Source organism: Cibotium barometz, chromosome 31 (assembly GCF_041138505.1).
Source record: "Cibotium barometz isolate CiBa-2024 chromosome 31, ASM4113850v1, whole genome shotgun sequence".
NCBI lineage: Eukaryota > Viridiplantae > Streptophyta > Polypodiopsida > Cyatheales > Cibotiaceae > Cibotium > Cibotium barometz.
The window spans coordinates 39,365,768-39,437,856 of NC_141076.1; the positions used below are offsets into that span (position 1 = coordinate 39,365,768).

The window sequence follows — 72,089 nt, forward strand, 5'->3', positions numbered from 1 at the left end:
AGAATTGATTTTTGTAAATCCCATGAATCTTTTACTCAAAAAGAAGATTATTGAATATATTTCACTTGAGAAAATTAAGAAAGAATATGAAAATATCCGTTGAGAAAAAGAACCTTTACCTAGGGCAAGCAATTGGCAGAAATATTAGAAAGTCCCATCAGTTTCAAAAATAGAAAATGTTATTAAATGTGAAATGGATGTGGATGTGAAAGAAGAGATGAGAATGAGATGTGAGGATATGTGAAAGGATGTGATATAAATGAATGTGGATGTGAATGAAGAGATGACAATGAGATGTGAGGATATGTGAAAGGATGTGATATAAATGGATGTGGATATGAATGAAGAGATGAGAATGAGATGTGAGAATTTGTGAAAGGATGTGATGTAAATGAATGTGGATGTGGATGTGATAGGATGTGATGTGATGTAAATGAATGTGGATGTGGATGTGGATGTGACAGGATGTGATGTGATGTAAATGGATGTGGATGTGGATGTGAAAGGATATGATGTGATGTAAATGAGTGTGTATGTGGATGTGAAAGGATGTGATGTGATGTAAATGGATGTGGATGTGGATGAGATGTGATGTGGTGTAAAGGGACGTGGATGTGAATGTGATGAGATGTGGATGAAATGTGATGAGATGTGATGAGATGTGGATGAAATGTGATGTGATGTGAATATATGTGGATGTGAATGTGAATGTATGGATGGATGTGGATAGACATCTATGTGGATGACTGGATGGATGTGGATGAATGAGATAGAATGTGTATGGATGTGATGAGATATGGATGGATATGGCTGTGATGTAATGTGGATAGAATGTATGTAATGGGATGGGAATGCAATGAATGTGATGGATGTGAATAAATGCGATGAGATGTGAATGGATGTGAATGTAATGTGATGTGAATGGATGTGAATGGATGTGATGTGATGTGATGTGAATTGGGATAGATGTGAATGGATGAGATGCGATGTGAATAGATGTGATGTGATGTTATGTGATGTGGATATGGGTAGATGAGAATGGATGAGATGTGATGAGGATAGATGTGGATAGATGTGATGGGATGTAATATAATGTGATTAGATGAGAATGGATTAAGGATGATGGGAATACATATGATTGGATGTGGATTAAGCAAAGTGAATTGATTTAGAAGAATGTGGAATAATGGAAAATGACATGAAAAGATGAAAGTTCGTTAGAACCTGTATTTATGACCTGTTTTTAAATGACTGTTTTATGTCAAGAATGCTGGAGAAGCATTTTCACCATATTGTGAATGAGGTCGTGGAGACCTAAGTGATAAAGTTGCAATAGCTGACGGAGAGTCAATGGAGGACGTCTCACCACGTAGCAAGGTCGGTCGAGGTCTTGATTAGCCTCGGTTCGATTTAAATGGTGAGCTTTTGGTACGGTGGATGAGGGACCAAGGAAGCGGCCTATGAGTGAAGCACTAAGTGACCTATGAAGGATCCTAGAGGGTGCTGACCATACGCTGCTCAGGCTTTTGGTCGTTGAAGATACCCACGCATGCGTCGAGGAAGAAAATGGAACAAGGTATTAGAGTTATTTTTTGAACTCAGACATGGATCTAGTTGATTGACCTTGCTGGTCAATGGATGAGTCACTGGCTCTTTTATATGGATCTGGTTGATTGCCCTTACTGGTCCTCAATGGCTCTTTTATATGGATCTGGTTGATTGCCCTTACTGGTCAATGGATGAGTCAATGGCTCTTTTAAATGGATCTGGTTGATTGACCTTGCTGGTCAACGGATGAGTCCATGGCTCTTTTATATGGATCTGTTGGTTGATCTTGCTGATCTTCAACGGAGAGTCCATCTGGATTTTTATCAATGAATATATTTCCGGGTACTATAAGCTATGAACTATTGAAAAGGCCCCTGAGTGGATAGGTGGTGAGTGTTCTGGTTGCCAATGATGCCATAGGTACTACACTGATGAAGGAATGATTGGAAATTAGAATTCAACCTGGATATTTTGGAGGATTATGATCAGTGATACTATGGTTTCATTAAAAGATTGTTTTAAAGACTGCTAAATCTGTGAAAAAGGCAATTTCATATTGGGTGCGTAAGTGGTGTGACTATCTTGAACTTTGCTTGAAGCGCCGGCTAGGGGGCCTGGGAACTCTTTTCCCTGGTACCCGGGACAAAACATAACCAAATTCCTAAATGGATCTTATCACTACATTGGTTGGGCAGTTGGCTAACCCATGGGACTGGATGGGGTTAGGCTGGACTGATGGATCCCTAAAATGAGACACAATTCTGTTATGGTACGATAGATGAATTAAATCCCAGATAGTCTTTGTTCTATGGAAAAGAATCAACGGCTGTGCCTCTCAACGATGAGGAAAAAAGCATTGGTCTCTTTGATCCAAGTGCAAGTCTTTTCCTAGATCTGACCATGTTACTTACGCGTTCGATCGGCGGATCAGTTTGGTTAGTTAAGGCTCTTGACTACGTTAGAATAAAAATATCCTGGAGGAATCGCCTGTGCTTTTTGGGCCAGGGAAGTTTTTTGGTTTGGTTATGAAAGAACCGAGGGATTAGTCTCTTGTCCGGATATCCGTGGGTGAGGTCCTGAGTGGTGAGAGGCTCTGCCCTGTGGAAGAAGTGCTACTTCCGCTGCTAGCACCCCCGAATTCGTTGCGCAAAGGGGGCAGGGATCTTTTAGCTGGTAGTATCAGAGCGAATTGGCTAAAGTGGATCAACCCGAGAAGGAAGAAATGCCAAAATTTAAGGAAGTACAAGTAAAAGATTGTAATTGTGTGATGAAATTCATACAAATTGATATTCAGAATAAAAATTCATAAATTGGTAATTGGTTCTTCAGATGGAAGTACCACAATTGCATGGAATCCTTGACTTGCTTGAGGCCTAGATATGATGGTATTTACCTTATAATTCTAAGGACCGTGAGTGACTATCCATATATACCGTGGGTATATACCGTGACTATCCGTATATACCGTGGGTATAACTGCAGCTCTTTACTGACAATATATACAAGTAAATCTAAGACCTTGAAATTATAAGCAAAAATGCTATCCAGATGATGAATTCGAATGCTGGTTGATATGATTTTAGAATTCTGGTTGAGAATTGATAAGTTGATTTGGATTTTGATTGAAAGATAATGATTCTGATTGAAAGATAATGATTCCTAAATTCTAGTTGAAAGAAGATAAGATGAACAAAACCACAATGAGGATGAATGGGATGAATCCCAGTGATGATGATAGTAACTGGAATGACGATTGTGACTTTAGTAAATCACTATGAGATTAGCGGATTGTGCTCACAGATTGCTGTTATTTGACCCTTGACCCAATGGATCTAATTAAGCGATGACAAATTGAAAACCTGTATAACTCAAATTCCCGTGGGGTGGAGGAACGATGATCAGATGGAATTTTCGGTCTGATGGACCATTACTGTGTTAAGAATATGAATGAATTATTCTCTGATAATGAGTTCTGTATGTTCTTGTGTTAGAAGGGATCGTTATCCCATGATTCTGTGAGGGGATGACCAATCTAAAGAACCCGAGGATCAGTCGGATCTAAAGTCAGATTTGAATTATAAATAAAGGGACTTAACAAGAAATTTGGTATTGATAGGATCATGGATCGAGGTCCTCGTGGTAGGAATGATAATCCCCAACTCAATGAATTATAAATAAAGGGACTTAACAAGAATTTTTGTATTGATAGGATCATGGATCGAGGTCCTCGAATGATAATCCCCAACTCAATGAGGAAAAACTCGACTTGGATGTGAGGAAAACTCCTCATAGATCGCAGCCTGGACCTTTCAAGGGTGAAGGGGAAAACTTGGGCGAGGCTGTGGAGAAGTGGATCGAAGAAATGGAAGAATACTTCGATGTCACGGGTACAACGAGAAAAGTAAAATGGATCTTGCAAGGTTGAAGATAGTAGAAACAGCCACAGTGGCATGGAGAAACCACTGCGAGACAAACCGTTTGGATCGAATCACCCAGACATGGAATGATCTCAAAATTTACCTAAGGAAGAGATTCTGTCCTCCCGAAGTGATTGAAGAAGAAGAAGACGACGAAAGAGATTATACTCCACCTGCAAGATGAGGACATCCCGTGTTTTTTAAGTGGGGTAGGATGTAAGATTCCTCCCTCCAGTTTTTGAGGTGTAAAGGTGTAAGAACCTCCTCTTCTGTTCTTGTACTTATTCCCCTCTCTGAAATAAAAGAAAGATCTTGTTTTACCCTGTTTTGGCCTAGAGAGAGAAAATGTCTAGAGAGAGGTAATCCAAAATTGAGATATCTTTGGGTATAAAAATCCACCTAGTGTCTAAAATGGTTTCCCTTGAAACAGAAATTCAAAAAGAACTTTTCAATGTGCATTTGGAATTAATTAAAAATATGTATAAAAGACCTTAGCCTAAGGGTCAAGATTTTCTGAAAATTTTGGATTATGGTCCAAGTAAGGTTCCTATGGACCAATAGGATTAATCCAAGTGTTGGGATGAGATAAATCCAATGAATAAAAGAAAATACCCAAAAAAATGAGTAAATGCTCACATAAGATGAAGAGTTGAGTGAGTACAAGGTTTATTAGTTAAAAACTATGAGATATTACTAAAAAAAATGAGATATTTTGAAATAATGATACATTTTTGACACCTTGGTAAGGAGGGGGGAGACTTTGGATGAGTTTTTAATTCAAAAACATTGTGATATTTTTATCTCTCCTCTCTCCAGGATCAAACCGAATCAAAGGGGAGCCAAACTAGGTCCAAATCTTGTCCAAATTCAGCCAAACTGAACTTGAAAAATTCTATAACCTAGTTGGACTTGGTTAGAGGCCTCCCTCACCTATAAATAGATCCTTAGTCTTCTGTGAAAAAATCTATGAACTATACCATGTGAGTATTACATTAAAATAATGATATTTTTTATTATCCCTTAAAAATCCTCTACATTTTGGAGAGATTGGAGCTTCTCTCTCTCTTACAACCATCCTAGGAGCTTTCCTCTTGACACACTAACCAATTGATTGGTTGGGGGCTTCTTCTAAGATAGAGAAGCAAGCAAAATCAAGAGGTAAGGTGTAATTTCATGGTTTTTCTCTTCTATTGCCAATGTTTTCACTTCTCAACCCCTCTCGAGCTTCAGAAGTTTCTAAATTAAGTGTTTATAATGCAAATCAAGCTTTTCTTAAGAGTTGTAATGAATAATTAAGAAAAGTTTACATTTATGCTTAATTAGGATGCTTTTCATGTATATCTCTCTCTCCCCAAAAGAATATTCATTCCTTTGATCAATTCTCTATTCAAATGATGCTTCTCATTGATAAATTCTCAATTCACAAATCAAACTCTAGGCTTGTGAAGCTAGAGGTTAAGAATGTGGCTTTTTATACTTTTATGCTTCTAAAATTATGATAATCTTATGATTTAAATCCATAATATGGATTTAAGTTTAGAAGATAGTTATACTATCATAATTGTATTACTAAGTTTATTTTTTTCAAAAATATTAAAAATTATCAGTAATAGCAGCGGAGCTATAGCAAAATTTTTAAGAAATTGATACATAATTAATTCTTATGAATAACGTGAAAAGAGGACTTCCTACCATATTCTAGAATTGGTCATCCTATGCTAAAAGAATGACTTCATCACATTCAATAGAAAACTAATTTTTAAGGTTTATGCATAATTAAATAATTAAGAAAAGAGAAAATTATGAAAATTTTATTTAAATGATAAAAGAGGAATTCCCATGGCATTTGGAATTCAATCATTTAAATGGGGAAAGTGGAATTCTTAGCATATTGAATTAATGGATATTTTTATTAAAATTCAAAGAGGAGTTTTAGATAATTTTATTTTATGCATGAGAAATATTTAAATAATAAAAGAGGAATTTCCATGACATTTGGAATTTAATCATTTAAATGGGAAAAGTAGAATTCTTAGCATATTGAATTAGTGGATATTTTTATTAAAATTCAAAGAGAAATTTTAGATAAATTTATTTTATGCATGAGAAATATTTAAATGATAAAAGAGGAATTCCCATGACTTTTAGAATTCAATCATTTAAATGGAAAAAGTGGAACTCTTAGCATATTGAAATAATGGATATTTTATTAAAATTCAAAGAGAAATTTTAGATAAATTTATTTTATGCATGAGAAATATTTAAATGATAAAAGAGCAATTTCCATGACATTTGGAATTCAATCATTTCAATAGTAAAACTGGAATTCTTGGCATATTGAATTAATGGATATTTTTATTTTATTTTTAAAAAGAGAAATTTTAGATAAATTTATTTGATGATAAAAGAGCAATTCCCATGACATTTAGAATTCAATCAATTAAATGTAAAAAGAGGAATTTCCATGATAATTGAGATCCAAGAAATTAAATGGAAAAAAGAGAAATTTTTAGCATAATTTAAATTATGAGTATTTTTGAAAAGTGAAATTTTGAGCATTATTGGGAAATATGGGTAGAATTGATTTTTGTAAATCCCATGAATCTTTTACTCAAAAAGAAGAATATTGAATATATTTCACTTGAGAAAATTAAGAAAGAATATGAAAGTATCCGTTGAGAAAAAGAACCTTTACCTAGGGCAAGCAATTGGCAGAAATATTAGAAAAGTCCCATCGGTATCGAAAATAGAAAATGTTATTAAATGTGAAATGGATGTGGATGTGAAAGAAGAGATGAGAATGAGATGTGAGGATATGTGAAAGGATGTGATATAAATGAATGTGGATGTGAATGAAGAGATGAGAATGAGATGTGAGGATATGTGAAAGGATGTGATATAAATGGATGTGGATATGAATGAAGAGATGAGAATGAGATGTGAGAATTTGTGAAAGGATGTGATGTAAATGAATGTGGATGTAGATGTGATAGGATGTGATGTGATGTAAATTAATGTGGATGTGGATGTGAATGAAGAGATGAGAATGAGATGTGAGGATATGTGAAAGGATGTGATATAAATGGATGTGGATATGAATGAAGAGATGAGAATGAGATGTGAGAATTTGTGAAAGGATGTGATGTAAATGAATGTGGATGTAGATGTGATAGGATGTGATGTGATGTAAATGAATGTGGATATGGATGTGGATGTGGTAGGATGTGATATGATGTAAATGGATGTGGATGTGGATGTGGATGTGGATGTGAAAGGATGTGATGTGATGTAAATGGATGTGGATGTGGATGTGAAAGGATGTGATGTGATCTCAATGGATGTGGATGTGGATGTGGATGTGAAAGGATGTGATGTGATGTAAAATGTGAATGTGAAAGGATGTGATGTGATGTAAATGGATGTGGATGTGGATGAGATGTGATGTGGTGTAAGGGGATGTGGATGTGAATGTGATGAGATGTGGATGAAATGTGATGTGATAAGAATATATGTGGATGTGAATGTGAATGTATGGATGGATGTGGATAGACATGCATGTGGATGACTGGATGGATGTGGATGAATGAGATAGAATGTGTATGGATGTGATGAGATATTGATGGATATGGATGTGATGTAATGAGGAAAGAATATATGTAATGGGATGGGAATGCAATGAATGTGATGGATGTGAATAAATGCGATGAGATGTGAATGGATGTGAATGAATGTGACGTAAATACATGTGAATGGATGTGAATAAATGCGATGAGATGTGAATGGATGTGAATGAACGTGACGTAAATACATGTGAATGGATGTGAATAAATGCGATGAGATGTGAATGGATGTGAATGAATGTGACGTAAATACATGTGAATGGATATGATGTGATGTGATGTGATGTGATGTGAATCGGGATAGATGTGAATGGATGAGATGCGATGTGAATAGATGTGATGTGATGTGGATATGGGTAGATGAGAATGGATGAGATGTGATGAGGATAGATGTGGATAGATGTGATGGGATGTAATATAATGTGATTAGATGAGTATAGATGGGATAGATGTGGATAGATGTGATGTGATGTGGATATGTGGATAGATGTGATGGGATGTAATATAATGTGATTAGATGAGAATGGATGAAGGACGATGGAAATGCATATGATTGGATGTGGATTAAGAAAAGTGAATTGATTGAGAAGAATGTGGAATAACGGGAAATGACGTGAAAAGATGAGAGTTCGTTAGAAACTATATTTATGACATGTTTTTAAATGACTGTTTTATGTCAAGAATGCTAGAGAAGCATTTTGACCATCTTGTAAATGAGGTCGTGGGGACCTAAGTGATAAAGTTGCAACAACTGACGGAGAGTCAATGGAGGATGTCTCGCGTAGCAAGGTCGACCGAGGTCTTGACCAGCCTCGGTTCGATTTAAATGGTGAGCTTCCGGTATGGTGGATGAGGGACCAAGGAAGCGGCCTATGAGTGAAGCGCTAGGTGACCTGTGAAGGATCCTAGAGGGTGCTGACTATACGGTGCTCGGGCTCTGGGTCGTCGAAGATACCCACGCGTGCGTCGAGGAAGAAAATGGAACAAGGCGTTAGAGTTGTTTTCTGAACTCGGGCATGAATCTGGTTGATTGACCTTGCTGGTCCTCAACGGATGAGTCCATGGCTCTTTTATATGGATGTGTTGGTTGATCTTGCTGATTTTCAATGGAGAGTCCATCTGGATTTTTATCAGTGAATATATTTTCGGGTACTATGAGCTAGGAACTATTGAAAAGGCCTCTGAGTGGAGAGGTGGTGAGCGTTCTGGTTGCCAATGATGCCATAGGTGCACTGATGAAGGAATGATTGAAATTAGAATTCAACCTGGATATTTTGGAGGATTATGATTAGTGATACTATGGTTTCATTAAAAGATTGTTTTAAAGACTGCTAAATCTATGAAAAGGGCAATTTCATATTGGGTGTGTAAGTGGTGTGACTATCTTGAACTTTGCTTGAAGAGCGCCGGCTAGGGGGCCTGGGAACTCTTTTCCTTGGTACCCGGGACAAAACATAACCAAATTCCTAAATGGATCCTATCACTACAATGGTTCGGCGGTTGGCTAACCCATGGAACTGGATGGGGTTAGGCTGGATTGATGGATCCCTAAAATGAGACTCAATTCTGTTATGGTATGAGAGATGAATTAAATCCCAGATAGTCTTTGTTCTATGGAAAAGAATCAACGGCTGTGCCTCTCGAGATGAGGAAAAAAGCGTTGGTCTCTATGATCCAAGTGTAGGTCTTTTCCTAGATCTGACCATGTGACTTACGCGTTCGGTCGGATCAGTTTGGTTAGTTAAGGCTCTTGACTACGTTAGAAAATATCCTGGAGGAATCGCCTGTGCTTTCTGGGCGAGGGAAGTTTTTTCGGGTTCGATTTTGAAAGAACCGAGGGATTAGTCTCCTGTCCGGATATCCGTGGGGCGAGGCCCCGAGTGAGAGGCTTTGCCCTGCGCAAAATGTGCTACTTCCGCTGCTAGCACCCCCAAATTCGTTGTGCAGAGGGGGCAGGGATCTTTTAGCTTGTATCAAAGCAAATTGGCTAAAGTGGATCAACCGAGAAGCAAGAAATGTCAAAAATTTAGGAAGTACGAGTAAAAGATTGTAAGTGTGATGAAATTCATACAAATTGATATTCAGAATAAAAATTCATAAATTGATAATTGGGTCTTCAGATGGAAGTACCACAATTGTATGGAATCCTTGACTTGCTTGAGGCCTAGATATGATGGTATTTACCTTATAATTCTAAGGACCGTGACTATCCGTATATACCGTGGGTATAATTGCGGCTCTTCACTGACAATATATACGAGTAAATCTAAGACCTTAAAATTATAAGCAAAAATGCTATCCAAATGATGAATTCAAATGCTGGTTGATATGACTTTAGAATTCTGGTTGAGAATTGATGAGTTGATTTGGATTCTGATGATTGAAAGATAATGACTCCTGAATTCTAGTTGAAAGAATATAAGATGAACAATGCCATAATGAGGATAAATGGGACGAATCCCAGTGATGATGATAGTAACTGGAATGACGATTGTGACTTCAGTAAATCACTATGAGATTAGTGGATTGTGCTGACAGATTGCTGTTATTTGATCCTTGACCCAGTGGATCTAATTAAGGGATGACAAATTAAAAACCTGTATAACTTAAATTCCCGTGGAGGAACGATCAGATGGAATTTTCGGTCTTATAGACCATTACTGTGTTAAGAATATGAATGAATTATTCTCTGATAATGAGTTCTGTATGTTCTTCTGTTAGAAGGGATCGTTATCCCATGATTCTATGGGTGATGACCAATCTAAAGAACCCCATGATCAGTTAGATCTAAAGTCAGATTTGAATTATAAATAAAGGGACTTAACAAGAATTTTCGTATTGATAGGATCATGGATCGAGGTCCTCGTGGTAGGAACGATAATCCCCAACTCGCTGAGAAAGAACTCGACTTGGATGTTCGTAAAACTCTTCATAGATCACAGGCCGGACCTTTCAAGGGTGAAGGGGAAAACTTGGGCGAGGCTGTGGAGAAGTGGATCGAAGAAATGGAAGAATACTTCGATGTCACCGAGTAAAACGAGAAAAGTAAAATGGATCTTGCAAGGCTGAAGATAGTAGAAACAGCGAGAGTGGCATGGAGAAACCACTGCGAGACAAACCGTTTGGATCAGAACACCCAGACATGGAATGATCTCAAAATTTACCTAAGGAAGAGATTCTATCCTCCCGGCTTTTTGGAAACCAAGATGAACGAATTCTTAGACTTAACCCACTGGAGCAGAACTATTGAAGTGTATCACCAAGCATTCGCTCTCCTCCTCAAATACTCGCCACCGCTGGATGAAGAACAGCTCATGGCCAGGTTCATTATTCGGGGATTGAACGAACCTTTGAACATCCTAGTGAAGAATGCCAAGCCAGTTTCCATGGCCAAAGCAGTGTGGATGGCGAAGGATTTCACCAAGGCCTTTGATGTCAAGGTCCCGCCGAAGCCAACACCATCATCTTTCAAAAGATTTCTAGCTCCTGAAGGTGATTCCAACCTTCCACCGCCTACGAGATAACAAAGTCAAGCTCAGGATATGGAAAGTTCCCGAATGGAAGAAAGGTCCTTTTCCCGGAACTCAATCCCCTGGAATTCAACTTTAGAAGTTCCACCCTTGAACAAGGAAGTGAAATGATATAACTATCAAGGATTTGGACATCACAATATGGATTGCCCAACTCCTTTTGGATCAAGGTTTTCAGGGCAGGGAAATCAGGGATCAAGATTCTAGACTCCAGCTCCTTTCTTCCAGAGTAATCAGGTTCCTTTCCGCCAAAATCAGGGAAATCCCAAAGGTAAACCCTCTAACCAACCCTCAGTTTCAATCCAAAGTAATGCAAGACCTCCGCCTCAGAATAAGGGAAGTCAAAGAGAGATCGCTGGAAGTGATTGAAGAAGTAGAAGAAGACGAAAGAGATTATACTCCACCTGCGAGATGAGGACATCCCGCGTTTTTTAAGTGGGGTAGGATGTAAGAATCCTCCATCCAGCTTTTGAGGTGTAAAGAAGTAAGAACCTCCCTTTCTGTTCTTGTAATTATTCCCCTCTCTCAAATAAAAGAAAGATCTTGTTTTACCCTGTTTTGGCCTAGAGAGAGAAAATATCTAGAGAGAGATAATCTAAAATTGAGATATCTTTGGATATAAAAATCCTCCTAGTGTCTAAAATGGTTTCCCCTGAAACACAAATTCAAAAAGAACTTTCCAATGTGCATTTGGAATCAATTAAAAATATGTATAAAGGACCTTAGCCTAAGGGTCAAGATTTTTTGAAAATTTTAGATTATGGTCCAATTAAGGTTCCTATGGACCAATAGGATTAATCCAAATGTTGGGATGAGATAAATCCAATAAAATAAAAGAAAATACCCAAAAATGAGTAAATTCTCACATAAGATGAAGAGTTGACTGAGTACAAGGTTTATTAGTTAAAAACTATGAGATACTACTAAAGAAATGAGATATTTTGGAATAATGATATATTTTTGACACCTTGGTAAGGGGGGAAACTTTGAGGTAGGTACCTATTTCACACATGTGGATGAGTTTTTAATTCAAAAACATTGTGATATTTTTATCTCTCCTCTCTCCAGGATCAACAAACCAATTCAAAGGGGAGCCAAACTAGGTCCAAATCTTGTCCAAATTCAGCCAAACTGAACCTGAAAAGTTCTAGAACCTAGTTGGACTTGGTTAGAGGCCTCCCTCACCTATAAATAGATCCTTAGTATTTTGTAAAAAAATCTGTGAACTATACCATGCGAGTATTATATTAAAATAATGATATTTTTTATTATCCCTTTAAAATCCTCTACATTTTGGAGAGATTGGAACTTCTCTCTCTCTTCAACCATCCTTGGAGCTTTCCTCTCGACACACTAATCAATTGATTGGTTGGAGGCTTCTTCTAAGATAGAGAAGCAAGCAAAATCAAGAGGTAAGGTGTAATTTCATGGTTTTTCTCTACTATTCTCAATGTTTTCACTTCTCAACCCCTCTCAAGCTTGAAAAGTTTCTAAATTAAGTGTTTATAATGCAAATCAAGCTTTTGTTAAGAGTTGTAATGAATAATTAAGAAAAGTTTATATTTATGCTTAATTAGGATGTTTTTTATCTTTATCTCTCTCTCCCCAAAAGAATGGTCATTCCTATCACCAATTCTCTATTCAAATGATGCTTCTCATTGATAAATTCTCAATTCACAAATCAAACTCTAGGCTTGTGAAGCTAGAGGTTAAGAAAGTGGCTTTTTATACTTTTATGTTTCTAAAATTATGATAATCTTATGATTTAAATCCATAAATTGGATTTAAGTTTAGAAGATAGTTATACGATCATAATTGTATTACTAAGTTTATTTTTTTCAAAAATATTAAAAATTATCAATAATAGCAGCGGAGCTATGGCAAAAATTTTAGGAAATTGATACATAACTCATTCTTATGCATAAGGTGAAAAGAGGACTTCCTACCATATTCTAGGATTGGTCATCCTATGCTAAAAGAATGATTTCATCACATTCAATGGAAAACTAATTTTTAAGTTTTATGCATAATTAAATAATTAAGAAAAGAGAAAATTATGGTAATTTTATTTAAATGATAAAAGAGGAATTCCCATGACATTTGGAATTCAATCATTTCAATGGAAAAAGTGGCATTCTTAGCATATTGAATTAATGGATATTTTTATTAAAATTCAAACAGAAAATTTTAGATAAATTTATTTTATGCATGAGAAATATTTAAATGATAAAAGAGGAATTCCCATGACATTTGGAATTCAATCATTTAAATGGGAAAAGTGGAACTCTTAGCATATTGAATTAATGGATATTTTTATAAAAATTCAAAGAGAAATTTTAGATAAATTTATTTTATGCATGAGAAATAATTAAATGATAAAAGAGAAATTTCCATGACATTTGGAATTCAATCATTTAAATGGGAAAAGTGGAATTCTGAGCATATTGAATTAATGGATATTTTATTAAAATTCAAAGAGAAATTTTAGATAAATTTATTTTATGCATGAGAAATATTTAAATGATAAAGAGGAATTCCGATGACATTTGGAATTCAATCATTTAAATAGTAAAAGTGGAATTCTTGGCATATTGAATTAATAGATATTTTTTTTAAAGAAAAGAGAAATTTTAGATAAATTTATTTGATGATAAAAGAGGAATTCCCATGACATTTAGAATTCAATCAATTCAATGTAAAAAGAGGAATTCCCATGATATTTGAGATCCAAGAAATTAAATGGAAAAAAGAGAAATTTTTAGCATAATTCAAATTATGAGTATTTATCAAAAGTGGAATTTTGAGCATTATTGGGAAATATGTGTAGAATTTATTTTTGTAAATCCCATGAATCTTTTACTCAAAAAGAAGAATATTGAATATATTTCACTTGAGAAAATTAAGAAAGAATATGAAAATATCCGTTGAGAAAAAGAACATTTACCTAGGCCAAGAAATTGGCAGAAATATTAGAAAAGCCCCAATCGATAGTATCAAAAATAGAAAATGTTATTAAATGTGAAATGGATGTGGATGTGAAAGAAGAGATGAGAATGAGATGTGAGGATATGTGAAAGGATGTGATATAAATGAATGTGGATGTGAATGAAGAGATGAGAATGAGATGTGAGGATATGTGAAAGAATGTGATATAAATGGATGTGGATATGAATGAAGAGATGAGAATGAGATATAAAAATTTGTGAAAGGATGTGATGTAAATGAATGTGGATGTGGATGTGATAGGATGTGATGTAATGTAAATGAATGTGGATGTGGATGTGATAGGATGTGATAGGATATGATAGGATGTGATGTGATGTAAATGGATGTGGATGTGGATGTGGATGTGAAAGGATGTGATGTGATGTAAATGGATGTGGATGTGAAAGGATGTGATGTGATGTAAATGGATGTGGATGTGGATGTGGATGTGAAAGGATGAGATGTGATGTAAATGGATGTGGATGTGGATGAGATGTGATGTGGTGTAAAGGGATGTGGATGTGAATTTGATGAGATGTGGATGAAATGTGATGTGATGTGAATATATGTAGATGTGAATGTGAATGTATGGATGGATGTGGATAGACATGCATGTGGATGACGGGATGGATGTGGATGAATGAGATAGAATGTGTATGGATGTGATGAGATATGGATGGATATGGATGTGAATGTGAATGTATGGATGGATGTGGATAGACATGCATGTGGATGACTGGATGGATGTGGATGAATGAGATAGAATGTGTATGGATGTGATGAGATATGGATGGATATGGATGTGATGTAATGTGGATAGAATGTAAGTAATGGGATGGGAATGCAATGAATGTGATGGATGTGAATAAATGCGATGAGATGTGAAAGGATGTGAATGTGACTTGACGTAAATAGATGTGATTGAATGTGATGTGATGTGATGTGATGTGATGTGAATCGGGATAGATGTGAATGGATGAGATGCGATGTGAATAGATGTGATGTGATGTTATGTGAATGGATGAGATGCGATGTGAATAGATGTGATGTGATGTTATGTGATGTGGATATGGGTAGATGAGAATGGATGAGATGTGATGAGGATAGATGTGATGGGATGTAATATAATGTGATTAGATGAGAATGGATGTAATATAATGTGATTAGATGAGAATGGATGAAGGACGATGGGAATACATATGATTGGATGTGGATTAAGCAAAGTGAATTGATTTAGAAGAATGTGGAATAACGGAAAATGACGTGAAAAGATGAGAGTTCGTTTTAGAAACTGTATTTATGACCTATTTTTAAATGACTGTTTTATGTCAAGAATGTTGGAGAAGCATTTTGACCATCTTGTGAATGAGGTCATGGAGACCTAAGTGATAAAGTTGCAATAGCTGACGGCGAGTCAATGGAGGACGTCTCGCATAGCAAGGTCGGCTGAGGTCTTGACCAGCCTCGGTTCGATTTAAATGGTGAGCTTCTGGTACGGTGGATGAGGGACCAAGGAAGCGGCCTATGAGTGAAGCGCTAGGTGACCAGGGAAGGATCCTAGAGGGTGCTGACCATATGGTGCTCAAGCTCTGGATCGTCGAAGATACCCACGCGTGCGTCGAGGAAGAAAATGGAACAAGGCGTTAGAGTTGTTTTCTGAACTCGAGCATGGATCTGGTTGATTGACCTTGCTGGTCCTCAACGGATGAGTCCATGGCTCTTTTATATGGATCTGTTGGTTGATCTTGCTGATCTTCAACGGAGAGTCCATCTGGATTTTTATAAGTGAATATATTTCAGGGTACTATGAGCTATGAACTATTGAAAAGGCCCCTGACGCGTTCTGGTTGCCAATGATGCCATAGGTACACTGATGAAGGAATGATTGGAAATTAGAATTCAACCTGGATATTTGGAGGATTATGATCAGTGATACTATGGTTCCATTAAAAGATTGTTTTAAAGACTGCTGAATCTGTGAAAAAGGCAATTTCATATTGGGTGTGTAAGTGGTGTGACTATCTTGAACTTTGCTTGAAGCACCGGCTAGGGGGGCCTGGGAACTCTTTTCCTTGGTGCCCGGGACAAAACATAACCAAATTCCTAAATTGAGATGACCATACCTTTTATGCCATAATTCTAATGGAGGTAAGGAGGTTGACCTATCAATAGGCATTGCTATTAGTGTTGCGATTGATCCACTCAAACTGAAGGGTTTGCCTTGCTTCTGACATCTTCCAACTTTGTAGCTATGTTGAGGATCTCTGTGATCAGGAAGTGTTGACCTTCAAATTCCACTTTGAAGCCTTTACCAACCATGGCCCCAACTAAGAGGAGGTTCTTGTTTGGTGAGGGAAGGCACCAAGAGAACATCTTCAAGATTCTTCCTTTCCCTTGTGTTTAGATTAAGGAAAACTTCTCCTTTACCTATGATAGAGTTAGGAGTTTTGTCTGTAGTGTAAATCAAAGCATCATGAGTAGAGTCCAATTTAGAAAAGTATTCAGCATGAGAAGTCATGTGGGATCTTTCCCCACTATCAATCCACCATGGTTCCTACTTGCTACCATGGTCTACATGATTGGCCTCGATCTCTTCAATAGAGAGGAAAGTTCTAGCATTTGTGAAGCTATGAGAGCTTTCATCTTCAACATAGCTGACTGATTTCCCTTTCAAATCAACTTGCTTTTCCCTATAGTCTTTCTCAATATGTCCATATTTTTTACAATGATAACATTGAAAAGAGTTATTTGTAGGTCTACCTCTTCGTCTGACTCTAGAGGAATAGCCACCTCTACCATTAGAAGAATAAGTATCTTCATGATTACCTTGATCATTGTTATTGTTGTCAGGGTGATGGTTGTTATGTCTTCCTCTTCCTCTTTTATTATTTGATCTTCCTCTACCTCTGTGTGTGAAGAGGGCTTTGCCTGAAGTGATGCTGCCAGATGTTCTTTATAGCTTCTTTCCTCTGATCCTCATCTCTAAAAATCTTCTCCATTGTGTCCATTGAGGGTTTTTCCCTCAGAATAATGAGGCCTTGAACAAGTCCTTCATAGCCTTCCTTCAGTCCATGCATGATGATTTTAGCAAGCACGTTGTCCACCGACATCTTATCTTCAACATATCTATCGGTTGTGTTGATGCAAATCTTTAACCCGCTTAATGAAGTCTGTAGTAGTTTCATTTGGCTTTCTTATCTCATTTGTGAGTTCATCTCTTAAGGCAATTTGCCTTGAAGTGCTTTTAGACTCGTACATTTTCCTCAGGTTGTCCCAAGCTTCTTTTAGAGTTAGCACCTCCCTCAAATGGTTGAGGATGTCAAGCTTGATCATGCAGACATCAAACATAGCCTTCTTATCCCATTTTGTTAGAGCTTCAGTAGCCAGATTAGTTAGTCTCTCCATAGAAACCATCTCCCAACAGTCTTGGAAGTGACTCCATCTTCAGTTTCTAGGTTGCATAGTTTGTATTGCCAAGTTTTTTAGCTCCCTCCAAGTGTGGACTACTTAGGTTGGGTGCCATTGAGTCAATATAACTAACAGTGGATTTTAACTTCAGATTTCGACCAACTGACTCTGACTCTGACTTTTGACTTTGAGAACTGAGTGTAGTAAACCTAGCCGATGAAGAGTAAACCCTGGCAAACTTTCCTGGTGGATGGTACATACAATCGGTATCCTTTACTTTCACTACTTTATGCCACAAAATACATTTCATTGCGTCAAGTTCATGTCTCTGTGGTGCTGGTACATGCACATAAGCCAGACAACCAAAAATATGCATATGAGTGGCTACAAGAATTCTCCCTTTCCAAACCTCATAAGTGGTCATAGATTTCAATGCTTTGATTGGATAGCGGTTCAGCACATAATTAGTGCACATGAAGCCAAAATCTAGATGGCAATTCTTATATGCATTTTAAAAAAAAACTATAGGTATAATTGTACCGTGTGCAGTTTAAGAGAAACTTCATTAGCCTTTATTCCTATGCATGTGAAGGGCACTATAGAACTACTAGATGAAGATCAAGAGATGGGAAGTTTCATTCGTCAGAGAGGGGAGGCATAGGTTCTTTTGAAGTTGAGACTATGGAATTAACATTTCTACTAGCACTACACAAGAGAAGGGTGAAACCAGCGCCTATACAGATTCCAGTGATTTTTTATGGGTTCTTGAACTTATCAATTTTGCTAGTACAACCGCTAGTAGAATTGCTTGCATGGGATTGCTAAATACTAGCAATTCTACTAGCACCCATACCAATGATCTGAATTTGTTAAAAAAGTGAGATTGGGGACATATGTTGTGTGGTGACTGGGTGATGGCCTCTACTACACCACCACAGCAGGCACACAAGAAGAAGACACAATGGGATCAGAACTGGGGGACATTGGAATCCCATCTCCAATGACACTAATCAGACCTTCTGTTGTCCTCACTCAATGGGACACTTTAACACCTTCACAACCTCCCTTTCTATCCCAGTGATGATGACTCCTTCAGCTCTCCTCCTAGGTCAGCTCTAACCTCCATAATCTTTGATGTTTCATCTATCAGCCTCTCGTGACCACACACCTAACATTTAGCTAACCAAAATTCTCTTCAGCTGACACAGAACTGGCTTCTTTTACCTCTAAATGGCTCCACTTGTTCCGAGTCCAGAAACCGTCTTCCAAGATCCTCTATTGTCCACTAACATCAGTTGACCTTACTGCAACAACCCCAACACTTCCTTGGACCCTTTGCTAACCTCCCTTTGACCCTCTTCTGACTAAACCCTCTTTGGACTAAACTCAACTAAATTCTACCTCAACAATCTAACACGACATCTACTGACTTAGAAGCCTATACTGAAACATAATCTTCCCTCAGGGGTCCTATGCAAACCTCAGACCCTCAAGCTACACTAATCTCACAGAGATATCACACTTAAGGCTCCATGATGCTCACAGTTGCACAAGCACACAACTGGCTCCAACCTGTGTATTCCCCCAAAGACGACTAAATTGGCGCAATTGACTCAGGTTTCTTCATGTCTGTAGACACCTCTATATCATCAAGACATTCAAACTAAGTAAGAATACAACCCTACGGTCACTCAAAACAATAACTGGCCTACAACTCCCACATAAAAATCGTTTAAGACTGTAGACCGTCTGACTACTGATTACACACTCTTGACATTCATCTCTGACCCACAAATACCTCTCTCAAGCTCAAAGAAGTCAAATCAAGCAATTTTCACCATCAACTGATGACTGCTCTGATGCTCAGCCGATTGCAGAACTAACTTTGAACCTCATATCCAATGCGGACTAACTTAGTAGCATCTCCCACTCATCAGACTTACACCCATAGGGGTTCACCTCTTCGTGAACTCTATGAAAAAACACATATATCACACAACAAAAACATCAAAATAGAAGACTGTGTAACCATTCACAGTTAACACACCAACTCTCTATCTTCTTCATATACAAAATCATATTAGTGTCTCAAACCGTGAGACCTGGGTGTAGACATTTTAGAAGAAAGTGCGAAAAATCAAGGATCCTCTTCAGGAAGACCTTGAAGACATCATTTCAAAGCATAAGCTTCAATAGCTACAGTCAAGGATGAATCAAAATGGATCGTCTCTAACAAAGGCACTGCACAGAAGTCCCATGGGACACACCTCATGGGGCTGGCTATGATCTCTAGCTCTTCCTTTTCTCTGATCCACAACCAACTCCTCTCACCCTGCACTCTCTTCTCCTCTTCTAAAAACTTGAAAAAACTATAGGTATTGTAGCCTGCAACCCTCACGAAGGAAATGAAACTATAGGAGTCCACTCCATTGCAATCTTCCTCTTGCACTCCTCTCTCTGGTGGGATCTCTAGCCACCTCTCTTGTATATTATCCAAAAACTCTTCCTTTTTCTCTTGAACCCGCTTTGCGGCCTAGCCTTATTTCAGAACACTACACTGCCCATCTTCCTTGGGTTGCCATATTGTTTCCTTTTTGGTTTCTTGCATTTGCACGAATTTTCTTGGCCACGCCATTTTTGCCACCTTGGACTTTCTTCACATCATTATTCGTACATTTTGTCTACCTATAGACTTCAAACTGCACTCTTCCACAAATAACCTATACAGTTTTATATACAGCCTCAACAGCACCATCCAGGACTTCAATATCCTCCTATATCAAAAGGGTATAATACCCTCCTTCCACAGCCTTCTAGCTCTAATCCACCTGGATGAATCAAACATTTGCAAAGATTCTACATACGTCAATGCCCCGCTTCTATCAAATAGCACAACCCAACTAGACCACTTGTTAGCCCTTTTTCCATCCCCTCCATTCATAAACACCCTTGACTCACCACAAAATTCTGAATTCTCTTCAACTATGCATGCCTTGATCAAGCCTTCATAATACAAAACTTCATTATGTAACCATTCACATATTCCCTGCCTTTGTATAGCATTCTCCTCTTTCCCAAGTACATCTTTACAATGAAAGGGATCTTCATCCAGAACATATTTAGATACATCATCAAAAACGTTCACATACATAAGACAATTATTTTCAAACACAGAGTCGTGAATTTTTGCATCGCATTCCCCCCTGCAAAACTGCATCTAGATAAAGATCATCCCCATTCTTATTCTTCATATTATCCACACCCTACATATTCCTCAAATGTTCTGCATCACACAAGCTACAAGCAAGAATATCAAAAACTCTAAAGGCTCAATATCATCTACAGCTCCATCCCTGTTAACAACTTCAATAAAATAGTTAACATAAATCTCATCAAGGAAGGTACTAACAAAACATAGAGAATCATCCTCCAACTTTGCTTGACCACACACATCATCCTTAGCATATCCACCTGCTCCCTGTCACTTCTAGAACACATTCAAATTGCTTTGTAACACTATCTTGCTTCATAATATCCTCCAAACCTGTGGCAATTTTCCCAATATGCATCTTAGAATCCAACTCCAAAGGTCCCTAGATATCAGTACATGGGACTTCTACCTCTGTTTCCAATAGACTTTGATCCAGATCTATATCATCAGTCTCATCTAATAAATCTTCCTCTTCCATGATAGCTCCAATCATTTACACATTTTCAAATTTCCCTTGAGGCTACACGTGATCCTAATCAGCTCCAAGAACCTCCAGCATAGCAAGACTTAAACTCCCAACTTACTAAGTCGACCTTTGCATTTCTTGATGTAGACTATTATGCCCTCTACCTGGTTCCTCAACCCTTGGGGTTTCCACACATGTTTCCCTCTACATATGAAAATTCATTGGCAAAGCTAGCACCACAGGCCTGCTTTCTTCCCTTTCTTTTTCTTGCTAGCTCTTTCTTTAGTAAAGCCGCCACCATAGGCCTGCTTGCTTCCCTTTCTTTTTTCTTCCCTCTACATATGCAAATTCATTGGCAAAGCTTCCACCATAGGCCTTCTTTCTTCCCTTTCTTTTCTTGCCATCTCTTGCTTCCTCGGCCTCTTCCTCCATTACTCTAATGCCAGCCTCACAGCTTCAACAAAGGTTCTTGGATCCTTCAACTCCACCTTTTCCTTGATTCTCCCATGAAACACTTCAACAAACTTATCCTTTTACAAAAAATCTAAAGGTACACAGTTTTCTCCCAAGGCTCTGTGAATCCTTCTCCATATAGCTTCAAACCTATCCACCAAGGTCAGTATATCCTCATCCTCTCTATGGTTCAACTTGCTAAGCTCCCTCCATATATCTTTAGGTCTTTCTTTCTTTCCATACCTTCCTCTCAAGGCTTCCTTCAACCTATCCCAGCTTCCTCTTTCATCAAAATATGTGGCTTCATATTCAAACCATTCTATGGCTGCATCTTCTAATAACAAATCTGCCATCCTTAGCTTATAAGCATCATCATCTCTATTATTGTTCAAAGCCACCAATTCAATCCTCCTAAGAAATTGAGAGACATCCTCATCCTTATGTCCTCTGTACACATCATAATCAAAATCAGTCGTCGTAGGTCCTGAGTTGCTAATCAAGTGGACTCCAACTTGCTGACCAAAGCCCTAACAAAAGCCTTATAATCCTTAGTGGGGGCACCAAACAATGTTTGGTGGTGGGGTATGGCCTCTACTACACCATCATCAAGCACACAAGAAGAAGACACAATGGGATCAGAACTGGGGGACACTAAAATCCCAGATCCAAGGGCACCAATCAGACCTGTTGCTTTCGCCAATTGACTCAATGGGACACTTCAACACCCTCCCAACCTTTCTTTCTATCCTAGCTGACTTCTTCAAATGTACTTTCAAGTCATCTCTGACCTCCAACACCTTTGATCTTTCACCTATGAGCCTCTCATGACCACAACTGACATCAAGCTGACCAAAATTCTCCTCAGCTGACATAGAATTGGCTGATTCTGCCTCTGAATGGCTCCACATGTTCCTAGTTAGAAACCCGCCTTCCAGGATCCTCTATTGTCCTCCAACATCAGCTAACCTTACTGCCCCACAACCCCAGGACCTCCCTGGACCCTTTGCTGACCTCCCTCTGACCCTCTTCTGATTGACATAGATTGAATTCTACCTCAGCAATCTAACATAGAATCTATTAACTCAGAAGCCTATACTGAAATAGAATCTTTCCTTAGGGGTCCTCTAGAAACCTCAGACCCTTAGGCTACACTAATCTCATGGAGATATCACACTTAAGGCTCCTTGCTGACAGTTGCAAGCACACACTTGACTCCAATCTGTCTATTCCCTCAAAACCGACTAAACTGGCTCAACTGACTCACGTTTCTTCTTGTCTATGTCGCCGATAGCTCTATACCCTCAAGACATTCAAACTAAGTTAGAATACAACCCTATGGTCACTCAGTGACAATAGCTGGCCTACAAATGCCACAGAAACATCATTTATACTGTGGACCATCTGACTACTAATTACACACTCTTGACAATTAGCTTTGATCCACAAATACCTCTCTCAAGCTCAGACAAGTCAAATCAAGTAGTTTATACCATCAGCCAGCTGACTACTCTGATGCTCAGTCGATGTAGAACTAACTTTGAACCTCCTATCCCAATGCTGACTGAGTCAGCATTGACTCATTACCATCTCCCATTCATCAAAATGACACCCACAAGAATTCACCTCTTTGCGAACTCTATGAAACAACACACATATCACAGCAAAAACATAAAAACAGAAGACTATGTAACCATTCATAGCTGACAACACAACTGACACAAGCCCAACTCTCCTTCTTCTTCATGTACAAAATCATATAAGCATCTCAACAACCCTGAGACCTGGGTGCAAACATTTCAGAAGAAAGTGCAAAAACTCAAGGATCCCCTTCAGAAAGACCTTGGCGACATCATTTCAAAGCAGCTAGTGAATAAAAGTGGATCAAGTCTAACAAAGGTGCTACACAAAAGTCCCATGGGACACACCTCCTAGCTGGCTCTGATCTCCAGCTCTTCCTTTTATCTGAATCCTCACAAACAACTCCTCTCACCCTGCACTATCTTCTCCTCTTCTGCAAACTTGAAAAAAACTACAGGTATTCTAGCTTGGAACCCTTATGAAGAAAATGAAATTGCAGGAGTCCATTCCACTGGAGTACTCTTTGTACACTCCTCTTTCTTGTGGGATTTCTAGCCATATCTCTTGTAGATTATCCAAAAACTCTTCCTTTTTCTCTTGAACCCGCGTCGCCACCCTACCTTCTTCTAGAACGATGCCCCGCCCATCTTCCTTGGGTGGCCATATTGTTTCCTTTTTGGTTTCTCGCATCTGCGCAAATTTTCTTGGCCACACTGTTCTTTCCACCTTGGACTTTCTTCACATCATCATTCATACATTATGTCTACCTATACATTGTGTTTAGGATGGACTTGAGATTCTCCTCACAATGTACTTTGTATGTCCCCAGTCTATCCTAGGTTTGTAAAGAGGTCTTCTGCTAGGTTTTAAGGGCTTATGCTAGGCTATGTATGACGGGCTTATGCTTCTACACAAGAGGGCTTATGTTGGTGTGTATGCTTATGCTAGGCTATGCAATGACGGCTTATGCTAGTATGAAAAGAGGGCTTATGCTTCTATGCAAAAGGGCTGATGCTAGTGCATACAAGGCTAGTGGCTATGTATATGGCTATGTGGCTATGCATATGGCTATGTGGCTATGCATATGGCTATGGGATATGGCTATATGGCTATGTGGCTAAATGCCCCTTAACACATAAGCCATATGGTAAGGCTTATTGCTTATGTGTTAAGGACTATTCATGCAAGGCTTATGTCATTATGGCATGTGTTAAGGCCTATGCATGCACGGCTTATGGCCTTATGGCATGCATAATAGCTGCATGTTATGCACATGCAGCCATAAGCCTTGCATGCATAGCCCTTAACATATAAGCCATAAGCCATAACCAATAATGCAAGTCTTACGGCTTATGTATGTGTTAAGGCCTATGCATGCAAGGGCTATGGCCTTATGGCATGCATAATAGCCCCTTGCATTATGGCCTTCAACACATGGGCCATGTGGTCTTGATGCATAGACAATAAACAAAAAAAAATAGAAAGAAAATAGATTAAGAGCTTACCTTATGGCTAAATGTGAAGGGGTTTTTCTCTATGCTAGTCTACAATGGGTTTTACCTCAAGTACAAGGCAAAAAGCTTGCTACTCTACCCTCCAATAGCTACAAAATACAATAAAAACTTAAAAAAAATTAAAACTGTAACTTTTAAAAAACCCTAATACTAAGATCTATAAATAAAAAGCCTATTTACAAGTTAACACACAACCTTGTCAAAGGAAGCAAGTAATCAACCTATCAAACAAAGAGAGAAATCAGCTTGTTAAACATAGGTTAGTGCCTAAACAATCACTATTTACTCTGCACACACATGCGCACACACACACACCAACACACACAAAGGATTTAACCTACACACACACACACCCTTAGATACACACACACACACACACACACCCTTAGATACACACACACACACACACACACACACACACACACAAGATTTAATCCACACACACCCTTAGATACACACACTATTTGTAATCCTACATACACACACACTATGTAATATCCATACCCTCATAAGCAAGAGACGAAAGATTAAGACATTGAGTAAGAGAGGGGAGGAGAAAGGGATATAGAAATTGAGAAACTCCACACCCTATTCACCAAACCCTCATGAGCATGGCCATGGAGGGAGGGTGTGCGAGGGACAGAGAGAGGGGGTAGAAAGGGAGATAGAGATTGAGAAACTCCACACCCTATTCCTCATCATGAGCATGGCTACAGAAGGAGGATGTGTGAAGGAGAGAGAGGGGGAGAATCACCTTATGCATGAGAAATGATGAGAAGAAGAGGTGTAGTCTATTGTTGATGCATTGCAATATTTCACCTAAAAAGGGAGGGAAAAGACACACCAAAAATCCAGATTCATGCTAGGCTAATATTTATTCCAGATCACTCTGGTAGGAGCACTGGTTACCAATGATTATACTAACAAAATAAAAAATGTTACTTGGCCTGATGAAATGAATTTTGTAGGCCTGTGGGTCCTCAATTGATGCCTATGAACACTTTTAAATGCCTGGTTGCATATACTTTGGGCCATACCTATCTTTAATTTCTACTTTTTATAATGTGTTGAGAGTTTGATTTGATTATGTGTCCTTATGGGTCAATGGCATCCTCAAGTGATGAGGAGGGATTTATGGTAGATTCTCGAGAGTGGCAAGAGGAGAAGATTCGGTGCCCACATGCCTTATGCAATGGGAGCCATAGACAAGAGCTCCATATCACCATCAATCATACAAGCATTCATGTCCTACATAATGCATTACCTTGTGGATGACCAAGTGAGAAGAACTTTGATTCGGTGAACATATTTCATCCACGCCCTTTGTTTAGTGATGTATTGTATAGCATAAATGTACAAAGAAATCTATTTTATGACATAAATGTGCTTTGGCATGTGTATAGGATGAGGATGAAGGGCAGAAGAGGAGGATAATGCATAATATGCCACATCCTCCAATGGCATCTGGTCGGCACTACACAAATGCATGGCACCGAGTGACACACATGGAGGAGGTGCATCCTACATTAACCATTAATGAGGACCCATATTCTCCCTTGCCTCATGTGTATGAAGAAGAAGATTTCAAGCATGAGATGGTGGACAAATACTTTTGAAGGGAGGTTGAGGAGGGGCAAGAATTTGGTCCACGTAAAAAAGAGAAGGATGTGTTCAGGGAATATGCAACCACCCCATTATATGATGGTTTCTCCTAATCAAAGCTTTGAGCTGCCTTGGAGTTTCTCAACTTGTAAGCAAGTCTTGTAAGTGAGGTATGGATGGAGTGATTTTAGTGTTAATAGCCTCCTCAAGCTCCTCACAACACTATGCTTCCACAAGGCAACCACTTTCCCGAGACAAGCAGTGATGCTCGCAAGGCACTATCTAAGTTTGGTATGGGTTACAAGATGATTCATGCATGTTCAGATGATTATATATTATATAGAGGCATTTATGAGAACTTCACACAATTTCCTCAATGTGAAAAGCCGTGGTATAGAAGTGACCTGCAAGGTGAGAAAGTGTCGCACAAGGTGTTGAGGCACTTTCCTATTATCCCTAGAATCCAGCACATGTTTAGATGTTCATTCATAGCGGAGATGATGACATGGCCATGCAACAAATCTCTCAAGTGATGAAAAGTTGAGGATCCTAGTGGATTCACCTGACACTACAACATGTGGAGGCAAAGTGGCCCGAATTCAAAGATGAGCCTCAAGGTGAGAAAGTGTCGCCTAAGGTGTTGAGGCACTTTCCTATTATCCCTAGAATCCAGCACATGTTTAGATGTTCATTCATAGCGGAGATGATGACATGGCCATGCAACAAATCTCTCAAGTGATGAAAAGTTGAGGATCCTAGTGGATTCACCCGACACTACAACATGTGGAGGCAAAGTGGCCCAAATTCAAAGATGAGCCTCGTCACTTACATCTTACATCGTGGTCTACGTGCCCAATTGTTTTGGTCACCTACAATCTCCCCCCATGGTTGGCAATTAATAAGGGGCATCTCTTTCTTGCTCTTCTAGTACTAGGAAAGCATAAGGTGAAGAACATGGATGTGTACCTTGCACTACTCTGAGCTCGATGATTTCTGGAGGGGGATTGAAGTCTATGATGTGTCTATGGTGAAGGGGATTTTGATGTGGACAATGCATGACTTTCTCGAGATATTCTGGGTGTTCAAGTACATTTCTTCCTTTTCTTATTCTTTCATTCAATATGTGGTTATTTGTACTTTAATATAACAAGAATTTTAAAGAGTATCCACAACAATCATTCTATATTGTTTTTATATAGGGCTCACTACTAGTGGGTACCATGTATGTCCAATTTGTGGGCCCTCACTTGTATCTGAGTGGCCATCAAGCATAAAGAAGGTCATATATCTTGCCCCCTACTCATCATTGGTATATTCCATGTGATATGGAGCCATGTGTGATGAGAGCACAACAATGGGATGAGCATTGGAAGAGGGAAGGGAATCCACCACCCCAAGGGATGAGTCTTCACTCAATCTTCTTTCATCTACCATATTGCATTTAAACTTCTCAAAGGTTGATAGCAAGGGGCAAGAGATGACTTGAAGGTAATCAATTGCCTTCCTCGTTCATGGCCATATGAGCATGAAAGTGGCAAGATTATCATTCCAAGCACACCGTGGAGACTCAAAAAGAAAGAGCAAGAGAAGGTGAAGTGTGATAACCTCTTTTCACACACCCACGGGAGTTATGCATTCATTAAAGGGTGTATTCATAAAGATAAAGAAGAAAGGGATGGATCAATTGTATGGCCTCAAGTCTCATGATTGGCATAGATGATGCAAGTAAGTAATATCACCTTTTCCTTATATACATATTTATATATCCATGCTTGCATATGGCTCATCCTCTTATTACAGGTACTATAGTTCATCCTACCAATTGCTATTGTTAGATGTGGTGATAAGAATTTCAGAAGAAGTATTGGGTTCCTGAACCCTTGCATCATATCATCTGTTATAAGGATTTTGAGAAGTGGGGGATAGATAATCAAAACAACTTCAAAGTAAAGTCCAACTACATGCGGGCAATCATCTCAAAAAGGAAGCGTGGGATGGTGTGGGAGCTCATCGCAAAGGAAGTGTGGGATGGTGATTTGTTAGAGGCAAACCCAAGCTTGGGCAGCTTGCTTCTAGAGCCTTACCAAGGGGTGATGGTGAGGATACCTGCAGACTAGATTGTCTTTCCACACCGGGCGGGCAATTGATATGTCATACAGTACCATGCAGATTGGGACAATAAGACCGAGTGCCCGGACGAGACCCTCATGGCCTGGTCCCGGACACTGCATGCATACATGGCACCTTACGTGTCACTAGACCCCCGGCAAGCCTACCTGGGCTACCTTGATTTGGAGCTCGATGCCAACTCGACCTTCGAAGAGGCATGCGCAATGTGGGGCCATAGCTACTTTGGCGACAATTTTCTCCGGCTTGCTGAAATCAAGACACGTGTTGATCCCAACAATGTCTTCCCCCACCCTCAAAGCATTCCCCTCCTCCAGAACTACTCTAGCATAAAGTCTCTAGTTGTAATGTCTCACCTTATCCTAGGCCATAATTAATCAAATCATTCCTTAGCCAAAGGCAAGAGCAAGAATCCTACACCATTTACTAACTAGCACAATCTAGAAGTAGTGACTATTATTCAAAACACTTTTGTTGTGGTAGTGTTGAAATCTGAGTGCTTTATGGCAATGAAATAAATAATTGTTTTCTTATGATGCAAGCACCTTGTCCTACATAAACTTGCATGTAATATATTATACTATGGGATGACGTAATATTATCTCCACAATGTATATCTTTATGTAACTGGATTTTGGTAATGATAAATAACCTCAAGAAAAGAACCGTGGATTCTCTCTCTCTCTTGTAGCATTATATGGTAGTGATGTGTGTGAACACACTTAGGATCGCCAAGGCACTTTTTCTCTCACTAGGAGGTTTTTTCCCTGTGCGTATGTACACTCTTTTATCTACTCATTTTGGGGTGTATACTTATCTTATGTATCTGGCACACATTTGTTTAGTCTATTCTAGTGAGTTTGTGTGCTCTCAAGCTTTTCTATCTTGTGTGTGTGCATTGTTGCAACCCTAACCCTAATTCCAACAATTGATATTAGAGCTAGCTTTCTTGACACTTGATCTAGTAGTCTGCCTCCCTCCTCAACAACCCTGTTTTTTGTCTCCGATTGAGATACCCTCTTAGGAGAAGAAGGTGTATACTGTAGTGTGATGTATACAAAGTATACGTATACAAAGTATACAAAATTTTCGAGGTTCCCGACACAATTCGGGCGCGTTTTGAGCTCCACAAGGTTTCTACAGATGTTCTGGAGAGGCATCATTTTGGATTGGTTTTGCTCAATTTTGGGTATTTGGGCCGTGCAGCGGCAAAGATTTGGTGTGCAACAACATCTAGAATGTCTCCAACAACATCGACCATCATACTTTCATCCGGTAACACTCTATTCTCTACTCTGTGTTATTTTTCATACACTTTGTAGGTGATTTAGTCAGTTGGCACATCCATCCGAGTTGCATTTAGTGAATACTGGAGTACTTTACAATGTGTTGAAAGATTTTGCATTTAGTAGACAATCATGGCTAGCATTAGTGATGTATTTAATATGTTGTCTCTGCTGAGGACAAACTTGATGGGACTAACTACAAATTGTGGTGAGGAGGAACCTATTTCCTTTGAGAAAGCACAGGATGATGATCATTAGATGCATGCTATGCAGGATGAGTATAACTCTATACTCAAGAATGATACCTGGTATTTGACAAATCTACATCATTGCAAGAAGGCCATTGGTACTAAGTAGGTTTACAAGTTAAAACGCAAAGCAGATGGTAGCATTGATCGCTACAAGGCAAGACGTGTTGCAAAGGGATATGCCCAGCAAAAGGGCATTGATTATGCACCCACATCTCGTATGACTAACATTAGGTGTCTCATTGCTTTAGCAGCACATCATGGGTGGAATGTACATCAGTTGGACATTAAGACTACATTCTTGAATGGTGATTTACATGAGGAGGTGTATGTATCGCGGCCTCCTGGTTTTGCTCCTCCTGTGAAGGAGAAGAGTCTAAAGTATGCAGGTTGAAAAAGGCTCTTTATGGCCTTAAGAAGGCTCTTTATGGCCTTAAGAAGGCTCCTAAAGCATGGTATGAGAAGATTTATGCATACTTGGTTGCAAATGATTTTTACAACAGTCCAACAGAGAGTACCCTCTATGTGTGAAGAGGATTAAGGACACATTTTTGGTCATCGTTCTATACGTGTTGATGACATGCTTCTTGCGGGACCCGATATAGATCAGATTTTAACCTTTAAGGCTGATTTGCAGTCATCGTTTGAGATGTCAAATTTGGGCCCTTGTATTACTATTTTGGGATTCAGTTTATGCAATGCAATGATGGCACTATTATGCTACAATCTAAATATATATAGAAGCTATTGAAGAGGTTTAATCTTGAAGACTGTAAACCTGTGGGGCTACATTTATAGAGACATGTACTCGACTTAGTCTTCAAATGCAGGAGACTCTTTTGATGATAGTTTGTATCAACAGGCTATTGGATCCCTTCTTTATGTGTGCAACATGAGGCCAAATATACAGTATGCGATCTCCTAGTTGAGCAGATTTATGCATAGCCCAGGTAAGAAACATTGGCAGGTTGTTACGCGGGTTTTTCGTAGGGCACTCAGTATTTTGGATTATTTTATCCAAAGGGGGGTGAGTCACAACTACATGCTTTCAGTGATTCAGATTGGGCTGGATGTTATGACACATGAGTGTCCACTACTAGTGGGTTTTTCTTTCACCTTGGTGATTCATGTATATGACACACGAGTGTCCACTTGTGGGTTTTTCTTTCACCTTGGTGATTCATGTATATCATGGCTCAGCAAAGAAGCAACCTACAGTGGCCACTTCAAGCTGCTCTGTGAAAGTTGAGTACAGGGTAGCTTTTACAACTACAGTTGAGTGTGTGTGGCTCAGACGTCTTATGGGGCTGATTTGGGTGTTGGACAGTCATCTAGCACTACGATTTTCACTTACAGCCATAGCGCATTAGCAGCAGCGAGGAACCCAGTGTTTCATGCTCGCACTAAGCACATTGAGGTGCATTACCACTATGTCAGGGAAAGACTCTCTGCAGTAGAGATAACCTTGGTCTATGTGCCTACACATGACAACATGGTAGATTTATTCACGAAGGCTCTTCCTCGTGAAAAGTTCAAAGCCTGTTGAAGCTTTGGGCTTACTGCCTTTTTAGGATTGATCGGCCATACCCTGTACATGTTCACATCATCAATCCAAGGGGGATTAATAGCATTATATGGTAGTGATGTGTGTGAACACACTTGGGACTGCCGGGGCACTTTTTCTCTCACTAGGAGGGTTTTTCCCCTGTACGTTATGTACACCTTCTTATCTACTCATTTTGGGGTGTGTACTTATCTTTTGTATTATTTGGCACACATTTGTTTATTCTATTCTAGTGAGTTTGTGTGCTCTCAAGCTTCTCTATCTTGTGTGTGTGCATTTTTGCAACCCTAACCCTAATTCCAACATCTCTCTCTCTCTCTCTCTCTCTCTCTCTCTCTCTCTCTCTCTCTCTCTCTCTCTCCACATGTGTGTGTGATTATTTTTCCACTTATTGTAATGTTTGAAACTTTGAAGACATGCCAATAGAACTAACCAAATAACTATGTGTTGAGTTGAAAATTACATCTAGAACTTGGATTATATCTATAGCGTCCTTTTAGCAAGGATAAAGTATGAACAGTACAACAGCATTGTCTAAAACATGAACTAAATCCTAGTTATTGTTCTATTGAATGTTGCACATGATTATGTTTTTTGGTATAAAAAATGTGTTGCCCAATGCTGAGGGTTGGGAGTTCGAAGCCATGGGCTTGTTTATATGCTCTCCCTAATTTATCATCATGGGTGAACCACCAATAAATATACATTTCTATGGCATTACAAAGATGTCCCAAGGGCTAAGGATTATATATATTTACGCTTATCTATCTATATATTTAGAAATGGATATAGTAATGTGTGTTCATGGATGCGCTTGTGTGCATATATTACTCTATCAATCACTAATTAGCGTATAAGTGAGTATACACACGTATATGCATGTACACACATATCAAATACGTAGCATGTATTTGTGTGTGAGTTGGGAAGGAGTGTGTCATTCTATCAAGTGAAACCTAAAGTTAAATTCAATAGCTTAATGTATATTATTATTATTCATGGTACTCTTTTCTTTTGAAGGACCCAGTAGCCTCGTTGGTCTACCCCTACAAAAATTATACATGCAACTAGTACAAAGATGAAAGTTGTCCTACTAGGATATGTAACAAATACAAATACGAATATGAGAAGATGTTTACCTCAATGTTCAATTAAGTCTCTACTAGTGATTTTTTATACACCAGTGTTAAAAGGGATTGATGAGAATAGATTATTCTAATAGTTTTGAAAAACTTTCTTGTTTGTTAGAGAGTGGATAATAATAGCACCAAAAGTCCTATATTTAAACATGAGGAGAGATAATAACTCTGTGTTGAGCATGCCTTCTTGGACATGCATGGTGGTAGAATAGAATAGACGTGAGGTGATCGTGAGGTGGTCCACATATGTGAAAGCCTCATGTTAAGGTGGTGCACGTGTCTGTCTCTCCCAAGATCATTTTCACATCATGCTAAGGTGGTGCATGCATCTGTATCACCCAAGCTCAGGGGTGGCTCAAGAAAGTGAGCCTACGGTTTGGGAGGTGACTCCACCGTAGCATTGTCTCTCCCAAGCTCAAAGATGGGTCGAGAAAGTGAGCCTACAGAGTCCACGTCCACATGCTGCTTTCCTTGTGTGTATAGAGCCATGGATGTATTTTTCGCCCCCAAACGGAAATGACCAATGAGAAGGGTCCCCAACGGCCTCATGTCTCTTAGGAGAGAAAGAGATCTCTATTTGCCAAGTACTATATCTCACAAAGATAACTCACAAACACACAAAAAACTAATGGAAACGAATTCAAATTTTAACACTAAACCTATACATATTACAATAAATTTTAAAAATATATATTCATTTTTAAAGAAAACTTATTATTTTTGACAATCATAAAAACATTCTTCAATAATTACAAATAGTTTCATTAAAGTAAAAATTTTAAAATTTGTTTTCTATAATAATATTTAATAAAAATTCTTACATAACTAACTCTCAAATAATTATTTGTTTAGCTATCTTGGATTCTCATGAGTACATGTAGTTTGTACGTGATGGTCACAGTGTTTGTTTAGCTATCTTGGATTCTCATGAGTACATGTAGTTTGTACGTGATGGTCACAGTGTTGTGAGGATTAAAATCATAAGTCTTGGATGTGGGTAGCCTATTATCCTACTTAATACTTGAAATTTTGAGTAATGACGTCTCTTCTCATTTACGATCACTCTTATTGGATGCTATGCAAAGCCTACTATAAGAGTTTGTTTTTTTTAACACACAACTACCTTCTAAATACATTAACTTACTGTAGAAAAATCACACTTGATACTTAAGAAATCATGTAACAAGTGTTAACAAGTGTCCACTCTTCACTCTTTAAGTGCAGCTTTAAGTGCAGTGTCCTCTCTCTCTCTCCCCCTCCCCCTTCTCCTCTCATTTTCCCTCGTCCTCTCTAACCGGATCAATATATATCTCTCTCTCTCTCTCTCGCCTTGATTTTTCTTTACCATTTACAACAAAACATAAAACCTTTTTTAAAAGAACTAATTCAACTTTTTTCAAAAAAAATAAAAATATGTTTAAATTTAAAGCACACTTGAGAAGTTGACGAGACAAAGAGAGAGAGAGAGAGAGAGAGAGAGAAAGAGAGAAAGAGACAGAGAATTAAGGAGACACACACACATATATATATACCCCTACCCCATCTCCCCTTATTCTAGGTCATTCAGTTAATGTAATGCTACTCATATACCTTAATCCACCCATTGTTAAGGGGACACACACACGTATACCCCTCTCCCCTCAAATTCTCTATGCATGCATAGAGTACTCTCTATGAGCTCTATGCATGCATATAGTACTCTCTATGTATGCATTAGGTAGTATAAATATTATTATGGGAGAGTTTGATCGTTGAAACACTAATTGATCATGAAGTCTCTATGCATAAGGTAGATCCCTCTATGCAAATACATAGAGGGATATACAAAATTGATGAGATCTCTATGCATTTGAATAAGGGTTCTTACCTTATGTTCAAATCTTTCTTTGAGCTCTATGCATAAGATGGAACCCTTATGCAAATGCATAAAGGTCTCTTTTTTGGAGAGTCCTGTATGCATTTATAAAGAGGGCCCTAAATACATAGAGATAAGCTCTTTTTGATCTCTATGTATAAGGTAGAGCCCTTATGGAAATTCATAGAGCCCTCTTTGATCTTTATGCATAAGGGCTCTTACCTGAATGCACATAGAGTTGTCTTTGAGCTTTATGCATAAGGTAGATCACTTATGCATTTACATAGAGGGCTTTACCAAATACAATGCCTTTCTATGCTCTTACTTACTATGAGATCTTTATCGATGATTTGTACGTAAATTTAAATTTAATTAAAATTTTAGGGTAGAATGGGGGAGATCAATGTCCCCCATTCCCTCCCAAAAAAATTGTGAATTTTTTTTGTGTGTTTCATGATTATAAAAGTGGCTATAAAAAAGTGAGCCATCCGTGAATGCGTGAATCCTTTGATTTGTTTTTCTCTCTAGTTCCTTTGATTTCTGTACAGATAGAAACATGGCTACACCCCTATTGAATCATGTTGTTGATTAATCAAAATACCTTCTAGAAGGATTTATGTATAAACTTGAGAAGTCACATGAAGCTATTAATATTTAAGATTATGCATAAACAATCTATATTAACAAAAACAACTCTTAATGTGCTAAAAAGTAGATTAACTTTTACATATGATAAGTTTTGAAAAAAAGGGCTATGCTTAGTTCCAAACCACATTGTTCTAAGAGTTTTGAGTACTAACATAACTATGTTCTAATGAAAACTCTGAGAGTTATGGGTGCTTCAAGTTACAGGCCTGAACTTTAAGTTATAGGTCTGAACCCTGCATTCAAGAATCCAGGAATGGTAGAGATAAGAACAAATTAATGATTCTTTCAGAGAAGGAATCCTCTCTTACTCTTTCATTTGATTTATCACTATACATGTTTAAAATAGAAATCATGGAAGTATAGAAGTACTCTCTTACTCTTTCTTTTGATTTATCATACATGTTTGGAAGGGAAATCATGGAAGTACTCTCTCACTCTTTCTTTTGATTTATCATGCATTTTTAGAAGAGAAATCATGGAAGTACTCTCTCACTCTTTCTTTTGATTATTTCAGGCTACTATTTATCATGCGTGTTTGGAATAGAAATTATGGCATATGGATGGATTCATGCATATGGCGTTCTTGTAAATTTGGTTGTGTGGATGCTTGGACTTAAAGAGAGAGAGATTATATTTTGATTTTTAGGCTATGATTCAAGTTGGCTGCTCCCAAAAAGAGATACCAAACTGTGGCAATAATTATCAATTGATTGGCATATGAATATGCTTAAATTAATAAAATCAAATAATTACCCGAATTAGCTTCTACATTGAATTGCTATGTGATCTCTCTCTCTCTACGTATGTGTCGCCATAGGATGCTACTAAGATGGTGGTGGTGAACTTAGGAAGATCACAACGTATGGTTGTGGAGGTGGGCAAGAAGGGCGTGTCAGCATAAGTACTATTTTGGATGGACAACTTTATGGTGATTTACTCTCTCATGATACTCATTATTTAGAGTTTTTGATAGTTATTTGCATTTAAAGTTGGATAAAATCTTATGCTACAATTTTGTACAGGGTAATAACCATAGACTTCTTGTTAATGTTATACTTATTTATGTATATTTCAATTATCTTTGTGTGTAAGATTTTTGGAATGAAGAGATTTAAAAGATATGTTTAAGTTGGTATTAGAGTGATAGATGTTTTTGTAGACCAAAGGGATAAATTGTGTAAGCTAAAAAAGACTCTTTATGGCTTAAAACAAGCTTCACAAGCTCGATGCCACAAGATCGATACATATTTGAAATCTCAAGGGCAAACCCTTAAGATTTGAAAGATATGTTTCTGTTGGTATTAGAGTGATATGATGATGTTTCTATAGAGACCAAAAAGATAAAGTGTGAGAGCTAAAAAGGACTCTTAGACTCTTTATGGTTTAAAACAAGCTCCACAAACTCGATACCATAAGATCGATACACAATTCAAATCTCAAGGTTTTGAGACAAACTTGTTAGATTCTACTGGGTACTACATCAAATGGGATTAGAAAGGTAGTTTTATCATACTTGTGCTATGATATTATTATCAATAATCATTGGTAATAATGATAAGATTATCGAGGTTAAGATGAGCTTGAGAAATTTGTTTATTAACATGAAAGATATAGGCATCATGTAATATTATTTGGGTCTACAAGTTTGGAGGGAAAAAGGAAAAACCTTCCCTAAAATATTCAATAGATATTCCAAAAAGGTTTATAATAGACCAAGAGTCAAATCCCACGATAACTCCGATGGAATCTAATATCAAGGTTAATATTTATATTTAAATCTTGGTACAATGTTATATAGACAAGTTGCTGGAAGTTTGGTTTATCTTACTTCTAAAAGCCCTAATATATCTCAACCGGCCAATAAAAGTTTGATTTAATATCTCATATTTAAATCTTGCTGTAATATTATACAAACAAGTTGTTGGAAGTTTGATTTATCTTACTACCAAAAGCACTAATATATCTCAACTAGTAAAAGTGTTGTATTCTAATTCATGGACCAACTAGGAAGAGCATTAGCAAGAAACTAAACGAATACTTTCATTGTATATTAAAGGAACTTCAAATCATGACATTGTGAATACACAAAGGATAAATATTTGAAGTTAGTTAGTTACATAAATGGTGATAATTGGGCAAGTGTTGAAACAAACTAAGATTGCTTCTTTCTTCGGATGATATCTTAAGAGGAGCAAGATTTTTAATAGGGACATCAAACAAGCATAATGATGTGACACCCTTATGCACATACAATCAAAGTTATATTAAATTGGCTAAAGGCTTGGGATTTCATGCTTGAACAAAACATATAGGCATACAAAATCATTTTATTAATGAAAAGCTTAAGAGCAATGAAATAAAACTTATGTCTTGTACTAGTGATAAAGCAAATAGCTTATACCTTAACAAAGCATGTTTGTAAAATTAAAAGGAATTCACATTCATGTTTGGAATGGAAGGAAATTCCAATCATCATCAAGGAGGAGTGTTAAAATAATTATGATGAGTTAGTGGATTTCAACCTTTAAAATTTAGGATTTCAATAAATTAAAGGCATACTAGTAGCACATTAAAAAATCTACTTTCACATTAGCACACTTGCATAAATTGGTTTGCTTAAGTTAACTTTTGCACTACCCACATACATACCCACATACATGTTGTTAACTTGTGCACTACCTACATGGTCTACCTACATGGTCTTAACTTTGCACTACCCACCTACACGGTGTTGACTTGTGAAGCGTCTTGAGAAATTTCCTTGATATTGAAAACTTGGGATTATCTTGACTTGATATGGCACTTACTGTACACATGCGCTTCTATTCCACCTCTCCACCTTTGTATATAAATATGTGCTATGTCTCATGGCTATACTATGTTGTAGTACATTATTATTGGTACATTTTTAGTTATGTATGAGAGCTCACTTTTCATGTGTGCAAGATCTAGATCCTTGTACTTTCATTTCATGAGGGATTATCTCTGTTCATTTGTAAGTGGTTGTGAGGGATAGGGAAAACCTCATCCCTGCTTAGACATCAAACAAGTGCAAGATAATCCTACACCCTTATGCACATAAAATCAAAGTGGCCAAAGGTGCAAAATTTCATGCTTGGAAAAAAAAAGATACAAAATCATTTAGTTCATGAAAAGAATGAGAGCAATTAAATAAAACTTATGCATTACATTACTAATAAAGCAATAGCTAATATCTTGGCAAAAACTCTTGGTTGGTAAAATCATGAAAATCAGGATTGCTACTTGGAATAAAAGAAAATCCAATCATCATTAAGGGGGGAAGTCTCTTGGAAGTCTTAAAATATAAATGATGAGTTAGTGGATTTGAACCTTATAATTTAAGATTTCAATAAATTAAATGTTGTACTAGTAGCACCCAAAAATTCTACTTTAACATTAGCACAGTTAGATAAATTGTTTTGCATAAGTTAACTTTCCACCTACACAGAGAGAGAGAGAGAGAGAGAGAGAGAGAGCTTGGAAGAGGGGGAGTGAGGTGGAGAGATAGTGGGGGTGAGGCGGACCAAATTGAAGTGGCATGGTGATGTGGTAGCATAACTAATCATTTACACATGGCATATGTGGAGTTCAAGAGCCAATGGAGATGGAGATGGAGATAGAAGATGCCATGACACTAGGTACAACTTCTTTTTGTTTATATAAATCTTTATTTTCTTTTTAAAATTTTAATTATACTCTTGAGGAGGGAGATCCAATTTGGATTCATTCTCTTGCACTACCTCATATGTACAAATATCAAAGCAATTTATCTCCTTTTTAGGATGATGGAGCATTCACTCATGTTTTTTATACTTCAACCAACATGTAAAGGAGCTTACCACTATTGGAAGCTTTAGAATGTGGTTTGAAAGAGTTTGTAAAAATGAGAATGCAATTTAAAGTTTATTTAAAGAATACTTCCTCAATCAAAAACTTTTTGCATATTGCATGAAGCAAAATGTGTATGAGAACTACTTCCTTACTACATCTTATTTGTAGGACTCATCTTTATCTATATTACATAGCTAAAACAACATTACACGTTAAACAAGACTAAGATCAAGTGAAGCAATGAGAGAGAGAGCCCACATAAAACCTACTTGTGAATGGTCAATGAACTTCATGAAGCTTAGGAAGTGCTGCATGCATGCATGTATGTGCATAAGGGCACATGTGCATGTGTGCATGCATAACCCATGCACACCTACATGTGTGTGTTAGTTAGACTTTTATACGCACCATTGTATATACGGATGGGCATGGGGTGATGGGCTTGATTTCTCTTGCTAGGTAGAGATCTCTAAGACTCCAAGCCCATGGGTTGGATTTGGAAAGGGATTGTGGATTTCCTAGCCCTTCATGTTAAGGTGTGTGTGGCCCATGCCTTTAAACATCATCTACTGTGTTTGTGGGTTAATACATCCCTTTAAACTTTGAGCATGCAATATGAGGCTTGGCTATGGCCGTTGCCTTTCTAATGGTTTTCATGTAAGTGGTGGTATCCTTAAAGGCTTCACAAATCACTTTTAGATGGGTTGGCAGCATTGCGCCCATCCATTCTCAACAAGCTCTTGCTTGGTGTTACACGCTTTGATAGCTATGATGGACGTGGCAGATGAGGATTTACCCTATGTTTTGAAAGATTTTACTCATGCACCCACGAGTAGGTCCTCCCCCCACTCCCTTGCAATGTCACTTCCAGCCATAGCTACTAGCGAGATTCAAACTCAAGGCCTCCCCCCTTCAAACTCCAAACTCTCACCACTATGCTACACATGAAAGACACAAAAGCCAATTCTAGGTAGAGTGATCTTAGAAAAGCCAATGTCACTCCTGGTCATAGCTACTAGCGAGATTCAAACTCAAGGCCTCCTCTTCAAACTCTGAACTCTTACCACTACACGCTATGCATGAGAGACACAAAAGCCAGTTTTCTTAGGTAGAGTGCTCTTGGAGCTCTTAGAAACTGTAGCAATGCAGGGTGGGGAGATGTGTAAAGCCTCTTCGTGATGATGAGTAGAGTGTTCACATAAACCCTTTTTCTCAAGTGGAGTTTTAAGTGCTCTTAGAAACTAGCTCTTAGAAACCGTAGCAATGATGGGTGGGGAGATGTGTAAAGCCTCTTGGTGGGTAGAGTGTTCACATAAACCATTTTTCTCAAGTGGAGTTTTCTTAAATACCTTTGTTTTCAACATGTCATAACACTTATAACTTTAGAGGGCTTCCATGTAAGTGGTGCATGAAGTTGGAAAGGTTGGGGTTATACCTAGAGGCTTCGCACATTCTTTTAGATAGGCACAGAAGGCTTTAGTTAACTAGCCCTTGGATACTGTGAGATTTTTTGATAGCCAACAATAACACTTAAGCCTTCAAGCTTGAACACTTCCACCAGCAGCCGTGAAAAGGGATTGAATTCATGTGCTCACACTGTATAGTGAATAGGGATTGAACTCATGTGCTCACACGAGGACTTTGACCCCTTACCACAGCTCGATTTTGGAGCTGAAATATAACTTAAATGCTCTAAATTTTGCATCTATCTATAAAGAATTGAGAAGTTATAAATTTACTAGTGAGAGTGGGAATGTTGCACAATTTTTGTGACACTCCTCATGTTATGCATGCAAGGAAGAGGGAATATTTGCAAGTATGTATTGGGATAATGCTATGTATATTCAAACCCTTCAAGGAAGAGGTAATATAGTTGCAAGTATTTGTTGGGATAATGCTATGTATATTCAAACCCTTAAAAAAAGATTATGCAGGCCGGCTACGGATGAGCATTACGGCATGTGTTGTGAGTCATAGATGTACGAGGGAACCGTATTTGGGCGAAGGGGAAGGAACCAGGGGAATTGCAAGGTCCCAGTGGCCCCGTGGGCCGTGGGTGGTAATTCCCAGGTGTTTAGGTAGCAGCAGAGCAAAAGCACTGTATCCATTGCCCTTGCTGTTTCTGGGTGCGGGGTGATGTATGTGCATCTTCCTCCTGCCGCCCTCTCCACCCCTCCAGGGACACAAAGCTCTCTCTCTCTCTCTCTCTCTCTCTCGCTCTCTGCTCGCTTTGATAAGTGCTTGCTTCCTCTGTGCATTTCATCTCCCCGGGCTACCTCATTTCCCTATCTCTCTCTCTCTCTCTCTCTCCCGCTCTAAACACACATACACCCACAAACACAAACACACCCACCATAACACACTGCACCCACCTTAACGCACACGCGCGCGCTCACACCTCTCTCTCTCTCTCTCTCTCTCCCCAAAACACACCCGCAATACCCCCTCCCCTCCTGTCTTCCCTTCCCAGCCCTCTCCTCCTCTTCCTCGGCTAAGCTGGGCAGCTCCCCCCTCTTTTTTTCTCTCCTCCTACCATGTACGTAAAGTCGAAGTGATTTTGTGTCAATTCCTCCTTGTTACCGCCATATAGGTGGTGTTTTTCGGTACTTGGCATGCTGTGTACTTCTGGTTGTTGCAGAATTGTACTCCTCTAACGTTTGTTTAGTTTGTTCCTGTATACAGATTTGGCAGGGCGGGATGTTCACGGAGAATGTGAAGAATCGTTCCTGCATCAGCCCGCATTCTGGCCCAGGAGCCTACATTTCATGCGCAAAGTTTTTGGAAGCTCACGTAGAAGCAGCCAGGCTGTTAGAAGCTTGGGCTAGTTCCAGGGAATACCCATCCTCATACGCTCCGAATCTCAAGGCTTTCTATGGCACTGGAGGTCCATGGACATTACCATCTTCAATCCATGATTCCCCTCAAAGAGCAGAATGGATCGACAGCGACAATGATTCACATAAAGAAAGAAGCAGCAAGTCTACCTTCCCTTACTCTGCTGATCAGTGTGTCTATGCTCCTCATGTTCTCCCTGCCAATGTCTCTTGCCTCGAAGAGTTTGCCAATGGCCACCGTCATCATAAAGATTTTATTAACAGTCTCCCAGATGAGCTTCTCCGTCATATATTTTGTTTCTTGCCCAGGGCTCGTGATAGGTCTGCTTGTGCTTCTGTGGCAAAGCGTTGGCTCATACTTCAGAGTCACATGCGATGTTGTGATTTCATGTGTTTACATGCAGACCACAGCTCTGAAGAAGCTTGTGATGAAGTTGAGTGTCCGAAGGCTATGTCAGAAGGTTGGAGAAAAGCTGATGATGATGACAAAAGGGTTGAAAGGCAGCCACAGTGGGCCATAGGAGATCTATCACGGTGTATAGAGGGAAGAAAAGGAACCGATGTGCGTTTAGCTGCTATGGCTGTGGGGACAGGAGCCCGAGGGGGACTCCGAAAGCTTTCCATCAGGCAAGGGTCCGTGACAGATTTTGGCCTTTCTGCCATTGGGTTTTGCTGTGCAGCACTTCAAAATCTTTGCTTGTGGGACTGCCCCAACATCCAAGAGGAAGGATTGTCCACCATTGGGAAGGGGTGCAGATTGTTGGAAAAGGTTGACCTCTTCAAGTGCCCTTTGGTGGGAGACCTTGGATTGCAGTCCATTGCAAAGAACTGTCCCTTGCTCTCTTTTTTGAGCTTGGATGAGTGTGGATCGGTCGGTAACAAGTCATTGGTCGCTGTTGGAGAAGGTTGCTCTAACTTGCTTTCTCTCAATATCCGGAACTGTCCACTGATAGGTGATGATGGGCTTGTATCAGCTGTTTGCAACCTGAAGAAGCTCAAGAGGATGAAGCTGGAGGGCCTTAGACTTGGTGATAAGAGTTTAGCTTGTATTGGACTATATTGTAAGGCTTTGGTCGGTCTTAGCTTTCAAAACCTTGACGTGGTGACTGAGGAAGGCTTCATTCTGTTCAGTAAAGCTCCAGGCATGCAATCATTGAAGCGATTCTCTGTGATCAGCTGTAAAAACTTTACGGATAGCACATTGGCTATGCTGGGAAAGATGTGTCGTGGTTTGAAGCTTATCTCTCTTGTCAAGTGTGACAGGATAAGTGATGTGGGCCTATCAGTCTTCATGCAAGGTGCTGTGTCTGTGGAGGTGGTGCAGCTAGAGAGGTGCAATCTTGTCACAGGGAAGGGGTTGATTCCAGTGTTTTCCAGCAGAGCTGGGAAAGTCAGGGAAGTTCAAGTTAAAGACTGTGATTTGATTCAGGATGGGTGTGTTTTTCCCCCTTCTTACTTTTCCAATGATTCCACAGTAAAGTCTGTGTGCCTTTCCCACTGTCCAGGTGTGGGCAACATGTTTTTGGCTCTCATAGGGTGCCTCTGTCCCCACACAACAGATCTAGATCTTTCTGGTCTCAGAGGCATAACTGATGAAGGTCTACTGGCATTTCTTTATAGCGGAAGCAGGCAGCTAGCAAGTTTAAATTTAAGTGGGTGTGTGAATCTCACTGATCGGGTTGTATATGCAGTTGCTAAGGAATGTGGATATTCTTTGAAAAGCTTTGTTTTGGATGGGTGCCAGAAGGTTACAGACAAAGGTCTTAAAGCTGTTGCAAAGCACTGTGCTGCACTGGAAGACTTGGATGTATCTCACTGCAGCATCACTGATGGAGGAGTTATTGCCTTAGTATCCGAAACGGGGCTGACATTGAGCTCTTTGAACTTATCAGGCTGCAGTGGCATCACAGATAAGATCCTTCCTCTTATTGAAGAAAGCTGCCATGGTCTTGTTGATTTGAATCTGAAGCATTGCCAGGGGCTATCCCGAAAGGTTATTGATAAGCTTGAGTCCAGGTTATGGAAGTGTGCAGTGCTGACCTTATGAGATTTGCCGAGGGAACTACCGTAGAAGTCATGATTGGGTTACCATATAAATGCCTGGTTTATGGAAGAACAAAGATACAACTTTTCTAACACATATGTTGCTTGATGCTGCTGCCTCATCAAGCATTGATAAGGATATTGTGTGGTTGCCCATTCTACAGTTGTGGCACATTACATACTGTGAAGCTACAGGAACATCATCAAAGTAGTCTGTCGTGTGGTTTTTGGGTCCAGCAACTTCTGCAAATAGGGTTTTCTTCACTACATTTTCCAAGAGTTGCCGTTTTTGCAGGCGTGGATGCGCCTGTTTCAGTTTTCTTTGCAACTGCCTTTCTTTGAAGCAGTTGAGAGATCTGGCAACTAGCTCTTGTGACCTAGTAGTGGGTCAGGTTGCTCTAGTTGTGTGCTGGTTTTTAATGGGGTTTCTGGTTTGGCATATGATGTCGATCGACCAAAACTCTTTTTAGCCTTCTAGTTTGCTTTAGGAAAATGTGCAAACCCAGTGAATGGTGGTAGCTATGGGATTTGCTGATTTTGTCATTGTAACAGCTTTGTGGAGTTGTTTTTCCTGGCCCACATGTGAAGCTGCTTGATAATACTCTCCTTTTTTGTGTGTCCATTGGTGGCAACCTTTATAAATGTTTTTTCTTCACATGTACTGCGATAACGTTGGCTGTTATATGTGCTAAGTAGAAACTTTAGCTTTTTTGTAATTTGGAATCTGAATTAGGTTAGTTAAACCTTCCTCTGCTAGGCATGAATCCAGGTTGGGGTGGGCCTCAAGATGAGGCACACACATAGCAGTTGACGCTGCTTGCATAACCTATCCTTCCTCTTTCCATTAGCATGCCGCCTCATGTGGCTTGAAATGATGGGACATCTATGAACAGGATTTGTAAGAAAGAAAATTATAGTACTTCACCTATATATAAACATCATATATATGGGTGACATACTCGTAAAAATAGAAGAGAGGTGGTATGATTGGAAAGCACTACTTGGTTCATTTGCACATGTCAATACATATTTAAAGATAGAATTTTTTGAGACCAAAATTGCACTACATGTCAATACATAGAGAGAAATTTCAAAATTGTCCAAGGTTTCTATACAATTACATACTTTGAAAAATATATTCACCAACGCGTCTTCTTAATTACTTTCTTTGCCTCAGATGTTGATGACGAGAGAGTGTTTACTTTTCAGCAGCAGATGACCTTTCAGTAAATTTAAGCAACTTAGTATCCAGTCCATATTATGCATGATGGAGTTGATGGTTGGATGACTATCATGAGGTTATAAATTGCGCATTCTTATAAGGTGAATTTGGGCATATTCTTGGATTCATCTAGGTATATCTTTATGTTGTATTAGTGGACATACGAATTTCACATTGTGAAGTTCTCGCTCGATTTATAGCCAATTGATATTGTGTTAATTCTGTCTATCTTTAGTGGTGCATATGCCCTATCAACAACCTTTTGGTTGTAATAATTCTTTCTATTTGTTATGATCCTTAGTGTTAGGCTTCATTATGACTGAGTTTGCCCTGTATCTTCGGAGCTCTGATAGAAACTCAGTACACAGACCTTTGTATGAATGTATGCTCGTATGTGTGTGTGTGCGCGCACGCGCATGTGCGGGGTGTGTGTGGGGGAGTATATATTGATACCAAGTTTTACACCCACTATTGGGCACTAATGACGTTAGGGGATGTCGTAGTATCTAGTCCATACTATGCATGATGGAGTTGATGGTTTATTGTCTTGTGGATGACTACCATGAGGTTATAAATTGCACATTCTTATAAGGTGAATTTGGGCATATTCCTAGATTCATCTAGGTATATGTATATCCATGGACTACTTTCAAGTGTGAAGTAATAATGTGGCAAAACAGTTTGTTTTGTTGCATCCATCATAGCTACGTTAAAATATTTGAGATTTGACATTATTATTATTATTTATGAAGAAGTACTTTCAATCTCTACAATGAGGTATTTTGAGTAGTTAAGCCTCATGTAATTAATGGCCTTAATTGTCCAGATTTGCCTTCTTTTGAAACAAAAACATTATTTTGCATAAATGTTTTTATTATTTACAATAAAAACAATAGAAAGTAGTAGGACATTCTTTTAAAAACAATAGAAACTTTTCCTTCATTCATAAAATAGGAGCCAAGCTCTTTATATAGCCATAGCTTTAAATTTGGCTTCCTAAAAATCTTCTAAAAAAAAAACTTCCCAATGCCAATCAATCACTAGAAAAAATCACGGTGACATTTGATGAAGAATTGGGAAGAAAGATCACTCGATGAAGATCCTAAAACCCGACACACCAAACCCGATGCCAACATGACAACTCTAAACAAAAAAGAGCAAGCCGATGTAGACAAACATGGGTACGCACACATATTTTTGAAGGTGCATCAAAAACGCGAGCAACAAATTCCCATCACAATTTATCCCCTCAAATCGAGGTGCACACCTTGATTTTTTAGAGTGTCCTCCATAGTGTCTTCATGTCGATGACGATAAATCTTCAACCAATATGCATTGACGTGACTAGAACGAAGAGTGCTGTCCAAATATTTGAGAACATAAGAACCATTCGAAAACTTCTTTTGTAGCATAAACGGTCCTTCCCAATGAACAAGGAATTTCTTATCCTTGTTGTTATGCCAATGGCTATCAAACCTCAAAAACAAGTCTCCTTGCTCAATAGCCTCCTTCTTGAATTTGTTGTCAAACAAGCTCTTTAAACGTGTGGCTTGCTTCTCGAATCGTTCCAAAGCATGGTCTCGATCATCCTCTTAACACATGTAGTTAATAAAGGCATTGTGCAAAGGCCTCCTGATCTCCCCATCCATGAGCAAGATCTATCTACAAGGCACCTCAAGCTCAATGGGAAGAATAACATATGTACCATAGACAAGGTGGCAAGGAGTAAACCCGAAAGCCACCTTATGTGTTGTGCAATAAGCCCACAAGCATGAAGAAGAGCTTTGTCCCAATGACGAGGCTTATCCTTGACAATCTTCGAAATACTGCCACACACAAGATCCCATTAGTCATTTGAACCAACCTATTGCATTGTGTGGATAGTAAGGAGACGAGCGTTGATGTTTGATAGAAAGTTTAGCCATCAATTCTCCCAAAATATCACCTTGAAAACTTGGCCCATTGTTGATAAGAATCTCCAAAGGTGTAACAAAACGAGAGCACACATGCTCCATAAGAAACTTTACCACCCTCTTGGTAGTAGCATCATGGGTAGCCTTAGCCTTGGGGCCCATCGTGTCATTTAATCTATAGCCACAAGTGTGTATATGTTGTCGGTGGAAGAATGGAGAAGTGGCAATAAAATCAACCCCCCACTTCGAGAATGGTGTAAACATAAGTATAGGATTCAAAGATTCACTCACCAAATTTTGTCAACTTTCAAAGATTCAACATTCCTTGAAAGTATGACACTACTCTTGAACATCCTTAAGCATAGTAGTACCTCGAAGTAAGAATCTTTGTAACCATTGCATATCATGGGCAAAGTGCCCTCCACATACATCTCCATGACATGCTTCCAAAACTTGACGAGTTTCTTGAGCATCGAGAACTTGTCTCAAAACTTGTTTGGGACCCACATCTAGTAAAGCACATCATCATGAATAGTAAACCGTGAAGCCTTCTTGAGCAGCTTCTTTTTCTCACGGATAGGGTGTTGGGTGGTATAACACCTGTCAAAAGATACTCATGTACACCTTCCAAGGATTCCAAACCGATGTACATAAAGAGACCTCATCATAGAGAAATCTCTCGACCAACTCATCAGCTTTTGAGTTCTCTAAACGAGCCACATGAATGAAACGATACTCTTGAAAGCACCAAGCAAAGAAAATACTTCATCACTCATAAAGAACTCGTTAGATGATCATTATGTACCTTCTATATACCTTGAAGTGATGTATCACTAGAAGTGATACATCACTAGAAGTGATACATCACTAGAAGTGAATTACCTTTGATGTTGAGACATGTGATCCCAAGGTCCTTGCACTTTCTTAATGCATGAATCACAGCATAGCACTTGACCTCATTGTTGGTATGAGTGTCTTCCAAAATAGAGGATGGGAAGAGACGTCATGGTGGCCATCACTATCAACAAGTAGTACCATACCTCCACTACCTTTGATAAGAGCTCATCTCGATAAACTCCATCAATACCTCCACTACCTTTGATAAGAGCTCGTCGATAAGCTCCATCAAACCTACCCACATAAGGGGTGTTCCCACGCGGAAGAGAAAATTGAAGGAAAATTTCGATGAGAGAGATAGAAATTGTGCCGCGCACACAAGAGAGAACCCGATGCATCAACGTGCTGTCCCCATTGATTTTTCAGTAGAAAATCGGTAGAATTTTGCTAACATGTCTATGGGAAACCTGCAAAAATGCCCATTTTACCATAAAGTTGCTCAAAAAATAACCTAAAAAATTAGGATAAATTCCTAAAAATTATAGAAATGTGGGGAATCCTTTCTACCAAAAAATACCCGCCATAGCATGTGCAGTTTTTTGGTTAAAAAATCTGTAAAATGCTTATTTTAACCATAAAAATAGAGAAAAATAGCATTTTCACTCACGAAATTTTCCTGCAACGTCGATACGTCCATCGAAGTCGAGAAGCACCGTGTTCTGACTGCCATATTGACGTTCCCAACATGAAGGCCGCCAAAACAAACCAAAAAATAATATTTTTTGCTTAGTAAATGTTAAAATTCACTTAAAAAATGCTAAAAATATGAAATAATGAGAAAATTAAGAGGAGAAAAAACATAAAAAATTAACTAGAGACTGCTCTGATACCATTGTTAAAACCCTAAAGATCTCTCTAGCTAATCACTATGCATAAACATACATAATCCAGGCATATACTCATCCACCCGCCCCCGAGTCCAAAGGTGCACACATCAAAATAATGAAGTACCACATACCTAAACTTGATGTCCCATACAACCAATAGGTAAGACTTCAATCCACCCCTGAGTCCAAAGGTGCACACATCAAAATAATGAAGTACCACATACCTAAACTTGATGTCCCATACAACCAATAGGTAAGTCTTCAATCCAACAGCACATAGCTCTAGCATGAAATGGCAAGAGAGTAGATACAATTCTCTACACAAGAGAAAATACCTTGAGAGTTACCCATGCCCCTATTATATAGGAGAGCTCTCAAATGACTCTTGACTCTCCATTTTCAAAGTGACTCATAACCTTCCATTTCCTCTTGGCCTTCCATTTCCATGTGTGACCCTTGGTTGCCTAGCCCTAACCTCAACCCACCCTAGTCCCACTAGAGCATGTTCCCATGCTCACATGCCTAGGGTGGGTTAGCCTCCTAGTATATGCACATGATGTGCCTTCCATTTCCATGTGTGACCCTTGGTTGCCTAGCCCTAACCTCAACCCACCCTAGTCCCACTAGAGCATGTTCCCATGCTCACATGCCTAGGGTGGGTTAGCCTCCTAAAGTATATGCACATGATGTGCACATAACACCTACTTCCTTTGTTTCTTTCAGGGATTTTGAAGAAGCACCTTTTTTTGTGGACTTAGAAGATCCACTTGGATTTCTTCGTGTGGAGGAGCCCAATCATCATCATCTTCTTCTTGCACTGTTTTCCTCCTCGTCTTCGTACTTGTTACTTCTTGGCTTGCTTGTTTGGCAAGTGTGCTCTGTAAGCGTTGTGCATGCTTTTGTAGATTTAATTTCAAGCTGGGTTTCCTTAATCTAAACATATCGACATATACAAGACAAATCGACATATACAAGACAAATTACTCTTTAAGCATTGTGCACACTTTGTAGATTTAATTTCAAGCTGGGTTTTCTTAATCTAAACACATCCACATATACAAGAAAAATTACTCTCACACTAAAGCCACAAAAAAGAGAATAATTGTAAACACTTATGCAATCTCTTGTGCTAGCCATATAATGATGTAGCCTTTGGTTTTATTCAATGTGAGGATGCCACCATCTTCAAGGGGAGAAGGAAGGGGTACTTCTCCCACTTCGACATCTTCAATCAACATGCCAACATACCCAGGTGGCAACATAATTTTATGGATGATATCGACAGTGGGTTTACATGCAACACGGTGCCAGTAGCTACTTTCGTACCTTTGAACGTTAAGTACACCTGTGTCCCTTTTTTAAGATGGGGAGGCGCCATGTAGAAAAGTGGACAAGCAAGAGACGAGAGAGAAAAGTAAGAGATTGCTAAATAATATCGGAAGGAAGGAGTTTGGAAGAGGAAAGAAAGAGAACAAGCAACCAAGGTGGAAAACAATAGAACAAGCAACCAAGGTGGAAAACAATAGAGAGATCAAAAAAAGAAAGGGGAGATAAACAAAAAAAAGAAAGAGATATAAATAAAGAAAAAAAATTAAACATTTAGGGCAAAAAGAGATAAAAATAGAAATTTTAAAAGGGTTTTGGCTAAAAATAGAGAAAAAGAGTCAAGAAATAGAAAAGTTCTGAGAAGAGAAAGAAACAAAAACAAGGAAAAAAGAAGAGAGAGAAAGGGTAGGGGAGGAAGGGAGAGAGTAGGGGAGGAAGGAAGTGTTTGAAAGAGAGAGAGATAGAGGAGGAGGGAAGAGGGGAGGCGCGAGAGAAAGAGAGAAGGAGGAGGGAAGAGGGGAGGCACACAAAAGAGAATAGGAGGGTGGAAGAGGGGAGATGCATGAGAGAGAGAGGAGGAGGAAGTGACGCGGTGGAGGGGCTATGCAAGAGAGAGAGAGAGAGAGAGAGAGAGAGAGAGAGAGAGAGAGAGAGAGAGAGCAGGGCTTGATTGGGACTAGTGAGAATTATGGATGCTTTGTTGCCACATAGAGGTTGCTTATTATCTTTTCCGAAAATCTGTCAATATTTTTGGGTTCCACGTGGATATGTATAGTTATATGAGAGAAGTTGAGGGCATGACTTACACCGTTTGGTGATATTCCTTAGTTGGAGGATCAACAACCTTGGTTAGATTAGGCATTTAGAAAGCCTTAGGACATTGTCCAGTGTACAACAAATCAAGTGTACCATATGATGGTGGAAGATAAGTGCTGGATGATTGAGAAGGCTGATAGGGTATGGAACATCATGAAAAGTAGGGGCCAGGAACTAATCTTATAGGGCTGGTTGTCTAAGATTCCATATCAAGGGAAAGTGTTTCTATGGAGCATGCTAGTTGGAGGAATACCATTGGGGGACAAATTGCAAAAGCGACGGATTGCTTATGGTAATTGTGTGTTTTGTAATACATGCTTGGAAACATGCCCACATCTTTTCATTTCATGTCCGGTGGCAAAGAAGGCATGGGATTTCCTTTCTCGCGCATATGGATTCTGTCGATAGATAGGGCGGTCGAACTTGAGGGAGAGAGAGGGAGAGAGAGGAAATTGATTGATTGATCGAGAGAGAGAGAGAGAGAGAGAGAGAGAGAGAGAGAGAGAGAGAGAGAGAGAGAGAGAGGCGATCACCCTTAGTGAAGGGTGTCCCAAGCATCACCTTACTAAGGCGACGTCGCCCTCAGTGAGGGGAACCTCACTAAGGGCAACCGCCTCTCTCTCTCTCTCTCTCTCTCTCTCACTTTCAAATGTTTCTCCTTCCACCGCTTCGCTTTCTCCTCCTCCTCCTCCTCCTCCTCCTCTCTCTCTCTCTCTCTCTCTCGTGTGCCTCCCCTCTTCCCCCCTCCTTCTAAGTGCAAATCTTTGAAATGAAAATAATGAAGAAATATGCATTAAGTGAATGACCTAAGAGTGAGGGGAGAGGGGTATACGTGTGTGTGTCCCCTTAACAATGGGTGGATTAAGGTATATGAGTAGCATTACATTAACTGAATGACCTAGAATAAGGGGAGATGGGGTAGGGGTATATATATGTGTGTGTGTCTCCTTAATTCTCTGTCTCTTTCTCTCTTTCTCTCTCTCTCTCTCTCTCTCTCTTTGTCTCGTCAACTTCTCAAGTGTGCTTTAAATTTAAACATATTTTTATTTTTTTGAAAAAAGTTGAATTAGTTCTTTTAAAAAAGGTTTTATGTTTTGTTGTAAATGGTAAAAAAAAATCAAGGCGAGAGAGAGAGAGAGAGAGAGAGAGAGAGAGAGAGAGAGAGAGAGAGAGAGAGAGAGAGAGAGATATTGATCCGGTTAGAGAGTGTTGAAATTTGAGCATAATGATGAGCTAGGGTGGATCATACACTAGAATCAACATGATTAACAAAGTGATTAAGAAATGATTAAGACGTAATTAGTGAATAATTAGCAGATAGATTAATGTAGGCATGGATACTCAAAAACCAGCAAATTCTCATTAGGGCTGTGCCTCAATTTATAGAGTTTACATCAAGCATCAAATCCCATTGATTTCTCCATGATTCACTCCCAGAATATCTCCACCTTTTGCCTGATTCTCTCCACCTCTTCTCTTTTCCCTGATTATCTCCCAGAATAACTCCACACTCCTAAATTCTCTCATGCTACCCATTATTCTCTCCCAGTAGATTCTTCTCACCTTTTCACAGGTTCTTTCACAATTACATCTTCTCTTTTACAGCCTCTAACCTCAAGAGCTTGTTCCCACACACACCCTATTCACTTGTATTTTTCAACACCTCCCCTCAAGTGAATAATCCTAGTACACCTAGACCCTATACCAAGTTTGCCTCCCCTTACTTGGTAGTCCGCGACCAGTGTCTACTCCTCCCCTCAAGTTATCTCAGCACACCTGGACCCTGTATCAAGTTTCTTTCTTACTTGACAGTCCGCGACCAGTGCCTCAAGTCCCTAAACTCCATAGTCCTTGACACTCTCTCTCTCAATGTGTCCAAGGCTACTATAAGTGCCCGCGACTTTGACTAAAGTGCTCACACATACATCTACCACGTGGCCTACATCATCGGTGGCTCAGAGGTGGTTTTACTTTATTGGGGCAGGTTACATTGGGTTGTGGGGTCTCTCTCTCTCTCTCTCTCTCTCTCTCTCTCTCTCTCAGAGATTTTCACATGGCTCCTCACTCTTTGGAGCCTCACATCTTCTCTTGTCTTCAGTCTTCTTGTCGTGGCAGCATCTCTCCACGCGTCCATCTCTTCTTTCACTCTTCTCGGGGCAGCTTCTCTTCTTGTGGCAGCTTCTCTTCTCGTGTCCATGTCTTCCTTCAGGTCTTCTTCTCGGTGTGGATCCTCTTCTTGGGAAGAGATATTCTTCTTCTTTCATGGCTGGGGCCATGAGCTCGTCCATCAGGTCATTTTGCTCCATGTGAGCAACATGTTTCAGTGTTTTGCTGACAGTTCCTTTGGGCTTTTTATGTTTATCTTGTATCATTATGCAATGCAAACCCAAATTTATGCGGGAGGTCTTACCTCTTGCCTTAATCTGGACAAGGGCAGTGTCTGTTCCCATTTTTACACTGATAAAATGTGCCCAATACATAATGCGTATAGCATTCATTCTCATGCACATTCCAAATGCAACTCTGGCTGTGAATAAACTTGAATTTGAGTGAGATTTACAGGCACTAACCAAGGGTTGAAAGCAAAATGATGATTTTCACAAATTTATCAGCACAATTTTTCCAGAAATTACATTAAATCAAGGGTAACCAATTTGTACGGGATGGTTGGAGTATCAAACCAACTCCGATTTGCAATCTGAAGTTATAGGGATCTGTATCAGATACCTAATGGTTAATTTGAACCCTCAATTGCACCAAAATACAGTGATTAGTATTGATTAATCACTGATTAGCAAATCAATGCTCTATTTTATGTGCAAAAAACAGAGTATGCGGGGAGTCCCGATCTGGTGCCTTCCACTTCAAATGAGCTCAAATGCTTTCAAAGGCATCAATAGCAATGAGTCTAGTAGAGGATTAAGCCAAGAAACACAAGATTTGACCAAATAATGAAAGCTTAATCTCTATTTTACCAAAGTCACCTGCAGATTTGATGATCTCTCTGTAGACTTAATGAAATTGATTTCTGTCTTCACCAGCTTGTAGAGCATGCTTGATTACCCTTTGTGCTAAGAGGAATTAGCTCAATTTGATATGATGAGCTCAAGATCTGCAAATTACTCAGAAAATTCAGCGCTGGAAAAAACGTGAAGATCTCCTGAACCCGCCGGTGGTTTGCTGCGTTTTCTTGATGGGCTTGAAGCCAAGGACCTTAGCTAGCTATGGTTAGAAGCTTTTGCCCTAATTTGATGTGTGCTAGATGCTAGAGACCCTCCACTGGCTGGGGGTGAAGGGGAAGAGTGAAAACTCACTAAAAACTGTTTTTTTTGCTAATTACTTACTAATCCTGATTAATTCACTAATGGGCTCATAAATCTGGTTGATTCTAGGCATGGCTCTGATACCATGTTGAAATTTGAGCATAATGATGAGCTAGGGTGGATCATACACTAGAATCAACATGATTAACAAAGTGATTAAGAAATGATTAAGATGTAATTAGTGAATAATTAGCAGATAGATTAATGTAGGCATGGATACTCAAAAACCAGCAAATTCTCATTAGGGCTATGCCTCAATTTATAGAGTTTACATCAAGCATCAAATCCCATTGATTTCTCCATGATTCACTCCCAGAATATCTCCACCTTTTGCCTGATTCTCTCCACCTCTTCTCTTTTCCCTGATTATCTCCCAGAATAACTCCACACTCCTAAATTCTCTCATGCTACCCATTATTCTCTCCCAGTAGATTCTTCTCACCTTTTCACAGGTTCTTTCACAATTACATCTTCTCTTTTACAGCCTCTAACCTCAAGAGCTTGTTCCCACACACACCCTATTCACTTGTATTTTTCAACACCTCCCCTCAAGTGAATAATCCTAGTACACCTAGACCCTATACCAAGTTTGCCTCCCCTTACTTGGTAGTCCGCGACCAGTGTCTACTCCTCCCCTCAAGTTATCTCAGCACACCTGGACCCTGTATCAAGTTTCTTTCTTACTTGACAGTCCGCGACCAGTGCCTCAAGTCCCTAAACTCCATAGTCCTTGACACTCTCTCTCTCAATGTGTCCAAGGCTACTATAAGTGCCCGCGACTTTGACTAAAGTGCTCACACATACATCTACCACGTGGCCTACATCATCGGTGGCTCAGAGGTGGTTTTACTTTATTGGGGCAGGTTACATTGGGTTGTGGGGTCTCTCTCTCTCTCTCTCTCTCTCTCTCTCTCTCTCTCTCAGAGATTTTCACATGGCTCCTCACTCTTTGGAGCCTCACATCTTCTCTTGTCTTCAGTCTTCTTGTCGTGGCAGCATCTCTCCACGCGTCCATCTCTTCTTTCACTCTTCTCGGGGCAGCTTCTCTTCTTGTGGCAGCTTCTCTTCTCGTGTCCATGTCTTCCTTCAGGTCTTCTTCTCGGTGTGGATCCTCTTCTTGGGAAGAGATATTCTTCTTCTTTCATGGCTGGGGCCATGAGCTCGTCCATCAGGTCATTTTGCTCCATGTGAGCAACATGTTTCAGTGTTTTGCTGACAGTTCCTTTGGGCTTTTTATGTTTATCTTGTATCATTATGCAATGCAAACCCAAATTTATGCGGGAGGTCTTACCTCTTGCCTTAATCTGGACAAGGGCAGTGTCTGTTCCCATTTTTACACTGATAAAATGTGCCCAATACATAATGCGTATAGCATTCATTCTCATGCACATTCCAAATGCAACTCTGGCTGTGAATAATCTTGAATTTGAGTGAGATTTACAGGCATTAACCAAGGGTTGAATGCAAAATGATGATTTTCACAAATTTATCAGCACAATTTTTCCAGAAATTACATTAAATCAAGGGTAACCAATTTGTACGGGATGGTTGGAGTATCAAACCAACTCCGATTTGCAATCTGAAGTTATAGGGATCTGTATCAGATACCTAATGGTTAATTTGAACCCTCAATTGCACCAAAATACAGTGATTAGTACTGATTAATCACTGATTAGCAAATTAATGCTCTATTTTATGTGCAAAAAACAGAGTATGCGGGGAGTCCCGATCTGGTGCCTTCCACTTCAAATGAGCTCAAATGCTTTCAAAGGCATCAATAGCAATGAGTCTAGTAGAGGATTAAGCCAAGAAACACACGATTTGACCAAATAATGAAAGCTTAATCTTTATTTTACCAAAGTCACCTGCAGATTTGATGATCTCTCTGTAGACTTAATGAAATTGATTTCTGTCTTCACCAGCTTGTAGAGCATGCTTGATTACCCTTTGTGCTAAGAGGAATTAGCTCAATTTGATATGATGAGCTCAAGATCTGCAAATTACTCAGAAAATTCAGCGCTGGAAAAAACGTGAAGATCTCCTGAACCCGCCGGTGGTTTGCTGCGTTTTCTTGATGGGCTTGAAGCCAAGGACCTTAGCTAGCTATGGTTAGAAGCTTTTGCCCTAATTTGATGTGTGCTAGATGCTAGAGACCCTCCACTGGCTGGGGGTGAAGGGGAAGAGTGAAAACTCACTAAAAACTGTTTTTTTTGCTAATTACTTACTAATCCTGATTAATTCACTAATGGGCTCATAAATCTGGTTGATTCTAGGCATGGCTCTGATACCATGTTGAAATTTGAGCATAATGATGAGCTAGGGTGGATCATACACTAGAATCAACATGATTAACAAAGTGATTAAGAAATGATTAAGACGTAATTAGTGAATAATTAGCAGATAGATTAATGTAGGCATGGATACTCAAAAACCAGCAAATTCTCATTAGGGCTATGCCTCAATTTATAGAGTTTACATCAAGCATCAAATCCCATTGATTTCTCCATGATTCACTCCCAGAATATCTCCACCTTTTGCCTGATTCTCTCCACCTCTTCTCTTTTCCCTGATTATCTCCCAGAATAACTCCACACTCCTAAATTCTCTCATGCTACCCATTATTCTCTCCCAGTAGATTCTTCTCACCTTTTCACAGGTTCTTTCACAATTACATCTTCTCTTTTACAGCCTCTAACCCCAAGAGCTTGTTCCCACACACACCCTATTCACTTGTATTTTTCAACAGAGAGGACGAGGGAAAATGAGAGGAGAAGGGGGAGAGAGAGAGAGGACACTGCACTTAAAGTTGCACTTAAAGAGTGAAGAGTGGACACTTGTTAACACTTGTTACATGATTTCTTAAGTATCAAGTGTGATTTTTCTAGAGTAAGTTAATGTATTTAGAAGGTAGTTGTGTGTTAAAAAAAACAAACTCTTATAGTAGGCTTTGCATAGCATCCAATAAGAGTGATCATAAATGAGAAGAGACGTCATTACTCAAAATTTCAAGTATTAAGTAGGATAATAGGCTACCCACATCCAAGACTTATGATTTTAATCCTCACAACACTGTGACCATCACGTACAAACTACATGTACTCATGAGAATCCAAGATAGCTAAACAAACACTGTGACCATCACGTACAAACTACATGTACTCATGAGAATCCAAGATAGCTAAACAAATAATTATTTGAGAGTTAGTTATGTAAGAATTTTTATTAAATATTATTATAGAAAATAAATTTTAAAATTTTTACTTTAATGAAACTATTTGTAATTATTGAAGAATGTTTTTATGATTGTCAAAAATAATAAGTTTTCTTTAAAAATGAATATATATTTTTAAAATTTATTGTAATATGTATAGGTTTAGTGTTAAAATTTGTATTTGTTTCCATTAGTTTTTTGTGTGTTTGTGAGTTATCTTTGTGAGATATAGTACTTGGCAAATAGAGATCTCTTTCTCTCCTAAGAGACATGAGGCCGTTGGGGACCCTTCTCATTGGTCATTTCCGTTTGGGGGCGAAAACTACATCCATGGCTCTATACACACAAGGAAAGCAGCATGTGGACGTGGACTCTGTAGGCTCACTTTCTCAACCCATCTTTGAGCTTGGGAGAGACAATGCTACGGTGGAGTCACCTCCCAAACCATAGGCTCACTTTCTTGAGCCACCCCTGAGCTTGGGTGATACAGATGCATGCACCACCTTAGCATGATGTGAAAATGATCTTGGGAGAGACAGACACGTGCACCACCTTAACATGAGGCTTTCACATATGTGGACCACCTCACGACCACCTCACATCTATTCTATTCTACCACCATGCATGTCCAAGAAGGCATGCTCAACACAGAGTTATTATCTCTCCTCATGCTTAAATATAGGACTTTTGGTGCTATTATTATCCACTCTCTAACAAACAAGAAAGTTTTTCAAAACTATTAGAATAATCTATTCTCATCAATCCCTTTTAACATTGGTGTATAAAAAATCACTAGTAGAGACTTAATTGAACATTGAGGTAAACATCTTCTCATATTCGTATTTGTATTTGTTACATATCCTAGTAGTTCCTACTTTCATCTTTGTACTAGTTGCATGTATAATTTTTGTAGGGGTAGACCAACGAGGCTACTGGGTCCTTCAAAAGAAAAGAGTACCATGAATAATAATAATATACATTAAGCTATTGAATTTAACTTTAGGTTTCACTTGATAGAATGACACACTCCTCCCCAACTCACACACAAAATACATGCTACGTATTTGATATGTGTACATGCATGTACACATATACATGCTACGTATTTGATATGTGTGTACATGCATGTACACACACACACACACACACGTGTGTGTGTGTGTGTGTGTGTGTGTGTGTGTATACGTGTGTATACTCACTTATACGCTAATTAGTGATTGATAGAGTAATATATGCACACAAGCGCATCCATGAACACACATTACTATATCCATTTCTAAATATATAGATAGATAAGTGTAAATATATAGATAGATAAGTGTAAATATATATAATCCTTAGCCCTTGGGACATCTTTGTAATGCCATAGAAATGTATATTTATTGGTGGTTCACCCATGATGATAAATTAGGGAGAGCGTATAAACAAGCCCATGGCTTCGAACTCCCAACCCTCAGCATTGGGCAACACATTTTTTATACCAAAAAACATAATCATGTGCAACATTCAATAGAACAATAACTAGGATTTAGTTCATGCTTTAGACAATGCTGTTGTACTGTTCATACTTTATCCTTGCTAAAAGGACGCTATAGATATAATCCAAGTTCTAGATGTAATTTTCAACTCAACACATAGTTATTTGGTTAGTTCTATTGGCATGTCTTCAAAGTTTCAAACATTACAATAAGTGGAAGAATAATCACACACACATGTGGAGAGAGAGAGAGAGAGAGAGAGAGAGAGAGAGAGAGAGAGAGAGAGAGAGAGAGAGAGATGTTGGAATCAGGGTTAGGGTTGCAAAAATGCACACACACAAGATAGAGAAGCTTGAGAGCACACAAACTCACTAGAATAGAATAAACAAATGTGTGCCAAATAATACAAAAGATAAGTACACACCCCAAAATGAGTAGATAAGAAGGTGTACATAACGCACAAGGGAAAAACCCTCCTAGTGAGGGAAAAAGTGCCCCGGCAGTCCCAAGTGTGTTCACACACATCACTACCATATAATGCTATAAATCCCCCTTGGAGTGATGATGTGAACATGTACAGGGTATGGCCGATCAATCCTAAAAAGGTAGTAAGTCCAAAGCTTCAACAGGCTTTGAACTTTTCACGAGGAAGAGCCTTCGTGAATAAATCTACCATGTTGTCATGTGTAGGCACATAGACCAAGGTTATCTCTACTGCAGAGAGTCTTTCCCTGACATAGTGGTAATGCACCTCAATGTGCTTAGTGCGAGCATGAAACACTGGGTTCCTCGTTGTTGCTAATGCGCTCTGGCTGTAAGTGAAAATCGTAGTGCTAGATGACTGCTGCTAATGCGCTCTAGCTGTAAGTGAAAATCGTAGTGCTAGATGACTGTCCAACACCCAAATCAGCCCCATAAGACGTCTGAGCCACACACACTCAACTGTAGTTGTAAAAGCTACCCTGTACTCAACTTTCATAGAGTAGCTTGAAGTGGCCACTGTAGGTTGCTTCTTTGCTGAGCCATGATATACATGAATCACCAAGGTGAAAGAAAAACCCACAAGTGGACACTCGTGTGTCATATACATGAATCACCAAGGTGAAAGAAAAACCCACTAGTGGACACTCATGTGTCATAACATCCAGCCCAATCTGAATCACTGAAAGCATGTAGCTGTGACTCACTCCCCTTTGGATAAAATAATCCAAAATATTGAGTGCCCTATAAATAGCAAAAAACCCGCTTAACAACCTGCCAATGTTTCTTACCTGGGCTATGCATAAATCTGATCAACTGGGAGATCGCATACTGTATATTTGGCCTCATGTTGCACACATAAAGAAGGGATCCAACAGCCTGTTGATACAAACTATCATCAAAAGAGTCTCCTGCATTTGAAGACTAAGTCGAGTACATGTCTCTATAAATGTAGCCACAGGTTTACAGTCTTCAAGATTAAACCTCTTCAATAGCTTCTATATATATTTAGATTGTAGCATAACAGTGCCATCATTGCATTGCATAAACTGAATCCCAAAATAGTAATGCAAGGGCCCAAATTTGACATCTCAAACGATGACTGCAAATCAGCCTTAAAGGTTAAAATCTGATCTATATCGGGTCCCGCAAGAAGCATGTCATCAACACGTATAGAACGATGACCAAAAATGTGTCCTTAATCCTCTTCACACATAGAGGGTACTCTCTGTTGGACTGTTGTAAAAATCATTTGCAACCAAGTATGCATAAATCTTCTCATACCATGCTTTAGGAGCCTTCTTAAGGCCATAAAGAGCCTTTTTCAACCTACATACTTTAGACTCTTCTCCTTCACAGGAGGAGCAAAACCAAGAGGCCGCGATACATACACCTCCTCATGTAAATCACCATTCAAGAATGTAGTCTTAATGTCCAACTAATGTACATTCCACCCATGATGTGCTGCTAAAGCAATGAGACACCTAATGTTAGTCATACGAGATGTGGGTGCATAATCAATGCCCTTTTGCTGGGCATATCCCTTAGCAACACGTCTTGCCTTGTAGCGATCAATGCTACCATCTGCTTTGTGTTTTAACTTGTAAACCTACTTAGTACCAATGGCCTTCTTGCAATGATGTAGATTTGTCAAATACCAGGTATCATTCTTGAGTATAGAGTTATACTCATCCTGCATAGCATGCATCCAATGATCATCATCCTGTGCTTTCTCAAAGGAAATAGGTTCCTCCTCACCACAATTTGTAGTTAGTCCCATCAAGTTTGTCCTCAGCAGAGACAACATATTAAATACATCACTACTGCTAGCCATGATTGTCTACTAAATGCAAAATCTTTCAACACATTGTAAAGTACTCCAGTATTCACTAAATGCGGGGATGGATGTGCCAACTGACTAAATCACCTACAAAGTGTATGAAAAATAACACAGAGTAGAGAATAGAGTGTTACCGGACGAAAGTATGATGGTCGATGTTGTTGGAGACATTCTAGATGTTGTTGCACACCAAATCTTTGCCGCTGCACGGCCCAAATACCCAAAATTGAGCAAAACCAATCCAAAATGATGCCTCTCCAGAACATCTGTAGAAACCTTGCGGAGCTCAAAACGCGCCCGAATTGTGTTGGGAACCTTGAAAATTTTGTATACTTTGTATACATCACACTACAGTATACACGTTCTTCTCCTAAGAGGGTATCTCAATCGGAGACAAAAAACAGGGTTGTTGAGGAGGGAGGCAGACTACTAGATCAAGTGTCAAGAAAGCTAGCTCTAATATCAATTGTTGGAATTAGGGTTAGGGTTGCAACAATGCACACACACAAGATAGAAAAGCTTGAGAGCACACAAACTCACTAGAATAGACTAAACAAATGTGTGCCAGATACATAAATTTAAGTATACACCCCAAAATGAGTAGATAAAAGAGTGTACATACGCACAGGGAAAAAACCTCCTAGTGAGAGAAAAAGTGCCTTGGCGATCCTAAGTGTGTTCACACACATCACTACCATATAATGCTACAAGAGAGAGAGAGAATCCACGGTTCTTTTCTTGAGGTTATTTATCATTACCAAAATCCAGTTACATAAAGATATACATTGTGGAGACAATATTACGTCATCCCATAGTATAATATATTACATGCAAGTTTATGTAGGACAAGGTGCTTGCATCATAAGAAAACAATTATTTATTTCATTGCCATAAAGCACTCAGATTTCAACACTACCATAACAAAAGTGTTTTGAATAATAGTCACTACTTCTAGATTGTGCTAGTTAGTAAATGGTGTAGGATTCTTGCTCTTGCCTTTGGCTAAGGAATGATTTGATTAATTATGGCCTAGGATAAGGTGAGACATTACAACTAGAGACTCTATGCTAGAGTAGTTCTGGAGGAGGGGAATGCTTTGAGGGTGGGGGAAGACATTGTTGGGATCAACACGTGTCTTGATTTCAGCAAGCTGGAGAAAATTGTCGCCAAAGTAGCTATGGCCCCACATTGCATATGCCTCTTCGAAGGTTGAGTTGGCATCGAGCTCCAAATCAAGGTAGCCCACGTAGGCTTGCCGAGGGTCTAGTGACACGTAAGGTGCCATGTATGCATGCAGTGTCCGAGACCAGGCCATGAGGGTCTCGTCCGGGCACCCGGTCTTATTGTCCCAATCTGCATGGTACTGTATGACATATCAATTGCCCGCCCGGTGTGGAAAGACAATCTAGTCTGCAGGTATCCTCACCATCACCCCTTGGTAAGTCTCTAGAAGCAAGCTGCCCAAGCTTGGGTTGGCCTCTAGCAAATCACCATCCCACACTTCCTTTGCGATGAGCTCCCACACCATCCCACGCTTCCTTTTTGAGATGATTGCCCGCATGTAGTTGGACTTTGCTTTGAAGTTGTTTTCATTATCTATCCCCCACTTCTCAAAATCCTTATAACAGATGATATGATGCAAGGGTTCAGGAACTCAATACTTCTTCTGAAATTCTTATCACCACATCTAACAATAGCAATTGGTAGGATGAACTATAGTACCTGTAATAAGAGGATGAGCCATATGCAAGCATGGATATATAAATATGTATATAAGGAAAAGGTGATATTACTTACTTGCATCATCTATGCCAATCATGAGACTTGAGGCCATACAATTGATCCATCCCTTTCTTCTTTATCTTTATGAATACACCCTTTAATGAATGCATAACTCCCGTGGGTGTGTGAAAAGAGGTTATCACACTTCACCTTCTCTTGCTCTTTCTTTTTGAGTCTCCACGGTGTGCTTGGAATGATAATCTTGCCACTTTCATGCTCATATGGCCATGAACGAGGAAGGCAATTGATTACCTTCAAGTCATCTCTTGCCCCTTGCTATCAACCTTTGAGAAGTTTAAATGATCCCAAATGTTTTTTGATACATTAAGAAAATATATGTGGGATCTAGTAGATGGTTTATCTTCAACTCAAACCAATATGGTAGATGAAAGAAGATTGAGTGAAGACTCATCCCTTGGGGTGGTGGATTCCCTTCCCTCTTCCAATGCTCATCCCATTGTTGTGCTCTCATCACACATGGCTCCATATCACATGGAATATACCAATGATGAGTAGGGGGCAAGATATATGACCTTCTTTATGCTTGATGGCCACTCAGATACAAGTGAGGGCCCACAAATTGGACATACATGGTACCCACTAGTAGTGAGCCCTATATAAAAACAATATAGAATGATTGTTGTGGATACTCTTTAAAATTCTTGTTATATTAAAGTACAAATAACCACATATTGAATGAAAGAATAAGAAAAGGAAGAAATGTACTTGAACACCCAGAATATCTCGAGAAAGTCATGCATTGTCCACATCAAAATCCCCTTCACCATAGACACAGCATAGACTTCAATCCCCCTCCAGAAATCATCGAGCTCAGAGTAGTGCAAGGTACACATCCATGTTCTTCACCTTATGCTTTCCTAGTACTAGAAGAGCAAGAAAGAGATGCCCCTTATTAATTGCCAACCATGGGGGGAGATTGTAGGTGACCAAAACAATTGGGCACGTAGACCACGATGTAAGATGCAAGTGACGAGGCTCATCTTTGAATTCGGGCCACTTTGCCTCCACATGTTGTAGTGTCGGGTGAATCCACTAGGATCCTCAACTTTTCATCACTTGAGAGATTTGTTGCATGGCCATGTCATTATCTCCGCTATGAATGAACATCTAAACATGTGCTGGATTCTAGGGATAATAGGAAAGTGCCTCAACACCTTATGCGACACTTTCTCACCTTGAGGCTCATCTTTGAATTCGGGCCACTTTGCCTCCACATGTTGTAGTGTCAGGTGAATCCACTAGGATCCTCAACTTTTCATCACTTGAGAGATTTGTTGCATGGCCATGTCATCATCTCCGCTATGAATGAACATCTAAACATGTGTTGGATTCTAGGGATAATAGGAAAGTGCCTTAACACCTTGTGCGACACTTTCTCACCTTGCAGGTCACTTCTATACCACGGCTTTTCACATTGAGGAAATTGTGTGAAGTTCTCATAAATGCCTCTATATAATATATAATCATCTGAACATGCATGAATCATCTTGTAGCCCATACCAAACTTAGATAGTGCCTTGCGAGCATCACTGCTTGTCTCGGGAAAGTGGTTGCCTTGTGGAAGCATAGTGTTGTGAGGAGCTTGAGGAGGCTATTAACACTAAAATCACTCCATCCATACCTCGCTTACAAGCCTCGCTTACAAGTTGAGAAACTCCAAGGTAGCTCAAAGCTTTGATTAGGAGAAACCATCATATAATGGGGTGGTTGCATATTCCCTGAACACATCCTTCTCTTTTTTACGTGGACCAAATTCTTGCCCCTCCTCAACCTCCCTTCAAAAGTATTTGTCCACCATCTCATGCTTGAAATCTTCTTCTTCATACACATGAGGCAAGGGAGAATATGGGTCCTCATTAATGGTTAATGTAGGATGCACCTCCTCCATGTGTGTCACTCGGTGCCATGCATTTGTGTAGTGCCGACCAGATGACATTGGAGGATGTGGCATATTATGCATTATCCTCCTCTTCTGCCCTTCATCCTCATCCTATACACATGCCAAAGCACATTTATGTCATAAAATAGATTTCTTTGTACATTTATGTTATACAATACATCACTAAACAAAGGGCGTGGATGAAATATGTTCACCGAATCAAAGTTCTTCTCACTTGGTCATCCACAAGGTAATGCATTATGTAGGACATGAATGCTTGTATGATTGATGGTGATATGGAGCTCTTGTCTATGGCTCCCATTGCATAAGGCATGTGGGCACCGAATCTTCTCCTCTCGCCACTCTCGAGAATCTACCATAAATCCCTCCTCATCACTTGAGGATGCCATTGACCAATAAGGACACGTAATCAAATCAAACTCTCAACACATTATAAAAAGTAGAAATTAAAGATAGGTATGGCCCAAAGTATATGCAACCAGGCATTTAAAAGTGTTCATAGGCATCAATTGAGGACCCACAGGCCTACAAAATTCATTTCATCAGGCCAAGTAACATTGTTATTTTGTTAGTATAATCATTGGTAACCAGTGCTCCTACCAGAGTGATCTGGAATAAATATTAGCCTAGCATGAATCTGGATTTTTGGTGTGTCTTTTCCCTCCCTTTTTAGGTGAAATATTGCAATGCATCAACAATAGACTACACCTCTTCTTCTCATCATTTCTCATGCATAAGGTGATTCTCCCCCTCTCTCTCCTTCACACATCCTCCTTCTATAGCCATGCTCATGATGAGGAATAGGGTGTGGAGTTTCTCAATCTCTATCTCCCTTTCTACCCCCTCTCTCTGTCCCTCACACACCCTCCCTCCATGGCCATGCTCATGAGGGTTTGGTGAATAGGGTGTGGAGTTTCTCAATTTCTATATCCCTTTCTCCTCCCCTCTCTTACTCAATGTCTTAATCTTTCGTCTCTTGCTTATGAGGGTATGGATATTACATAGTGTGTGTGTGTGTAGGATTACAAATAGTGTGTGTATCTAAGGGTGTGTGTGGATTAAATCTTGTGTGTGTGTGTGTGTGTGTGTGTGTGTGTGTGTGTGTATCTAAGGGTGTGTGTGTGTGTAGGTTAAATCCTTTGTGTGTGTCGGTGTGTGTGTGTTGGTGTGTGTGTGTGTGCATGTGTGTGCAGAGTAAATAGTGATTGTTTAGGCACTAACCTATGTTTAACAAGCTGATTTCTCTCTTTGTTTGATAGGTTGATTACTTGCTTCCTTTGACAAGGTTGTGTGTTAACTTGTAAATAGGCTTTATATTTATAGATCTTAGTATTAGGGTTTTTTAAAAGTTACAGTTTTAATTTTTTTTAAGTTTTTATTGTATTTTGTAGCAATTGGAGGGTAGAGTAGCAAGCTTTTTGCCTTGTACTTGAGGTAAAATCCATTGTAGACTAGCATAGAGAAAAACCCCTTCACATTTAGCCATAAGGTAAGCTCTTAATCTATTTTCTTTCTATTTTTTTTGTTTATTGTCTATGCATCAAGACCACATGGCCCATGTGTTGAAGGCCATAATGCAAGGGGCTATTATGCATGCCATAAGGCCATAGCCCTTGCATGCATAGGCCTTAACACATACATAAGCCGTAAGACTTGCATTATTGGTTATGGCTTATGGCTTATATGTTAAGGGCTATGCATGCAAGGCTTATGGCCGCATGTGCATAACATGCAGCTATTATGCATGCCATAAGGCCATAAGCCGTGCATGCATAGGCCTTAACACATGCCATAATGACATAAGCCTTGCATGAATAGTCCTTAACACATAAGCAATAAGCCTTACCATATGGCTTATGTGTTAAGGGGCCATTAGCCACATAGCCACATAGCCATATCCCATAGCCATATGCATAGCCACATAGCCATATACATAGCCACTAGCCTTGTATGCACTAGCATCAGCCCTTTTGCATAGAAGCATAAGCCCTCTTTTCATACTAGCATAAGCCGTCATTGCATAGCCTAGCATAAGCATACACACCAACATAAGCCCTCTTGTGTAGAAGCATAAGCCCGTCATACATAGCCTAGCATAAGCCCTTAAAACCTAGCAGAAGACCTCTTTACAAACCTAGGATAGACTGGGGACATACAAAGTACATTGTGAGGAGAATCTCAAGTCCATGCTAAACACAATGTATAGGTAGACATAATGTATGAATGATGATGTGAAGAAAGTCCAAGGTGGAAAGAACAGCGTGGCCAAGAAAATTTGCGCAGATGCGAGAAACCAAAAAGGAAACAATATGGCCACCCAAGGAAGATGGGCGGGGCATCGTTCTAGAAGAAGGTAGGGTGGCGATGCGGGTTCAAGAGAAAAAGGAAGAGTTTTTGGATAATCTACAAGAGATATGGCTAGAAATCCCACAAGAAAGAGGAGTGTACAAAGAGTACTCCAGTGGAATGGACTCCTGCAATTTCATTTTCTTCATAAGGGTTCCAAGCTAGAATACCTGTAGTTTTTTTCAAGTTTGCAGAAGAGGAGAAGATAGTGCAGGGGGTGAGAGGAGTTTTTTGTGAGGATTCAGATAAAAGGAAGAGCTGGAGATCAGAGCCGGCTAGGAGGTGTGTCCCATGGGACTTTTGTGTAGCACCTTTGTTAGACTTGATCCATTTTGATTCACTAGCTGCTTTGAAATGATGTCGCCAAGGTCTTTCTAAAGGGGATCCTTGAGTTTTTGCACTTTCTTTTGAAATGTTTGCACCCAGGTCTCAGGGTTGTTGAGATGCTTATATGATTTTGTACATGAAGAAGAAGGAGAGTTGGGCTTGTGTCAGTTGTGTTGTCAGCTATGAATGGTTACATAGTCTTCTGTTTTTATGTTTTTGCTGTGATATGTGTGTTGTTTCATAGAGTTCGCAAAGAGGTGAATTCTTGTGGGTGTCATTCTGATGAATGGGAGATGGTAATGAGTCAATGCTGACTCAGTCAGCATTGGGATAGGAGGTTCAAAGTTAGTTCTACATCGACTGAGCATCAGAGTAGTCAGCTGATGGTATAAACTACTTGATTTGACTTGTCTGAGCTTGAGAGAGGTATTTGTGGATCAGAGTTAATTGTCAAGAGTGTGTAATTAGTAGTCAGATGGTCCACAGTATAAATGATGTTTCTGTGGCATTTGTAGGCCAGCTATTGTCACTGAGTGACCATAGGGTTGTATTCTAACTTAGTTTGAATGTCTTGAGGGTATAGAGCTATCGGCGACATAGACAAGAAGAAACGTGAGTCAGTTGAGCCAGTTTAGTCGGTTTTGAGGGAATAGACAGATTGGAGTCAAGTGTGTGCATGCAACTGTCAGCAAGGAGCCTTAAGTGTGATATCTCCATGAGATTAGTGTAGCCTAAGGGTCTGAGGTTTGTAGAGGACCCCTAAAATTCAATCTATGTCAGCAAAGGGTCAAGGGAGGTCCTGGGGTTGTGGGGCAGTAAGGTTAGCTGATGTTGGAGGACAATAGAGGATCCTGGAAGGCGGGTTTCTAACTGGGAACATGTGGAGCCATTCAGAGGCAGAATCAGCCAATTCTATGTCAGCTGAGGAGAATTTTGGTCAACTTGATGTCAGTTGTGGTCATGAGAGGCTCATAGGTGAAAGATTAGAGGTGTTGGAGGTCAGAGATGACTTGAAAGTACATTTGAAGAAGTCAGCTAGGATAGAAAGAAAGGTTGGGAGGGTGTTGAAGTGTCCCATTGAGTCAATTGGAGGGCTGAGGAAAGCAACAGGTCTGATTGGTGCCCTTGGATCTGGGATTTTAGTGTCCCCAGTTCTGATCCCATTGTGTCTTCTTCTTGTGTGCTTGATGATGGTGTAGTAGAGGCCATCCCCCACCACCAAACATTGTTTGGTGCCCCCACTAAGGATTATAAGGCTTTTGTTAGGGCTTTGGTCAGCAAGTTGGAGTCCACTTGATTAGCAACTCAGGACCTACGACTGATTTTGATTATGATGTGTTCAGAGGACATAAGGATGAGGATGTCTCTCAATTTCTTAGGAGGATTGAATTGGTGGCTTTGAACAATAATAGAGATGATGATGCCTATAAGCTAAGGATGGCAGATTTGTTATTAGAAGATGCAGCCATAGAATGGTTTGAATATGAAGCCACATATTTTGATGAAAGAGGAAGCTGGGATAGGTTGAAGGAAGCCTTGAGAGGAAGGTATGGAAAGAAAGAAAGACCTAAAGATATATGGAGGGAGCTTAGCAAGTTGAACCATAGAGAGGATGAGGATATACTGACCTTGGTGGATAGGTTTGAAGCTATATGGAGAAGGATTCACAGAGCCTTGGGAGAAAACTGTGTACCTTTAGATTTTTTGTAAAAGGATAAGTTTGTTGAAGTGTTTCATGGGAGAATAAAGGAAAAGGTGGAGTTGAAGGATCCAAGAACCTTTGTTGAAGCTGTGAGGCTGGCATTAGAGTAATGGAGGAAGACGCCGAGGAAGCAAGAGATGGCAAGAAAAGAAAGGGAAGAAAGAAGGCCTATGGTGGAAGCTTTGCCAATGAATTTGCATATGTAGAGGGAAGAAAAAAGAAAGGGAAGCAAGAAGGCCTATGGTGGCGGCTTTACTAAAGAAAGAGCTAGCAAGAAAAAGAAAGGGAAGAAAGCAAGCCTGTGGTGCTAGCTTTGCCAATGAATTTTCATATGTAGAGGGAAACATGTGTGGAAACCCCAAGGGTTGAGGAACCAGGTAGAGGGCATAATAGTCTACATCAAGAAATGCAAAGGTCGACTTAGTAAGTTGGGAGTTTAAGTCTTGCTATGCTGGAGGTTCTTGGAGCTGATTAGGATCACGTGTAGCCTCAAGGGAAATTTGAAAATGTGTAAATGATTGGAGCTATCATGGAAGAGGAAGATTTATTAGATGAGACTGATGATATAGATCTGGATCAAAGTCTATTGGAAACAGAGGTAGAAGTCCCATGTACTGATATCTAGGGAACTTTGGAGTTGGATTCTAAGATGCATATTGGGAAAATTGCCACAGGTTTGGAGGATAATATGAAGCAAGATAGTGTTACAAAGCAATTTGAATGTGTTCTAGAAGTGACAGGGAGCAGGTGGATATGCTAAGGATGATGTGTGTGGTCAAGCAAAGTTGGAGGATGATTCTCTATGTTTTGTTAGTACCTTCCTTGATGAGATTTATGTTAACTATTTTATTGAAGTTGTTAACAGGGATGGAGCTGTAGATGATATTGAGCCTTTAGAGTTTTTGATATTCTTGCTTGTAGCTTGTGTGATGCAGAACATTTGAGGAATATGTAGGGTGTGGATAATATGAAGAATAAGAATGGGGATGATCTTTATCTAGATGCAGTTTTGCAGGGGGGAATGCGATGCAAAAATTCACGACTCTGTGTTTGAAAATAATTGTCTTATGTATGTGAACGTTTTTGATGATGTATCTGAATATGTTCTGGATGAAGATCCCTTTCATTGTAAAGATGTACTTGGGAAAGAGGAGAATGCTATACAAAGGCAGGGAATATGTGAATGGTTACATAATGAAGTTTTGTATTATGAAGGCTTGATCAAGGCATGCATAGTTGAAGAGAATTCAGAATTTTGTGGTGAGTCAAGGGTGTTTATGAATGGAGGGGATGGAAAAAGGGCTAACAAGCGGTCTAGTTGGGTTGTTCTATTTGATAGAAGTGGGGCATTGACGTATGTAGAATCTTTGCAAATGTTTGATTCATCCAGGTGGATTAGAGCTAGAAGGCTGTGGAAGGAGGGTATTATACCCTTTTGATATAGGAGGATATTGAAGTCCTGGATGGTGCTGTTGAGGCTGTATATAAAACTGTATAGGTTATTTGTGGAAGAGTGCAGTTTGAAGTCTATAGGTAGACAAAATGTACGAATACTGATGTGAAGAAAGTCCAAGGTGGCAAAAATGGCGTGGCCAAGAAAATTCGTGCAAATGCAAGAAACCAAAAAGGAAACAATATGGCAACCCAAGGAAGATGGGCAGTGTAGTGTTCTGAAATAAGGCTAGGCCGCAAAGCGGGTTCAAGAGAAAAAGGAAGAGTTTTTGGATAATATACAAGAGAGGTGGCTAGAGATCCCACCAGAGAGAGGAGTGCAAGAGGAAGATTGCAATGGAGTGGACTCCTATAGTTTCATTTCCTTCGTGAGGGTTGCAGGCTACAATACCTATAGTTTTTTCAAGTTTTTAGAAGAGGAGAAGAGAGTGCAGGGTGAGAGGAGTTGGTTGTGGATCAGAGAAAAGGAAGAGCTAGAGATCATAGCCAGCCCCATGAGGTGTGTCCCATGGGACTTCTGTGCAGTGCCTTTGTTAGAGACTTGATCCATTTTGATTCATCCTTGACTGTAGCTATTGAAGCTTATGCTTTGAAATGATGTCTTCAAGGTCTTCCTGAAGAGGATCCTTGATTTTTTGCACTTTCTTCTAAAATGTCTGCACCCAGGTCTCACGGTTTGAGACACTAATATGATTTTGTATATGAAGAAGATAGAGAGTTGGTGTGTTAACTGTGAATGGTTACACAGTCTTCTATTTTGATGTTTTTGTTGTGTGATATATGTGTTTTTTCATAGAGTTCACGAAGAGGTGAACTCTGTGGGTGTACTGATGAGTGGGAGATGCTACTAAGTTAGTCCGCATTGGATATGAGGTTCAAAGTTAGTTCTGCAAATCGGTTGAGCATCAGAGCAGTCATCAGTTGATGGTGAAAATTGCTTGATTTGACTTCTTGGTCTGAGGTTTGCATAGGACCCCTGAGGGAAGATTATGTTTCAGTATAGGCTTCTAAGTCAGTAGATGTCGTGTTAGATTGTTGAGGTAGAATTTAGTTGAGTTTAGTCAAAAGAGGGTTTAGTCAGAAGAGGGTCAAAGGGAGGTTAGCAAAGGGTCCAAGGAAGTCTTGGGGTTGTTGCAGTAAGGTCAACTGATGTTAGTGGACAATAGAGGATCTTGGAAGACGGTTTCTGGACTCGGAACAAGTGGAGCCATTTAGAGGTAAAAGAAGCCAGTTCTGTGTCAGCTGAGGAGAATTTTGGTTAGCTAAATGTTAGGTGTGTGGTCACGAGAGGCTGATAG

General features: G+C 39.4%; 1 protein-coding gene across 3 annotated transcripts; it reads left to right on the forward strand.

The window, feature by feature from the left end:
* Window positions 1-41,003: 41,003 nt before the first annotated feature.
* On the forward strand, window positions 41,004-44,548 carry LOC147620846 (EIN3-binding F-box protein 1-like). 3 transcript variants are annotated; one of them, XM_086825120.1, is made up of 2 exons: window positions 41,004-41,189; window positions 41,734-44,548. In XM_086825120.1, exon 2 carries the CDS (start codon window positions 41,749-41,751, stop codon window positions 43,930-43,932), a length of 2,184 nt encoding a protein of 727 aa, XP_086681246.1. In that variant the 5' UTR covers window positions 41,004-41,189; window positions 41,734-41,748; the 3' UTR covers window positions 43,933-44,548. The 3 variants fall into 3 exon arrangements, with proteins under 3 accessions (XP_086681246.1, XP_086681245.1, XP_086681244.1); XM_086825119.1 differs by having other exon boundaries at window positions 41,092-41,641; XM_086825118.1 differs by having other exon boundaries at window positions 41,092-41,587.
* The last annotated feature ends 27,541 nt before the right edge of the window (window positions 44,549-72,089 follow it).

Coding starts and splice junctions, on each gene's coding strand:
- LOC147620846 (XM_086825120.1), top strand. CDS start 41,749: ATGTTCACGGAGAATGTGAAGAATCGTTCCTGCATCAGCCCGCATTCT.